Here is a 62,367-nt window from a genome sequence, read left to right on the forward strand (position 1 = left end):
GGGCTTAGGTGATAGATTGATTGCTTACAGGAGTGATTGTTGTCCACGACCCTCAAAAGGCCATACCAGAAAGTCCTTACCCAGGAGGGACAATGGCTTTCACACTGACAGCCGTAATAGTCAGAGCACCCTCCTGTCTTCCCAGCCTACACCCTAGCCCCTCTCCAAGGCCACGTACAGTGAGAGCAGCATTGCATGCAGCAGGTGTTATGGAGACTATTTACTCAGGTGAGGTCTCCTGCCCCCCCCCAACCCTCTATGAGGGGTGTGAACAGTCAGCAAGCCCAGCAGGGATGATTTTCTCAAGCCGGCACAGCTGAACACCCCAAGATGGCGGTTGTTTGACTCAGAGGACAGACAGGTACAACAGGCAATGGCAGGGCTGTGGGCGGAGGCAGGGCCAGGCCGGTCCTGGGTCCTTTCACATCCTAGTCCTACCACCTCCTGTTCTCCAGAGCCTCTGTAGCCCTGCTGCATCCCCGGCAGCATCCATCCCGAGACAGACTGCCCGCATCCCCGGCAGCATCCATGCCGAGACTGCATCCCCGGCAGCATCCATCCTGAGACTGCCTGCATCCCCGGCAGCATCCATCCTGAGACTGCCTGCATCCCCGGCAGCATCCATCCTGAGACTGCCTGCATCCCCGGCAGCATCCATCCTGAGACTGCCTGCATCCCCGGCAGCATCCATCCTGAGACTGCCTGCATCCCCGGCAGCATCCATCCTGAGACTGCCTGCATCCCCGGCAGCATCCATCCTGAGACTGCATCCCTGGCAGCATCCATCCTGAGACTGCCCGCATCCCCGGCAGCATCCATCCTGAGACTGCCCGCATCCCCGGCAGCATCCATCCTGAGACTGCCTAATGCATCCCCGGGAGTCCCTCAGCCTATTTGGGTTGTGTCACTTTTCATTTCAGGATGGGAGGCAGCACAAATGACCCCCAAGGAAGAGGCAGCATGGCATTGTGTCAGATGTCCTGGTAGTGTGTAGACACTACCAGGAAGCAGCAGCTGCCCCCCGCCCCACACACACAGGGGACAGGCCACAGGGCCTGCTTATTTCCTTTTCCATTGTTAGTGGTTTTGTTGCAGTTCACAGTCCCTGCGCACGATCTGAGGGCTTTTCATACGTCTACAGAGTTGGGCAACCATCACTGCAATCCAGAGTAGAACATCCTTGACATCCCAGAAAGAAAAACACCTCTAGCTACCACTCCCCACCCCCACGTCCCAGCCCTGGCAACCTCCAGTCTGCAATCTGTCTATGGAAATTTCCAGGAGTGCTCTCTTCAGCCCGGAATCTGTCACGTGTTGTATGAGCCTGTTTCCTACAAGCTGAGCTGCCTTGGGTCCCCACCCTGCCCACCTCTCTCCATCCTCTTGTTTTCAGGAGGCCCCTCTGAGGTTGCCTCTAGGACCAGCTCTTCCAGTCCAACAACTTGTAGGCTAGGGACAGGGTGGGGAGTGTCTTCATTTCCATGGATCTCAGACTGCTGGGGTCCCATCACCAAGTGCCACAGCAAACAAAGCGAGCACACACATAATCTGTGTGTGTCTCTTAGAGCTGACCATGCTCTTGCTGCTCAGATTCTCCATCTTACCCACATGGTGGTGATGATGGTGGTGATGGTGATGGTGGTGGTGGTGGTGGTGGTGGTGATGGTGGTTGTAGTAATGATGGTGGTATATGGTGATGGTGGTGGTGGTGGTGGTGGTGGTGGTGGTGGTGGTGGTGGTGATGGTGGTTGTAGTAATGACGGTGGTATATGGTGATGGTGGTGATGGTGGTGATGATGGCAATAATGGTGGTGGTGATGATGGTGGTGGTGGTGGTGGTGGTGGTGGTGGTAGTAATGATGGTGGTGGTGATGGTGGTGGTGGTGATGGTGGTTGTAGTAATTATGGTGGTATATGGTGATGGTGGTGGTGGTGGTGATGGTGGTGATGGTGGTGATGATGGCAATAATGGTGGTGGTGGTGATGATGGTGGTGGTGGTGGTGGTGGTGGTGGTAGTAATGATGGTGGTGATGATGGTGGTGGTGGTGGTGGTGATGGTGGTAGGGATAATGATGGCATTAATAGTGATGGTAATGATGATGGTGCCGCTACAGTGGATTGAATTGACCCTCCAAAAGATTTGCTACCCTGAACAATAAAGGTGATCTTATTTGACCAAAGCCTCTTTGAAGATGTAGTCAGGTTAAGAATCTGGTTTTGGTTTTGGTTTTGCTCTTTTGAAGATAGGGTTTCTCTATGTAGCCCTGGTTGTCCTAGAACTCACTCTGTAGACCAGGCTGGCCTTGAACTCAGAGATTCTCTGCCAGAATTAAAGGTGTGTGCCACCACAGGGTAAATTCCCTGTTAAAAAGTGCTTGCTAACCCGACATAGTGGCACACACCTTTAATCCCAGCACCCGGGAGGCAGAGGCAGGCAGATCTCTGTGAGTTCAAGGCCAGCCTGGTTTACAGAGTGAGTTCCAGGACACCAGGGCTACACACAGAAACCCCTGTCTTGAAAACAAAATAAATAAATAAATAAATAAATAAATAAATAAATAAAAATGCTTGCTGCTTTCCCAGAGGACCAGACTTCAGTTATCAATACCATGTCAGGCTGCTCACAGGGAATGTGTCTCCAGCTCCAGGGAATGTGACTCCCTCCTGTGGCATTTACAGGCATTCATACTCACGTGCACATACCCGCACACTGACACACACAGACGCATGCATTTATATAAACAACAATTTTTTTTTCTAAAGAGAGGCAGAAGAGATGACAGGCCCAGAGATGCACGGAAGCAAAAAGCACAGTGATGTGACCACAGCCGAAGGACACCGGGGCTCATCAGCTGCTGGAGGAGCAGGAGGGGCCTTTCCTGGAGCCTTTGGAGAGGGTGCTATTCACAAGACCTGGGCTCCGGGCCTCTGGTCTCTAGGACTGTCATATCCCATTTCTGTTGGTTATGGCCCCCAGTGCTTTGTACCAGTGGCCTCAGAAACTGGACACAGGGTTCACCCGAGAGCCCCCCACCTAACCTCTGTCTTCCCAGTGCTTGGGAGCAGCTCTCTAAGTGGGGTCCTCCTGTCCAGAGCTGCTGGGCTCTGGAGAGTTAAGTAACTCACTCCTGCTGTGGCCTGTGAAGTTGCCTCACCCCTTTGAAGTCAGCCCGGGATCCAGTTGAGTAGCTCCCCTGCCACTGTCCCGGCAGGATGGAAAGAGAGAGGCCACTTTTTCCGAGAAAGACGCTAATGTGCTTACAGGCACTCCGTTATTACGTTTATTATTTACAGTCCGTTTTCGGGACATGAAATTGCAACTGTATTGTTGGAAGTAAATTTTATTTTCCTGGCTTTAAAACACACACACACACACAAACAAAAATAATAATCCCATTAGCAGCTGAATGTTGTCATAATTCTGTAGAATGTAAATTGCCCCCTAATAACAACTGTGAAATACCAAGAACCTGTTGCAGCAAGATTGTTGGAAAGTGACTTCTGGGCCCCAAACAGAATGCTCGTTTCCTTCACGGCTGCACAGGGGCCCGGCTTGTGAGCATGAATGGGCTGTGTGCATAAAACACAGGTGATGAGAGCCCGGCTACTCTCTGAGGAAGACCTTTTTACATTATTTGGTTATTGATGCTTTTTCTTTGTTTTAGGGTGTGTTTGCATGTGTGTGTGTGTGTGTACATGCACCTATGTGTCAAGGGCAAACCACAACCTTGAGTGTCCTTGCTCAGGCAAAAACAAAATTTTTTTTTTTCTTTAGATGAGGTCTTTACTCTGGCCTGGAACTTGCAGGTAAGACAGTCTAGCTGACCAGTGAGCCCCAGCAATTCTCCTGTCTCCACCTCCCCAGTGCAGAGATTACCAGCATGCACCACCATGCCTACCTCTTTTTATGTGGGTCCTGAGACTTGAACTCAGGTCCTCATGCTTGCAAGACGAAGCAATGATCATCTCCCCAGTCCTGTTTTGTTTTTCTCCAGACAGGACATTATGTAGCTCAGGCTAGCTTCAAATTGACTACAAAACTAAGACTGGCCCTCATCTCATGACTCGTCTTGACCTCCCAAGCTCTGGGACGAAAGCATGAGCTATTGTGCCAAGCATCTTGTTGCTGTTGTTGAGATAAGGTCTTACACTGTAGCCAGGCTATCCCCGACTCATTAGATAGACCAGGCTGGCCTATAACTCCTCCTGACTCAACTTCCTAGTGCTGGGATTACAGGAATGAGACACATACCTTGCCTGACTCTTCTGTCCTTAGCCATACTGGGGATAAAATGCAGGGCCTCTTGAATGTGAGCAAGCATCCTGCCTGAGACAAACCTCCAGCCCCTGTCAGCCCAAGACAGAGTGATAAAGAGGACCATCATGCTTGAGAATCAGGTTGGAAATCAGGGTTGGGAAGGGGGGTGCTATTGAGGGTCCATGCTCAGTTAGTTACATGAAAACTTCAGACAATAAATCAGGTTTGGTGATGGCAACAGCATGTCTGAAATTCAAATTTAACCAGGAGTTTTGGTTTTGGTCTGTTTGTCTTATTAGCCTTGGTGACTTTAGGCAGGACTGAGGAAGAAGGTTGGACCTCCAGTCCCCACAAGGGAAAGCTTACAGTGGGGCCCTGCTGGACACTGGGGACATTTGCAGGCTTAGGAGACATGGCAGGGCTTGGCTTAACTGTTTCCCTAAGTGTGTGCATCAGTTTGCCTTCCTGTAACAAATATCTGAGACAGTCAACTTATTGAGCAGAAAGGTACCTTAGTTGGGGTTTCTGTTGTTGGATAGTTTTTTGGTTTTTCGAGACAGGGTTTCTCTGTGTAGCTTTGCGCCTTTCCTGGAACTCGCTTTATAGACCAGGCTGGCCTCAAACTCACAGAGATCCGCCTGGCTCTGCCTCCCAAGTGCTGGGATTAAAGGCGTGTGCCACCACTGCCTGGCTGGATAATCTTTTTGTACATTGTGAAGATGTGTCTCTGCCAAGGCACCTTCTGATTGGTTTAATAAAGAGCTGAATGGCCAATAGCTAGGCGGGAGAGAATAGGTGGGACTTCCGGGCAGAGAAAGGAACTCTGGGAAGAAGAGAGGCAGGATTGCCAGCAAGATGCAGAGAAGTTCAGTATGGAGGAGAGGGAAGAGCCACATGCCAGAATGTAGATTAATATTAGTGTGTTAATTTAAGTTATAAGAGCTAGTTAGGAAAAGCCTAAGCTATGGCCAAGCATTCATAATTAATAAGAAATCTCTGTGCCATTATTTGGGAGCAGGCAGTCCAAGGAAAGTCCAACCATGAGTTTCTATTGTTGTGATAAAACATCATGACCTGAAAGGTTTATCTTACACTTCCAGGTGGCAATCCATCACTGAAGGAGCTCAGGGCAGGAACTCAAGCAGGGCAGGAACCTGGAGGCAGGAGCTGAAGCTGAGGCCATGGAGCTGCTTACTAGCTCGCTCCCCATGACTTACTCAGTCTGCTTTCATACCTAACCCAGGACCACCAGCCCAGGGGTGACACCACTCACAGTGAGCTGTGCCCTTCCCCAACAGTTCTCAATCAAGGGGATGCCCCACAGCCTTGCCTGCAAGCCAGTCTAGTGGAGGTGTTTTCTCAACGGAGCTTCCCTCTTCCCAGATGACTCTAGCTTAAGTCAGATTGACATAAACTCACTGTAGAGAAGGTTTGTTTTGGTCCCTGAACTCAGATCCATTGCCCTGTTGCTTTGAGGTTTGTGGAGAGGCTGAACATCATAGCGGGGAGTGTGTAGCAGAGTAAAACTGCTTATATTACCCGATGTGGTAGCTCACCGGTTATCCCCAAACTTGGGAGATGATAGGAAGGTTGTAAGTTCCAGGCTAGACAGGGCTACATGGTGAGTTCTCTCAACAACAAAATCCAAAACTGAACAAATGAAAACCCCAAGTGGGACACTAGGGAAGTGCTCAGTAATGAACTGTGCTTGCTGCACCATCGTGAAGACTGGAGTTCAGCTCGCACATACCCAGCAGAGCATCCTGCTCAGAGCATCCTGCGCAGATCTGAGGCCCAGCTCCAAGGAAGACAGCAATGGGGGCGTGGGTTGGCAGGGCTTGTAGGCTTCCAGTAATAGCCTTGGGCTCAGGGAAAATCCCTGCCTCAAAGGAACAGGTGGAGAGTGGTGGAAGATACCCAATTCCTTTTCTGGTCTCTGTATGTGCCCTCACCGTGCTCTCTTGAGTTTATGAACACAAGCATACGGACACAAACGAATCAGTCTTTATTGCTGTTATTGTTGTTTTGAGACAGGGCCTCACCATGTAGCTATGACTGGCCTGGAACTCTTATAGAGCCACCTGCTTCTGCCTCCCAAATCTGAGATTAAAGAACTGTACCACCACATCCAGCTAAATACATCTTAAAACAAGACACGGGCTAGGGATGTATCTCAGCTGGTTGAGTACTTGTCTGTGTTGAAGAGGAGGAGGTAGGAGCATCCCACACTTGAGGCCAGTCTGGGCCACACTCTTCCTGAAACTGGGAATGAAGCTTATGTAGAATCCCTGAGGCCCTGTATTCAACCCCAGGCACCATGAGGTTGGGTCGGGGTGAGGGAGCCTGGCACTAAGCTCTTAGCTCAATTCCAAGCACTACATTGAAAAACAGGTAGCTGTAGCCCTAGGACTTGGCAGGGATTCAGGAGGATCAGTAGTTCAGGGTCATTCTCAGTTACGTAGCAAGTTATAGGCAAGCCTGGGCTATGTAAAAGTCTGTCTCAAAAACAACCAATTAACCAACAGCCAGCAACCGCTCACAGTATGGCCAGAATGTTAATGAGAGAAAAGGAAGAGGAAGAGGCCAGGGCTCCATGGTCCTGTTTGAGGACACACCCCAGTGACCAGAAGACCTCCTACTAGTCCAGCCTCCTAAAGGTTCTTCTCCCTTCCAAGAGCATCAAGCATGGAGTGGAGGGTAAGCCTTTGGGGAAGAGTCCAGATTCAAACTATAGCTTGGAGACTTTGTGAGAGAAGGGCAGGGGCACTAGGGTGCTACAAGGCCTCTGGTTGAAACTCAGCCCCTTTTATTTTGCTTTTTATTTTGAGATGGGATCTGCCTAAGTTGCCTAGGTCAGTGTTTTAGTCAGCGTTTCTATTGCTGTGAAGAGACATCATGACCTCACAGCAACTCTTTTTTTTTTTTTTGAGACAGAGTTTCTCTGTGTAACAGTCCTATCCTTGAACTCACTTTGTAGACCAAGCTGTCCTCGAACTCACAGAGATGCACCTGCCTCTGCCTCCCAAGTGCTGGGATTAAAGGCGTGCACCACCGCTGCCTGGTCTAACCACCACAACTCTTTTTTTTTTTAATTTATTATGTATACAGTGTTCTGACTGCATGTATGCCTGCATGCCAGAAGAGGACACCAGATCTCATTATAGATGGTTGTGAGCCACCATGTGGGTGCTGGGAATTGAACTCAGGATCTTTGGAAGAACAGCCAGTGCTCTTACCCTCTAAGCCATTTCTCCAGCCTCACCACAACTCTTATAAAGGAAAACATTTAATTGAGGTGGCTTACAGCTTCAGAGGTTCAGTCCATTATCATCATGGAGAGAAGCATGGCAGCATGCAGGCAGACATGGTGCTGGAGAAGGAGCTGAGAGTCCTACATCTTGATCCACAGGCAACAGGAAGTGAACTGAAACACTGGTGTAGCTTGAGCATAGGAGACCTCAAATCCCACCCCTACAGTGACACACTTCCTCCAACAAAGCCACACCTACTCCAACAAAGCCACACCTCCTAATAGTGCCACTCCCTCTGGGGGCCGTTTCTTTCAAACCACCACAGTCAGCCTCACCTTCCTAGGTAGCTAGAACGACAGGCCAGCACCACCAGGCTGGGCTCCTTCTCACTCTCCGTGTCATTCCTGTTGGCGCCTTTTCCTGTAGACATTCAAACACCACAGGCAGACATTCTCCTTTGCTTTGTTACGTTGACCACTAAGATTGCATGCACGCTTATATCTTATTTGGCGTGTGTGTTGGAGGTGGGGTTCTTTCTACCCCTCTGCATACTCCAGGCCAGCCAGTCCTGAGGTTCTGGGTGGTCCTCCGGTCTCTGCCTCACAGTTTGCTGTTGTGTCTTTTTGTGGGCTCTGGAGGTCAATTTTAGGTTGTCAGCCTGTCACAGGAGCACTTTTACCAGCTGAGCTGCCGCTGGCCCCCAAATATCTGCCAAATAAATGTGTGGGTGACCAGTGAGGGTGGAGGAGGAGTGAACATGTGAATGGTAAGACCCGACTTGCTGACGTTGTTGTAGCTACCGGTTGTAGCTTGAGTGTCTCCTTTTCTACTCTGAAGTAGGAACTTCCTAGCACTACTTCTCTGACTCATTCTCCCATGGGTGTGCCGTGGTCCCTTTGCCGCATGCACCTCCCCATAGGGATTTATCCCCTGAGAGCTGACCTCCCTCTTTCCCACCTTGGCTCCGAGACCCAGGCTAACTCTTGCCTGGAGCGGCAGCGGCGGCAGATGCCCTGAATCCCTGCATTGCTCCTTTCACAGATGATGGTAAAGATGATGTTGACAGTGATGAAGACGGTATTGAGGTGGTGTGTGATGTGATGAAGGTGGTGAAGGGGTGGTGGTATGATGATGATGATGATGATGATGGTGATGGTGATGAGCATGGTGATGAAGGGAACGATGATGATGATGGTGGTGGTCATGATGAAGGTGGTGATGATGGTACTGTGGTGCCTTCAGTGAGTGAGTGGTCTTCTCCAGAAGTGTGACTGGCTGGGGTAGGACCTCATCTGTACATACTTTGCACACTATTTTGCATCACTTCCTCTGGCTAAGCCTTAGTGGGAGACTGCGGACTCTGGACTTTCGTTCCCAGATCTCACTAGTAGCCTCTCGGCCCCTTTTATTGCTGCAGGAACTTGGGGCCGCAGCAGAGGCATAGCTTTTTTTGCAATGTGAGGCAAGGACAGAGTGGATTAGGGTCTCGGCCTGCCAGAACACTTAGGGGCAAGGCCTACACCCCTAGCAAGAGGCAGAGAGCCATGAGGGAGCCTCTGGAGAGAAGCCAGACTGGCCAGTGAAGGTGGAGTGCAGAGGATTGGCCTGGCACCCCTGCAGGACTGATCCTCCAAACAGACATTTTCCTGGGGGACATCTTAGGGACTGAGTGAGGCAGGGCCCAGGATTGACTCCGGGCATTTGCTAGTGTATTTCTCTGTTCCTCTTTCTGGAAGAGGAGGGCTTCCTGCAGGCCCTGGAAACTTGCCTAGAAGTCACCTGTGGGCCACAATGGTTCTCTGTACCAAAGTGGCTAGGATATGAGAGAAGTCCCAACAACTTCCTGGGTGAGCTCTCCACCTCCTGGAGGAGAATGAGAAAGAAGCTGAGGTGGAAAAAAAGGAACATCTTAGAGGACATCCCTGTCTGCCACCACCACCCCCACCTCCCCCACCCCCCACCCCACCCCCGCAGCGGAGGGAAAAGTCTATCCAAACAGAGCAGCCAGCGACTCAGGACCCTGCGCTTGCCAGGGAAATGTGTACTTACCTTCACACCTGCAGACCACTGGAGGGGGAGCTCCAGGGACACCCCACCCCAGGCAGGTGAAGAGCAGCCGAGTCAGCAGGCTAGACCCAGGACGGGTTGGGCTGGTCCAGCAGGTGTTCCTGAAAGGTTCCGAGGGCCTTGAGTGCCCCCAGCCCCTCAGCGGACTGCACCAGGCCTGGCCTGAGCCGCTGCTGGCCCGAGTGTCTTCTGGCTTCGCAGCTGTTGCTCACAGACTCGGTACCTTCAGGGGAGCCCAGGTCTGTATCCCTTCTTGACAGTCAGCAGTGGGGGAGGGTGGAGGAGGGGAGCAGGTGGGAGGCAGCACAGGGCCCCGGCCTGTGCAGGCAGAAGTTGGCACCTTGGGCAACACCTCCCCCACCCTGTTCTGCCATTACTGGAAGTGAGGAAACCTCCTGGGGTCTCACAGAGCCGTCTGCTGGTAAGTCCCTTCCCTAGCGGCCCTGGAGCAGCTCCCACAGGCCTGCTATGCTGGCAGCCCCAGCCTGGGCCCCCATGCCCAGCCCCACTGCGGGTGGTCTCTTGAAGGCAATGAGAGTGGGGCATGGACAAAGGGGTACCCAGGCCATCTGCCTCTGCCTTTCTGTCATGGACCTTGCTGATGCCAGGGCTTCCTGGGAAAGAGGAACTATTCCTACATGAGGTCCACACACCACAAACAGGTGGGTGTGTGGGCTGGAGAGGGGGGCGGCTTCACTCTTGTTCTCTTCCCAGAAGAGAGGAAGCTCAATTGCAGGTGCTGCAGCAGCCCTTCGGGCAAGAAGCCATCACTCCCAGGTGACCTATTGTTTCCTGCCTCTCCAGATCCTGATGTCCTCCCTTCAAAGTGAACCTTGCCAGTCCTAGGCAGGAGGAAGGGTCAAGCAGTACCTGGAAATATCCATCTGACCATAGCAGGCACCTATAGACCACTCAGCCCTCTGCATCCTGGCCCTGCAGTAGGCCTCAGGAGGAGAATGGGACAGTGTGCTCACAGCAGGCTTCCAGCATCCCCAGAGGGAACTCAGGAGGACCCAGTGTCCAGATCTGGAGAGTTCAATGTCAATCAGAGCCCAGGGAGCTGTCTGGGTCAGCTTGTTCTGAGCATGGAGCCCAGGAGTGAAAACCAGGACTCCTGAACATCACCCAAGGAAATAGATAGGAGGCAGGTCCTTCCAGAGACAAGGGTCAAGGGTCTGTGCTGCCCACTCAGTCTTTAGTGCTAGTGTCTTTTTTTTGTTTTGTTTTGTTTTGTTTTTTAAGACAGGGTTTCTTTGTATGGCCTTGGCTGTCCTGGAACTCACTCTGTAGACCAGGATGGCCCCAAACTCATAGAGATTTTCCTGCCTCTGCTTCCTGAATGTTGGGATTAAAGGCATGTACCACCATACCCAGCTTCCACAGCAACTCTTATAAAGGACAACATTTAATTGGGGCTGGCTTACAGTTTCAGAAGTTTAGCCCATTATCGTCATGGTGAGAAGCATGGCAGCATGCAGGCAGACATGGTGCTGGAGAAGGAGCTGAGAGTTCTACATCTTGATCTGCAGGCAACAGAAGGAGACTGTGTACCACACTGAGTATAGCTTGATTAAGCATCTGCCTTATATATTACGTGTCCACCTTATATTTAAGGCATGTTTGTGCCGTTCAAGAAAGGGTTCATGAGGGCTGGAGAGATGGCTAAGTGGTTAAGCGCATTGACTGCTCTTCCAGAGAACTTGGGTTCAATTCCCAGTACCCACACGGCAACCCACAACTCCACTTCCAGGGATACATGCAGGCAAAACACCAATGTACATAAAATAAAAAATAAATAAATTATTAATTAAAAAAAGAAAGGGTTCACACTGAGAGACTGAGCACAGCTTGAGCATAAGAGTCTCAAAGCCCCCACAGTGACACACCTCCTCCAACAAGGCTATACCTCCTAATAGTGTCCTTCTCTATGGAACAAGGATTCAAACACACAAGTCAATGGGGGTCATACCTACTCCAACCACTACAGGTGTGTGCACACATGTGTGCACACGGAGGCCGGGAGGACAAAGGTGGGGTGGTACTTCAAATACTCTTCTCTCACTGAAACTCAGTTTCCTCTAGACTGGCTCCCTCTGCCCCGCAACACTGGGTTTACAGGTGCTCAGCAAGTGTTCTTTCCCACTGAGCCGGTCCCCCAGCCCCATTTCCAACCTGATCTGAGGTTGGAAATGCCAACAGGCAGCAGCGGCCCTCAGGTCCACGCCACTGCATTCATTCATCATCCCACACATCCAGTGCTGGGAGCATCCGTGACACTTCGTGGCCTGTGGGACAAAGAAGACCCAGAGGTCTCCCTTTGCCTCTGCATGTCTCCAGCATCCGGGCCTTCTCAGGACAGAGGTGAGGTACTGGCAGAGGTAAACTGAGGACAAGGATGGCTCCCTCTTGATGCTGGAAACTGAGGTGCAAGACTATACAAGTCATTAGAGGACGTATGTCACCCAGGAAGCCAGCCCCTCCTCACTGACCACGGCCCCCAGGCTCCCTAAGTCCCATGGTGAGGTGCCAGGGCACAGGGGCCATGTAACCAGGAGAGCTGTGTGCGCTGAGCCCATCCATGGCTGTGCCTGAGCGCCTAGCTGTAGATGGGACAGTGAGAGGGTCAAGTGGGGACTGGTGACAAGCTTAGTTAGGACAGGTCAGACCTCTATAAATAACAACTGAAGAAAACAAAAAGGAAGAGAGAAAAGGAGGAGCGAAGGGATGGGGGAGGACGGGAGGAAGGAAAGGAGGGGGGAGAAGGGATGGGGGAGGAGGGAGGAAGGAAAGGAGGGGAGAAGGGGATGGGGGGGAGGAGGGAGGAAGGAAAGGAGGGGGAGAAGGGATGGGGGAGGAGGGAGGAAGGAAAGGAGGGGAGAAGGGATGGGGGAGGAGGGAGGAAGGAAAGGAGGGGAGAAGGGATGGGAGGAGGAGGGAGGAAGGAAAGGAGGGGGAGAAGGGATGGGGGAGGAAGGGAGGAAGGAAAGGAGGGGAGAAGGGATGGGGGAGGAGGGAGGAAGGAAAGGAGGGGGAAGGGATGGAGGAGGAGGGAGGAAGGAAAGGAGGGGAGAATGGGATGGGGGGAGGAGGGAGGATGGAAAGGAGGGGAGAAGGGATGGGGGAGGAGGGAGGAAGGAAAGGAGGGGGGAAGGGGATGGGGGTGGGAGGAAGGGAAGGAGGGGAGAAGGGATGGGGGAGGAGGGAGGAAGTAAAGGATGGGGGGAGGGGATGGGGGAGGGAGGAAGGAAAGGAGGGGAGAAGGGGTGGGGGAGTGAGGGAGGAAGAAAAGGAGGGGGGAAGGGATGGGGGGAGGGAGGAAGGAAAGGAGGGGAGAAGGGGTAGGGGAGGAGGGAGGAAGGAAAGGAGGTGGGAAGGGATGGGGGAGGAGGAAGGAAGGAAAGGAGGGGGGGAGGGAAGGGGGGTGGGAGGAAGGAAAGGAGTGGAGAAGGGGTAGGGGAGGTGGGAGGAAGGAAAGGAGGGGGGAAGGGATGGGGGAGGAGGAAGGAAGGAAAGGAGGGGGGGAAGGGATGGGGGTGGGAGGGAGGAAGGAAAGGAGGGGGGAAGGGAAGGGGTGAGGGAGGAAGGAAAGGAGGGGGAGAGGGATGGGGGGAGGGAGGAAGGAAAGGAGGGGGGGAGGGATGGGGGGAGGGAGGAAGGAAAGGAGTGGGGAAGGGGTTGGGGGGAGGGGAGGAAGGGAAGGAGGGGGGAATGGATGGGGGAGGGAGGAAGGAAAGGAGAGTTGAATGGGTGGGGGAGGGTGGAAGGAAAGGAGGTTGAGAAGGGATGTGGGAGGAGGGAGGAAGGAAAGAAGGGGGGAAGGGATTGGGGAGGGAGGAAGGAAAGGAGAGGAGAAGGGGTGGGGGAGGAGGGAGGAAGGAAAGGAGGCAGAAGCACAGAGGTAAGGGGAGATGAGGCGGGGAGGACGGGGAGGACGGGGAGGGCGGGGAGGGCGGGGAGGACGGAAGTCCCTGTGCACCTTTGCGGGTTAGCCCTCACTGTGCCTGTCTCTCAGTGCTGTTTGGGGGACAGAGAAAAGCTCATCTCTCCCTGAGAAGCAAAAGAGGGAACGAAAAGAGGATGGAGTCCCACATTCCCTTCAAAGGCACCAATGACCTAAGTCCTCCCCTGTGGCCCCAGCTACGATGGCTCCGCTCACTCCCAGGAGTACCATACAGAGTCCCAGCCTTTAACACAGGAGACCCTGAAGAGTCACACAAGGTCTTTAGGGGGCCACTCTCCAGCCCAGTAACTCTGACAGCTGCTGTGGGTGGGCGTTCCATGGCAGACTCACTCACTCCACTGGAGTACTCAATGGCCTTGAGGGCAGGCTGAGCACTCAGAGTGGCCAGCAGGTTCCCGAGTTCCCAAGGGATCCTTGGTCCCCTGGAGCTTCCTGAGCCTGTGGGGTGAGAAAGAATGAAGGGTAACAATGACCTCGTCAAGATCTGTTACATTGCCCAAAGACCGCTGGCCACCACCAAAACCCATTCCATCCCTCGCACAGGAAATGAAGAGGGTGTGGATATTCTACCAGGGACCAGGTTTCCCAGCCCCCCTGCAACAGGGGTGGCCCTAAACTAAATTCTCCCCTTGGAAATGGAGGTCAAAGCCCTTCCCTACCATTATGATGCCACACCTCCATAGTCTCCCCTCCTTCCAAGGGAGGAGGCAGTGACTGGAACACCAGACTCCAGACTGAGGTGGCAGAGTGGCCTGCACCTGGTCCCTGAGGAGGAAGACCGTGAAGTCCCCATCTGGGCTGTCCCAGGAAAGAAGGCAGCTTCTCACAGACCACAGCTACTATGGTCAGGCCACTAAAGCCGCCCTAGTCAGTACTAGGTCCAAGAAAGAGAAACCCACCTCAGAGCATCTTCAGCCAAAAGGAGGCTCACATACACGGCCACATCCCAGGATGTCCTTCCTAGGACATCAACCATGAAACACAAACAAGGCAGTCTGGACAGGTCAGCAGGTAAAGGCACCGTGGATAAGCCTGACCCCTCGAATTATATCCCCGGGATCCACATGGTGGATAGAGAGAGCAGACTTCTTTTTTTTTTTTTTTTTTTTTTTTTTTTTTTTTTTTTTAAGATTTATTTATTTGTTATGTATACAGTATTCTGCCTGCATGTATCCCTGCATGCCAGAAGAGGGCGCCAGATCTCATTACAGATGGTTGTGAGCCTCCATGTGGTTGCTGGGAATTGAACTCAGGACCTTTGGAAGAGCAAGCAGTGCTCTTAACCTCTGAGCCATCTCTCCAGCCCGAGAGCAGACTTCTACAAGCTGTCTTCTGTCTTACACACACACAGTGTGCCCCCACACGTATGCACAAATACATAATAAATAAATATATAAATGTAACTAAAATCAAACAAACCACAAGAGCTGGAGTGCCCGGTAGGTCCTTGCCCAGCATGCATGAAGCCCTAGGTTTGATCTTTAGCACTACATAAACTGGGCATGGTGGCACACACCTATAATCCTAGCACTTGGGAGGTGGAGGTAGCAGGATCAGGAATTTAAGGTCATTCTTGGCTACCTAGATGGAGGCTAGCCTAAGACCAAAGCAAAAACAAACAAAACCTCCAAAGCCACAGAAAACAAATGTTGGCAAGGATGTGGCCAGCTTGGGGACCTTGTGCACCTGCTATTGTTGGGGCTGTGGAAGGTGTGCCCGCTGTGGAAAAAGTCTGGCCGTTCTTCAGAAAGTTTAATGCAGGCTCAGAAGACGGCCCAGCAATTCCACATCAGCCGTGTCTGGAGCTGGACGGTGTTCCCCAACCTGTGAATGCAAATAGAAAATATGATAGCCCTACAATGAGATGTGTCCTTCTGCCTTAAAGGGACAGGTGATTCCAACACATGCCAGTAAGTCCATTAAACCTGAAGAGACACTGTGTTGTTCAAAATAAGCCAGTTGGGAACCTAGAGGGGTGGCTCAGTGCTTAAGCACACTTTCTGCTGTTGCAGAGGACCCAGGGTTCAGTTCCCAGCACCCATGTGGCCTGCTCTCAACCATCTGTAACTCTCACTTCCTCTTCTGGCCTAATTAGGCACCTAGCACACACAGGTTGCATGTGCATACATGCAGGGAGAACACTCATACATATAAAATAAATTTTTAAAAAATTTTAAGCCAGTTGAACAGGACAAATGCTCTGTCGGCCCTTTTTTCTTCTCGAGACAGGGTCTCCGATAGCCCAGGTTGGCTTCCAATTGATATGTTTGGCCTTGAACTTCTGAACCTCTTACCCAGCATTCCTGAGTGCTGGGATTACTGGTGTGTACCATCCCAGCTGGCTGTAGTGGTGGCTGGAGACGGAACCCAGTGCTCTGTGCATGCTAGACAAGCGCTCTACCCGCTGAAGCACATCCCCAGTCCATGTGGCTCCTCTCATAAGATGTCTTGCACGTAGATAAACTGACAGTGGCGGACAGTGAGGGTGGTTGCTGGGTGCTGGGGGAGCATGAAATGGGGAGTTATACCTCATGGGGACAGAGCTTTGACTGGAAAAGATAAAAAGGTTCAGGAGATGGATGGTGGTTACACAATTCAAATTACTTAATGCCATTGAATTGGACACTTAAAAATGGTTAAAATGGCATGTTTTACCACAATTGGAAAAAACTTAAAAATTACTTTACCAGGAAATAAAAGGCTGATTAGACAAATATGGGGAAACATTAATAACCATGGAACCCAAATGGGGATTCCTCGAGCCCGCCGACAATCTGAAACATTTGTGATGTTTTAAGTGAGATGTCCCCTATAGTCTCGGCAATTTGAATCTCGCCCCCGCCCCCCCCCCCATTGTTGGTGCTGTTTGGACAGTTTGGTAGATGTGGCCTTGCTGAACGAAGGACGTCACTGGGGGCGGGCTTGGAGAGTTTAAAGACTCCCACCATTCCCAGTCCACTCTCGGCTTCCTAGTTTGTGTTTCAAGATGTGATCTCTCAGCTGCTCCAGCCGCCATGCCTGCCTGTTGTCACGCTTCTCTGACACGATGGTGATGGATTCCTACCTCTCTGGAGCCATAAACCAAAATAAACCCTCCCTTCTATAAGCTGCCTTGGTCGTGGAGTTTTATCACGCAATAGAAAAGAGATTACCACAAAATTTTTATAATAAAAATTAAAAATAGGGCTGGAGTTGGACGTGGTGGCACACTCCTTTAATCCCAACACTCTGGAGGCAGAGGCAGGTGGATCTCTGTGAGTTCAAGGCCAGCCTGGTCTACAGAGTGAGTTCCAGGACAGTCAGGGCTGCATATATAGACACTGTCTCAAAAAAACAAAAACAAACAACAACATCAACAACAAAATATAATATACGCCTGGCAAGACGGCTAAATGGGCAAGGTTTTTGTTGTACAAGCCTGATGCCCTGAGTTTAATCTCTGGAACCCACAGGTGGAAGCGGAGAACCAACTCTACAAAGTTGTCCCCGACCTCCACATGTACACTGCTGCATGTGTGTGCACACCCATCAAACACACTCATTAGTGATAAAAGTTACAATAAAAAGAGAATTGGCCTCTTTTACTGCCTAGTAAAGTTATGCATCCTTACTTTGAAATGTTCTTTAACAGTGTGTATGATATACATGTGTACATGCTTGTAGGTGCATGTGTGTGTGCACACACACGTGTGCATGTGTGGAAGCCAGAGGCTGACCTTGAGATTGGGAGCTCACTGCTTGGTAGACTGCCTATCCAGTGAGCTCCACTCTCCTAGCACTAGGTCACAGATGCTTGCCCCTGCACCTGGGGATCCAAACTCAAGTCCTCACACCAATGGCAGTCACCATCCTCCAGACTCACCTTTTAGAGTCTTATGTAGCCCAGGCCTTCCTAAAATTTGCTATATAGCCAAGCATGACCCTGAACTTTTTTTTTTTTTTAATCTTCTTGTTTTTGGTTTTTCGAGACAGGGTTTCTCTATGTAGCTTGGCTGGCCTGGAACTCACTCTGTAGACCAGGCCGGCCTTGAACTCACAGAGACCCTCCTGCCTCTGCCTCCCAAGTGCTGGGATTAAAGGTGTGCGCCACCACTGCCCGGCTACCCTGAACTTCTGATCCCTGTCTCCCTACTCTCTGAATGCTGAGATTACAGGCATGCATGACTCCATGGTGGAGCTGGAGCCCAGAGCTTCATGTGTGTTAGGTAAGAGTTCTACCAATTGCTCCACACCTACAGTCCATAGTCTTGACTTTGGACATGTCTGTAGTCCCAGAACTTGAAGATCAAGGAAGAAAGATCATAAATTCAAATCCACCCTCAGGTACATTGAGTTTCTGAAAATAGATTAAGGATGTATTGATTAGCACAAATGATACCATATTCTGCCTAGACATCACAGATGGATCCTTACTGTCAGACCCACAGCCCCCAGGAACAATCCTACACTTTCATTGTATTCTCCTTTGGGTGCTGGGACCCAAACCCAGGTCTCGGAGCACGTGAAGCGTGGATTTTACCACTGAGCTGCCCTCTACCTCCTAGACTCCTCAAAGAGGATGGATTCACGTGGAAGGCTTTGATTGGTCACTCTCGTCACACGCCTGCCTGTAAGTTAGCAGGAAAGAGGGGGCTGAGCCCAGTCTCCCTTCCTTCCTGGATGGCCACTGAGTAGAAAGGACATACGGACACCCAGACCTGGAAGAACAGGAGTACACCTCTGTCAGGAATGAAGGGTGGGCTGTGCACAGACCTGAGCTACTTCCTGGCTGCCTCTGTTTCCCCCTCGACTCATCCCCTGCGTTCTGTGTGACTGTCAACTGTCCTCAGGTCCCAGGTCCTGGGCTTCAGCCACCTTGGGGAAGATGGGCTTCTCTTTCCCGGAGGCATTTGTGGCTTCTGAAGCTGGAGACAATCCCAGTCACCACACTAGGGACTGTGGGGAGCCATCCTGGAGGTGAGAAGAGGAGGGAAGAGACTCACAGCTGGCACCTGTCTACTCCAGCGTGGAGCTGCCTGGCAGGCGCCTGTTCAGGCCTTTCTGATGGCATGTTTACTAATTTGGTGGCTCAGCTAAGTCAGATGTGAAGTGTAAATCACTTCATGCAATAACTCATCACACAGGACCTCGGGACAGTTGGAGGAGGTGTGTGTGGGTATCTACGGCTGAGAAAGAGGAACAGAGAGGACTGCCCCCTTAGGAGCTGCCGGCTGGGCGGGAGGAAGGGGCAGATACAAACCCATGTAGCCAGAGGATGTAACCACGGCCCCACCCCACCCCCAGTCTTCTACCAGTGCTCCTAACCGACCGAACCTGAGAGAAAGCAGAGGGCAGCTCACAAGGCCCAATAGGGGCCAATCCAGCACAGGGTGAGGAGGGAGGGCATATGGAAACACAGCAGGCGCCAGAGCATCCTGTTACCCAAGTTGTTAGGGTCAGAGCCTGGCTGGGCCGTCAGCACTAACAAGCGAGGCTCACTCAGCCTCCAGTCCCCAGTAGGCCAATTAAAGAGACAAGCAATGGTGAAAAGCAGAGAAAGGAGATTTATTCAGTGTGGGCACATTAGCAAGAGACACAAAGAGGTCCAGTGATCTCCGAGTCCATCTAAGGGTCCTGGCGTGAGTGAGCTTTATGTTTAAACAGAGGGCAAGAGACATGGAGAGCTGAGCAGTCCTGGTCAAGGTGGGGACTGGCTCATCATTGTCCCAGCTTCTCTCTCCTGTAGGTGGTCTAACAAGTTGCCAGAATGGTGTGAAATCTCTTCCTGGGAGACAAGCTCCCCTCTGGCTGGTCCCTTCTCCCAGCACAAGACTCCTGGCGAGATTCCAATTTCTTGGGGTTCATCTTCTTAATAGTCTAGCAGCCAAAGCGAGATGCAAGAGTCTTGTTAGGGCATCTCCCTCCTGGGCCGGGGTTTGGTGGTGCACGCAGAGATGGTGGTGGAGGCAGAGGCAGGCCAGTCTCTCTGAGTTCGAGGCCAGCCTGGTCTGCAGAGCAAGTTCCAGGACAGCCAGGGCTACACAGAGAAACCCTGTCTAAAAACAAACAAAAGAATATCGTCCCTCCTGCCAGGATCGTTACAACCCTAGCTCCCTGAAGGCAACAGCCAAGTCCCTGTGCTTCTGAGGGGACACCTGCTGCCGTCTCCTCCTGGTCCCCCAACTTCAGATCTAGTCACCTGGTTCCATAGCCTTTTCCCTTCCAGCTATCTCAGGGCTGTCAAGGCCTGTCCATCTGGAGCAAGGTCACACTCGACATCCTTCTGCACCAGCTCCGGTGCCCACACTTGAGGCCTGAACTGATCTGCAAGGTCTCGCAGGATCCAGTGATACTATAGCGGCTCTAGAATCAAGGGCTAACTCCTGGGCCTGGCACTCAGGTATGGGGAGTGGAGGGGAGGAGTGAGGGGGTGAGAGGTGGGGAGGTGGGGGGTGGGGAGTGGAGAGGGCAGGGTGTTGTCCCCCAGTGGCTGAGTCTGTACTTCACCTCAAGATATCAACATTGCCATTCCCTGGTCCTGGCAGATCCCTCACGATATGGGTCCTCTGGCTCCATGAAAAGGGGGCTTAACACATCCACTCACTCATTCAACCAGTCTTTAACCAAGCCAGAGGCTGCTGCATCTCTGCAAACTACAATATTCCCACAGTGCTGGCTCTTCGAAAAAGATCTGCACAGAGTTACTGGAAAACAAAATCAGCAAGTCAGTCAGCATGGACCTGGCTTAGAACCGGCCAGCCGGGAGCAGAGGCCATATGAACGGGGTGCTACCATGGCTACTTCTCAGTCCAGGCTATCACTTCCACTTTCCGGGCAAGCCAGCCAGGCACCACCCCAGCACTGTCCTGCCCTCCTCACTAACTGTCCAACGACAAGGCTGTTTCCACTCTGACCCTAGCTAGGAGGGCGGGAATGCGTGCTCCGTTTCCAGTCTCTCCCCTCTTCCCAGAAAAGGGTTGGGACAGGGGAGTGGGCTGGACAGATGGGGCCCAGGGCCAGCACAGCAGGTCCCCAGTGCAGGTACCTCTCTCGGAGAGCTGAGGGTGAGAACCTGCCCCCAGCCTGCCTCTGGACTTCAACCCAACATTCTAGGGAAGGGCTCCCAACATGGGACAGGAGGGTTCCTCCTGCGGGGAACCCCAGCTCACCTTTGGGAAGACTTAAGGGATAGTTAGTGCTGCCTCCAAATACCAGAAGCGGGGTGTAGAGGTGGAAAGACTAAGCCGGGCTCAGCCTGCCTGGTCCCTTCTTGAAGGAGGGGGCAGGACAGACAAGGGGGTCAGGTCCCTGCCAAGCTGAGCAGCTGACCCCCAGAGGGAGCCGAATGTGAATGAAATGTCTGATTGTGCCCCAGCCGGGCCCACACAGGCGGCCAGCCTCCCCTTTATCATCCACAGCAAGCATTTACAGTCAATAAGCGGCCTAATTAATTCCCTTCAAAGACCTCTCAATTACTCATCCGGCTACAGAGAACAATTAGAGCTGCAGCAGCTCACAGTGGGAGTGAGGCCCGCCAGAGCCACAGATGGAGCCCCCCTGGGCCTGCAGCCTCAGTGTCCCCAAGGACCCCTTCCCTGATAGAGGCCTGACCATGGGTCCCTGGGGCCCAAGCAGGGTAGTGCCTTTCAGAAGCACCATCTTCTTCCTCAGACCGTAAACGTGTAAGCAGGGGGTCATTCTCTGGACTTCTCAAGGCAGGACACAGCTGGGACCTCTGGGGTTCCACAGCCCACAGGAGGCTGACTTGCAAAGCCAAACTCCAGGCTGGAGGGACCTTTCTGCCTCCAGAAAGAGAATTTGTGCCTGCGGAACAGGGGAGGAAGCCAGAGGGGGGCTGCGGCTCATGCCAAGCTAGACAGAACCCACTGTCCCACTTAGAGCTGAGTGCCCACCCCCCACCCCCACCCGCACACGCACCGAGACTGGAGTATGGCTGCCAGTGGGCCCCAGCAAGGGCTCCCTGAGGCCCAGGGGGCTTGGCTAAGCCAAGGCCAGCTTGGTTTCCCTGCTCCAAGTTCCAGACTTGCTCAAGTCGCTGGCCAGGATCATTTCCCTGTCCACCTTCGCTCCTACCCATGGCCCCACTACTGGCTCCCGCTCCCCTTTTCCCCCAAACAACAGTCCCCGGCATATGCAGGGTTAACTCCCAGCTGCTCCCGGCTGCCACGAGGGGGGTGGGGGCCGCAGGCGTGCCTGTCGGGAAGTATGGATCTCGGCAGTGGTTTTACTGGAAAAGCTGTAGCTGAAGGTGGGAGGGGGTCACCATGGCAACTTCTGGCTGTGGGAACAGGTTGGCTGGTGGGAACCAATTCTTCCAGGGGCCCAAGGGGGCCCGGGCGGCCCTGGCCACCCCAGGGATCCTACCCGTATGCCTTCTCTGTGGCTCAGCGAGGCAAGGAGGCCCTCCCTAACCTGGCATCACCGGTTTCCCCGCCTCCCTCCGGCAATGTCTCCCCAGGGCTTGCCCGAGACTCCCGCCCCCATCCGAGAGCCTTACACCCCAGCTGCGAATCGATGCACCAATTACCAGGCTGGCAGGCCCCCAGCCGGGAGCCGCAGGGGATCTCCCGCCTGGAAGAGTTCTCCTCTAGAGAGCGCTGCTCACAGGCTGCAGGAGGTAGGGTGGGGAATGCTCAACTTCAGGGGGAGACTCCCGCCCCGGCCCCATACACCAGACCCAGAGGCCAGGGGGAACGTGGCAGGAGCCCCATTCGGATCCCAGTGGTGAAAACTCGGGCTAAATCATCAATTACCAGTTCTTTCCACCCAACACAAGCACGTAGAGGCCTCCGAAAGCCCCATGGTGGGTGTGAGCAGGGATAGGTGCTTCCAGGGGCAACTCCTAGTGGCACCTTACTCTACCCGCCCTCACACTCGTGGGTTTGTGAGTAGCTGTTGGGACAGATGCTGTCCAGCTTCCTTTTCCGGGGGCATGCCGGACCTCCCACCCAGACCCTCACCATGCCCTGCTTCACAGATGATCAGAGATCATCTGACCCGGAGATCCGGGTAAGGGTGCACGCACACGAAGCATATTAAGGCTGACCCAGTGTGGGAAGGTTGGCCTCTGAGACCACAACAACCCTCTAGACACGGGGGCTGGTGCAGGGCAAAGTCACTTCAGGAATCTCCAGTGGGACTGCCAGAGGGGTGGACCACACTCACTGTGCTCATTAGTCCCAGTCCCTGGGATGACCCGGGCTCTAGCCCTAGTCTCCCCCACAAAACAAACCCGGTAAGACCACTCGGGTTTCCAAGCACTGGAGAGTGTGATGTAGGAGCAGGTCACATCTGTGTTGGATGTCAAGGTCTCCGTTCTCCCATCCCACCTCTGCCTTGGTTGGTTTGTTCAGACAAAATCTTGTTTGAGACGAACTGCGTAGCCCTGGCTAGTCTGGATTCCCTGTATTGACCAGGTTTGCCTCGAACTCACACAGCCATCTGCCTCTCAAATGCTGGATTATAGGTGTGTACCACCATGTCCAGCTCATGTTGGCTTATTTATTTATTTATTTATTTATTTATTTATTTATTTATTTATTATTTATTTTTGGTTTTTTGAGACAAAGTTTTTCTGTGTAACTTTGTCACCTTTCCTGGAACTCATTCTGTAGCCCAGGCTAGCCTCGAACTCACAGAGATCCACCTGCCTCTGCCTTCCACTTGCTGGGATTAAAGGCATGTACCACCGCCACCTGGTTGGCCTTTTGTTTTTAAGATTTGTTTATTCTATGTGTATGAGTATTAGCCTGAATGTATATTTGTGGACTACCTGTATGCCTGATACTCAAAAGGGGGTTCAGATCCACAGGAACTGGAGTTCTAATCAGGAGATTGTTGTGACATCATGTGCATGCTGGGAACAGAACCCAGGTCTTCAGCAAGAGCAGCAAGCGCTTAAAAATATTTATTTTTTTTAATTTTTAGTTTATGTGTATTGGTGTTTTGGCTGCATGTATGTATATTCACCACATGTATTCCTGGTGTCCAAAGAGAGCATTGGATTCCCCAGAACTGGAGTTATGGATGCTTGTGAGCTGCCATGTGGATGCTGGGAATTGAACCTTGGTTCTCTGCAAGTGCAGCCTCTGTTCTTAACTGTTGAGGCATTTCTTCAGTTTGGTTTTTGGAGACAGGGTTTCATGTTGCCCAAGCTATCCTAGAACTCGCTATGTAGTCCAGACTGGCCTTAAACTCCCAAGTCTCTTGCCTGCAGCTCTCAAGTACCGGGATTCTAGGCACACACCATCACAGCCAGTTTAGGGCCCCTTTTAAGGCCTCGTGGGTGGGCTGGATTCCTGTGCTGCTCTGCTCCAAGCAAGGAGAACTGGTCCTTGGTGATGGTACCTCCCTACAACCAAAGCAAAAAGGTGGATAAGCCTGCCAGCCATAGACTCCCAGGGGCACAGCACCCATGTGCAGCTTCCTGACTTCAGCGCATGGGAGGGTCAGCACCACCACTGATGGGGTCCCTCCACCTTGCATCCCTGGGCCAGGCTGATTTGGGTGCTGCCTGTGTCTGTCTGCTTCCACCCTGTTGCCTGCCACACACGCTTGACTATCTACAGAATCCCGATCAAACATTTGGGGGAGATAAGTGCTATGTATAAATAATTAAGGACACATGCATATTCGCCAACAAAAAAAAATTTTAACCCCCATTCCAGGAACAGCTGCCCATGTGGGGCCCTAGGCAGGCTGTTCAGACCCATCCCTATGGACTCCGCAGGGAGGAACCCTCTATATCTCTACCCAAAGCCCAGGGGCCAGCCCAGAGTAAGCAGAGAGAGGGCAGCAGTGGGGACTGGTGCCCAGGGATGGGGTCAGGGTACTAGCGTACCATGAGGTAGCTTGGGCATCCTGAAGCCCAGCCCCTCGTCAGGGTTTCCCAAGCCCAGTGCCTGGAAGGTTCTAGAAAGTTTTTGGTTCCCAGTAAACACTTACACAGGACATGAGTAAATTGCACATATGACCTCCAGATTCCAGGGGACTGTCTGACCTGAACTGTGTGGCCTGGGCAAGAAGCCTGAGTAAACTTTCAGAGGGATTCAGCTGCCCTCTGTGCCTCCTCCTCTGCAGGAGGGTCCACAGTGGACTGTAAAAGGAAGGCTTGCTTCTGTGATATTGCTGGTTAGGAACTTGCCATGTCCCAGTACAGGCAGGCAGATCTCAGTGAGTTCAAGGTCAGCCAGTGCTGGGCGGTGAGACCCTGTCTCAAACCAAAAACAACAACAACAAAACCCTAGAGGGGCCCCTACTGACTGTAGGAAATGTCTCACTGGTCTGTTCCAGGGCAAGCAGAGCTCCTTCCTTGATGGAAGTACCCCCTAGTGCCCTATCCCCCTGCTCACGTCTGTCCTCTTATTCTCCAGGGCTATTGCCCATCTTCTGAAGGAAGCCCCCCTCAACCTTCCTCTGTCCTCATGTAGTTCCTGAGTCCCCACTGATGATGCCCAACCTCATGACAAGGATACTGAAAACCAATGACAGACCCTACAGCCTAGTGAGGGACATGGGACAGATAGCGACAAAGACAGAAGCTGCCTGGAGATAAGCAGGGTACAGGAGAGACAGGGTGAATGGGGCTTAGTGGAGTTGGGGCTACCATGGAGGACTCCCTGGAGAAAGAGACATAGGCTTTAAAATGGTGGTGACTCGTCCAGGTACAGAGGGGAATGAGCGCTGAATGGTGCCTGCCACCCTCAGAGAACTGTCCCCTGCTGGCTCCACACACAGCTGCCCACCCACCGTGGTACACAGAAGCCCACACATTGGATGCACAGACTCCAGTCCTGCAGCACTTACAGGCTGGTGACTTTACCTTCTGAGCTGTTGCTTCACAGAGGAGGCACTGTCCTGCAATGCAGAGCTCCTAATCCTCCAGTGACTTCTTGACAGGAGACGAAGCATCCTAACCCAGCACCCAGTGAGAGCTAGTAAACCGGGAGATGGGTTGAGAACCTTGGCGTGTTCTCCCAGAATCTTCCTCCCCCAAATGGCAGCTCTCCCCTGTTCACAGCATGGCTGGGAATGCACCCAGGTCTCAGGGGTGCTGGTACCTTGTAAGCCTTCACCACCCGTGACAAGAGGAACTCTTGGCAGCGGTCTGCAGTTGCCCCCGCCTGGTCCAGATTGCCTCTGGAATTCTGCTGTTCCCAGAAGCAGCTCTGCCGGAGGTCCCAAGGTCCCGACCACGGCAGGTGTCACTTCTGCATGCTGTTCTGTCCTGAGTAGTTAGGTCTTAGGGTATGGTCATAGGGTGCCACACTCAGGGTCAGGGCCACTCAGGGGCCATTCCCCACTCGAGAGGCCTGAACCTATTTGTACCCACATTACCCCCTGGTCACCTGCTCCCCCTTCTATCTTCATCAAGACAACTTGGGACTCTGCATTGCAGACAGCCCTCCAGACAACCCCAGAGAGGGACCTTGCTCTAGCCTGGGCTCAGCAAGCAGGTGCCAGGACCAGAGAAGGATCAGACCTGGGAAACAAGGCCTTCACCTCACACTGCTACGACTGTGCGCCTACCTGCCAATAAAAACCAACAGATCCACGGCAGTTCACAGATTATGAGTCTCTGCGGGGCATGTGTACATTACTGCATATAAAATATTCACCAAAAAGCCGGGTGTTGAGGCTCATGCCTGTAATCCTAGCACTTGGGAGTCTGAGGAGGACTCCTGGAAGTTCTAGGTCAACCTGGTCTCCATTGTACATGCCAGGCCAACAGTGTCCCAGAGCAAGACCCTGTCTCAAAGAAACAAGCAAAACCAAAGCCAAGTGCCCTGGCCTTGCACAGCCCGAGGACTGAATTAAGTGGGGTGGCCAGGGGATGAAGACATGGTAAACACACAGACACAGAACACAGAGGAAGACTGGGCTCTGGAGGAGAAGCCACAGCCACAGCTCAGCTTTTCTGCTGTAGAAAACTGAGCAGGGCATCAGAGTTACTGTCTACACGTAAACAGGGAGGCAGGGTTAATGTCTACAAGTGAACAGGGAGGCAGGGTTACTGTCTACACGTAAACAGGGAGGCAGGGTTACTGTCTACACGTAAACAGGGAGGCAGGGTTACTGTCTACACGTAAACAGGGAGGCAGGGTTACTGTCTACACGTAAACAGGGAGGCAGGGTTACTGTCTACACGTAAACAGGGAGGCAGGGTTAATGTCTACACGTAAACAGGGCGTCAGAGTTACTGTCTACACGTAAACAGGGAGGCAGGGTTACTGTCTACACGTAAACAGGGAGGCAGGGTTACTGTCTACACGTAAACAGGGAGGCAGGGTTACTGTCTACACGTAAACAGGGAGGCAGGGTTACTGTCTACACGTAAACAGGGGAGCAGGATTATTACATACAGCTGAACAAGGAGGTGGGGTCAGCTGATTTCTGTAGGGAACAGTCTTCAGGCCCTAAACATGGGGGCTACAGAGAAAGCTATGGTGGGTATTTTCTGCACACGCTGTCAACATTCACACTCGGACCTGAGGTAGGCTTGGCCACCCCTCTGAGCCTCATGCTGGAGAAGGTTTTGCCATTCCCATGGCACTGAGGCATTGGTCCTTGATATGGCTGTACCCATGTCTAACAATACACATTCACTCAGGACTTCACCCACTTCTACAGCCAAGTATGGTGGTATGCCTCTAGCATGTGGAGGTGAAGACAAGATAAGGACTTTAAGATTGTTAGTTACAGGGTTGGAGAGATGGCTCAGTGGTTAAGAGCACTGATTGCTCTTCCAAGGGACCCAGGTTCAATTCCCAGCACCCACATGGCAGCTCACAACTGTCTGTAACTCTGGTTCCGGGGGACCTGACACCCATACATGCAGGCAAAACACCATAAAATAAAAATAAATATATAAAAAAGATTGTTAGTTACATAGCAAGTCCGAGGCTGGTCTGGGTTACATAAAACCCTGTCTCCACCCTCCCAATACCAAAATAATAATAATATAAATAAAAATTCATTAGCATTAAGGAGAATATGATTGGGCTGTAACGATGGCTCATCAGTTGAGAATATGGTTTAAATGCTAAGTGCAGAATCCGGTCCAGCCCGCCGGTCACCCTGCATATCCCACGGAGAATAAAGCCAAGAAAATTCCTGGGACTCCAACTGTGAAGGAGTCTTGGTGCCTTCTGCTTGAGCCCATCTGCCAGCTCAAATTCCAATCTTCCTTCTTCCCAAAGATCCTTAGACCCTTCCACTGTGACAAATGTCATTACTGATGTATTTAGGAACCAAGAGGAAGCCTAAGGTGTCGGGGAAGAGGTGCCACTTGTCTGTGGAAGGGGATGAACAGTATTGAAATAAGATCTGTGGAAACAGATAACAAAGGGTTGGCTTCTTCTAACACCAAACATCTTCCCCAAAGGATAAAAGGCCAACATACGGCAGTTCAGGCTCTGGAGTTCGAATCCTGGCTCTGGGGTAAATGATTGCTGGAGAGCCTACAGATAAGATCACATAGTGAGTAGTCAGTATGCAGTACTGAGTGCCAGGTAGGTATCTGACACACAATAGGTGTTGGTGCACAGTTGGCGTGGGGCACAGTAGGTGTTCGGTACACAGTAGGTATTGGGCACACAGCAGTTGTTCAGCACTTGGGAGACATTATACATGCCCTTCACTCACAGTAGCTACGATGAGTCAGCATAAATATAAAGTGGCGAATGTGAACACCACCCCTAAGCTCTGGAACATCCCAGCAGGAGCCACAGCCACAGTGGGGTGTGTGGTTTTCCTAGCAGTCTCCGGGCTGAGGAACACTGGGTCCAACTACTGACCAGAAACTAGACAGTCTCATGTGGCTTGTTGATAGTCTAGGAAAGGATCAGGACAAGAACGGTTTCTACTGACTGCAGTTTACTTAACAGCACAGTGAAGTCCAGACAGTCTTAAGTTGGGGACATCTGTGAGAACACTGCCCCTGAGCAAAGCAGGGCATGACTGTCCAAAGACTCAGGTCCTAGGTAAGAGGCTAGGCAGATGTTTTTGCCCACACTCCTTGTGACCTGAGATGCAAAGTATACCAGGGGGCCAGGCAAGGCTACCAGGGTTGTCAAGTGGGCCAGTCCTGTGATCTGTCCATGCCCATGTCCCAAATCTTCCCACGCTTTCCCACTGGGCTCTGGCCCCAGGCTGCAGAAGAACACAGGGAACACAGGGGAGGTCTCAAGAGAGGCATGCCTTGTGGGTCTTCAGCCAAACCCGCAGGGCACAGGGAGGAACACTGCTCTGTAGGCTGGATCCTGAGCCCAGGGCCAGAGTCCTCTCCTGCACACAGCACTGGACCAGTGGCTAATGAGCCAAACCCATCCTGCAGCTGGCCACCCTGCCCCAGAATCTGACCCCTTTGTCTTCCGGCCTGATGATGCAAAAGGTCAGACCTGGGGCTCCAGAGGGGCAAGGATCTCAGCAGGCAGGGTGCTGACCCTGCAACTCAGTCCAGGCTCAGTAGCAGGAAGCTTGAGAGGCTCGGTGCCAGTAATCGAGATGCAAGAGATTAGAAGTCTTGCTGCCTGATCAGAAGCCGCCTGAAGTTAGAGGACAAGTTCCTGGAAGAAGAAGGAAGTGGCACAGTAAATAATGTCAAAGGCAGTTCTGCCCAGGCCCCAGCTGACAGGAGCCAGGCTGCCCTGTGAGCAGGGAGCTAGGGAGCTGGCCTGGAGGGAGGGGCAGGACCCAGGAGGAGGAGGCAGGGAATATGCAAAATTGTAGCCTGCTGTCAACTGGAGCTTGAGGCACCTGGGAAGGTGGGCTCCCTCATAGTCTCTAAATACAGCTAGCAGGATCAGGAAGGCGGGCTTCTCCAAAACTCTGTGGGGGAACCTGAGGCTGCTGTCCTCAATGCCCATACCTGCCACAATACCCAGCCTCTCAGGGAGACCCTTGAGTGGGCACTGTGAGTCCCCATACTCCTCCCTGCTCCCACCCCAATCTGAGATTCTGGAGGCTGGCTGCCTCCCAACCATGCATAGGGGCAATAGCCCCCCAGTGTTCCCCAGGGTGCCCTCTGCTCTTCCTAACCTTTGTCTCTCTCTGTTGGGCTCCCAGGCTCCAAAGTTGCCCCTCAAGTTCTCCTTAAGGCAGATCTTGGCTTGGTGGTCCCTGACCTCAAAGTATAGAACTGCCAGATGCTGCAGTTCCAAGGCATCCAACCTCAGCCTTTGTGACATCTGGGGAGGGGATGGTGTTGGAAGTGGTGAGATTCGTTTCAGCCTGGCCAGAGGGGACCTGGGTGTAAGATGGAGCTGGCTCTTACCAGCAAGTAAAAGCAGACCCGGTCATGAGCTGGTCATGACTGTAACATGAGACTACTCCCCTGACTGGAACAGTAACACATGACTACCTCTCCAGTTGAGCCGAGGAGAATACACAGGGTGTGAGGGTGTGTGGTCTCCACACTGGCCTGGAAAAAACGCTCAAAAGTGACCAGTATTGGTGAGGTTACCTCTGTCCTGCCCGCTCCTGTGATGGAAACCCTCCTGCTCTCGGGAGTCCTTCCTTATAAGTCCATATCTGATCTGCTCGCTCCTTGTCTGCATGTCGTTACTCTTCATGGATGTGTGATAACGAACCCAGAAGCCATAAGCTCGGAGCAGCTTTGGCGACTGTGGATGGTCCAGCACCCTAGCTCACCAAGAGCCAAGAAAGTCTCCAGCCCCTTTGAGAACCGCATTGCCATTGCCAGCTCCACGTGTGGGGCTCACAGTCTGCCCAGGCCACCTCTGAGTCCCCTGCACTGGTCTTGGTGTCCCTGACCTCCATAGTCCACTCATCGCCTCTGGCTTTTCTCTAGACCCATCTTAACTCTTTGGGTCCAGTCCCCTTTGGTCCCCACCTTGTGTCCTGTAGCCTGTCATACCAGTCAGAGCAGAGCATGGTGGCCATCTTGAGGCCCACAGGGCAAGTGGAGACTCCAAAGAGGGCACCAGACATCTCTCCTCCACGCTGCTACTGTTTGGAAGGGGCACAGCAGATGGTGAAGAAACACACAGAGGATGCACGCAGCACCATTTCCGCTTGCAGAAGATGAGGAGTGAGAAAGCCCGCGACCTGCGCGTGCCGAGGAGAGCTTCGTGAAGGCTGATCACAAGCTGGGCATGGTGGCAAACAGCTTTAACGCAGCACCCAGGAAGGCAGAGGCAGGCGGATCTCTAAGAGTTCAAGGACAGCCTGGTCTACATATGAGTTCCACGATAGCCAGAGCTATGTAAAGAGACTCTCTCTCTCTCTCTCTCTCTCTCTCTCTCTCTCTATATATATATATATATATATATATATATATATATATATATGCCATACAAGGTAAGAGCAAAGCACAGATGGGAGGGGAATGGTGCATATATCTCCCACAGGGAGTAGGTCACAACATTTATAAGCTAACCACTGACTAGCTGGGCCTCAGGAAGATAGACCTTTGCTTAAAGGGAGTCCAAATGGCCCAAACACAAAGCAAGGCCTTGCACGATCCAAGAGGGCTGGAATAAGTCTGATGACGCAAGTGTCATCTAGATAAACAGGCGTCAGGGAAGTGGGGGGGGGGCACACTACTTCCATCCCTTGGGGAGATGGCTTTCAGAAGAGGTAGCCTGTTGTGACTCACTGGTTCCACCCCAGGACTGTGTGCCACAGAAGTAGAGGTACTGGAGCCAGGAATAAGGATGCTCCTGGCAGCACACAGCTACCCGCCCGACACAGCCGAGGGCCTCTGAATGGAACTGTGTCCTAGGACCTGTGAAATAGCCTGATGACTTGAGTTCAAGCCCCGGGACCCACGGGGTAGAAGGTAAGAACTGACACCTTAAAGCTTAGGTCTGGAGTAGAAAGGTGCATGGTCACCACAAAAAGGGTGGATGGTTCTCAGGAAGACGGCGCCTAACCATAAGAATTCCACACATGGTTCAAAATCCAGCCACAGTCCACTCCCCTGAGAGATGCAGACACACTGGTGAAACTGCAAGGAAAGCAGGTGATGAGCAGGGTGGGGGTGGGGGGGTGGGAAGGAAGTTTCTGGAGCCTGGCCATGGTCCACTTCTTTTTTTTTTTTTTCTTTAAAGATAGTTTCACTCTGTAACCCATGCTGACCTCAGACTCATGGCAATCCTGCTGCCTCAGCCCCTGCCCAAGTGCTAGGATTGCAGGCCTGAGCCGCCACCACAGCAGCTTCATAGTCCCCTCTCGATGGGAGTGGCCACGACATGGGAGTTCATTTGCTGTTCACATTTGTTTGTGACACACACGGCACAAATATGCTTCGTGTGCTTTTCTGTAAGAGAGTTAGATTTCATCACTGAGAGAGAAAAACAAGAGACGGTGCTGAGCCCTGGGATCCAGCCATACCCAGCTCTCCCACAGCCCAAGCTGAGGCCGGCGAGCTGATGCGAAGCGCATAGGCAGGCGCTCTTGGCCTCGGAACCCCACTGTAGCCTGTCTGCAGAGCGAGCCTGCCTGCTGTTGCCCTCTCCTCACTCCCCACCCCCAGGGCAAAGCCCTGGCTCTCCTGATATGGCTCAAGGCAAAACCTAACCAGCGGGGTCTCCTCCTAGGGAGGTGCAGAGATGTGGAGGAAATCCTTTCCCATTCCCAACTCTCCATCAAAGCAGGAGGCCTTGGCAGGGTAGAGCCACATGAGCCAAATGCTTGCCCATTGCTAAGCCCAGCCAGCATCCCCACTCTTCTGGCATCTGCCCTTATCCCTCCCCCATGCTGGGAATGGTGATGTCCCCAGTCTCCCAGGGTGGTGGGCCTGGGTTGGACCAGTGCCCTATTATAGAGGGGTGGGCTGAGTGGATGGGAAAGACATTTCCCCGTGTTTTTACTGGGGCCCAGCTGCTATCTACAGCTCCAATCTGCTGCCTCTCTTTATCTCTGAGGGACCGCCTGGGTTCCCAGCAGCCTCCCCGCTGCTCACTTCCTGCCAGTGGCCAGCATTACAGGAATACACACACACAGCACACTGAACTAACTCAGCATGTGAGTGTGTGTGTGTGTGTGTGTGTGTGTGTGCATGGGTGCTCACGCCCCAGAGCTTGCACCAGCCTGGCCAGGTGCCAAGGAGTCAAAGGAACCCCCAGAGGCAGCTCCCCCCCAGAAATCCTGACCTGAGTCTCTTAGAATCCTCCCTCAAGTGGCCAGAGATGGTGAGGGTGGGGCTGATCTTGATGTTCTCCTGACTGTCCTAGGAGGCAGGACAGTGCCTGTTCTTATGTGTACAGCCAGTGACCAAGATCAAGGGGCCCTGAACCAAGTGTCCCCCGTAGGCACTCAGCTGCCACCAGGATGACCTGACCTCAGGAACACACATATATGCAGGTTGCCCCATGTGTCCCGCCCTCATCCGCCACTCAGCTGTCATTCACCAAGTCCCAGACTGGGCACTGGGCTAGCACACAGGGTATGACACAAAACGCCCCCGGCTGGCTTTTGTGTTTAGTGCTTCAGCGGCACAAGTGACAGAGACGTGCACCTGTGGCCGTGGGCAGTGGGAGGAGAGGTGCCTTGTGTACCCCAGAAAGAGGGCCCGCTCCCTCACTTGCTGGGTTGGGCCAGGGGGCTTCCTAGTGGAAGATCATTTCAGCTGAGACCCAAAGACCGAGGAGGTGGTGACCAATGACATGCTGATAGCTGGGAGGGGGCAGGGTCCAGACAGAAGGGAGACAGGTACTGGGAGGGCAGGGAAGAGCAAGGAAGCATATTTGGGGAACAGAGTGCCACAGGCGGGCTGAAGTTCTGGTGAAAAACCCCAGAAAAAAAGCTGCATCAAGAGTCTGGTTGGGTGAGGAGTGGCTGAGTTGGTAAAGGGCCGGTCTTGTAAGCACAAGGGCCTGGGTACCATCCCTGTACTCTGTAAAAAGCTGTAATGGTGGCCAGCATTTGAAATCCCTGCTCTGGGGAAGCAGAGACAAGCAATTCCTAGGATTTGGCCAGCCTACCCTAGTCAGTGAGCCCCAGGTCCTCGTGAGAGACTCTGTCTCAAAAATAAGGTGGGCAGCACCAGAGGAATGACATGTGAGGTTGACCTCTAGGCTCCGTGTGCATGTGCACACACATGCACACACACACACGCACATGCACATAAACACCAAATAAAAGGGCCAAGTATGGCAGGCACTCAGGCCATCCTGCCCAGAGTACTGGCTGTGAGGAGAAGGAGACAACTGGCAAGGTGAGGTGACCCCCCCCCCCCCCCCCCGTGACCTCTACAGTGGGGACTCTTTAGCACTGACGACCGCAAACAGGCCATAATTAGAGAGAAAAGGGGACGGGGTCAGCCCGGGGACCAGGAAAAAGCCAGAGGACAAAAGGAGCTGGTTCAGTGGGAGATCCCTTACCCTACTCAGAGAGGGTGGCTTGTCCCCAGCTCTCACCAGTGACACAGTCTACAAATGACACAGTTCAAGAATTAAAAGGCAGGCCTGGCGGCGGTGGCGCACGCCTTTAATCCCAGCACTCGGGAGGCAGAGCCAGGCGGATCTCTGTGAGTTTGAGGCCAGCCTGGGCTACAGAGTGAGGAGATTCAGGACAGGCACCAAAACTACACGGAGAAACCCTGTCTGGAAAAAAAAAAAAAAAAGAAAATGAAAAGGCAGAAAGGTTTGGAACACAACTGGTAGCAGCAAAGAAACCTCCAGCGCGGCAGACAGGATCAGCAGGTAAGGGAAGGTGTTTACTGGGTTGTGGGAGCCCGTTCTTGGGGTCCTCGTGGCTTTACCCAGCAGGTCCGCATAGAGGATGATTAGGACCACGGGCCTAAGTGCAGGTGTCTGGAATGGTCTGCACTTGGCTGTGCTGGGGGGGGGGGGGGAGGTCTTTTGCTCCACCCCTTGGCGTCTCTATAAAAACCCTGGGGCAGAGACAGTCGGGGCCGTTGGAATAGGTTCCAGGCCCTCTCGAGGCTATCCTTTATTTTCTATCTGTTTATCTCCACGATATTCTCCGCAATAAATCCTTCTATCTAATATTTCCTGCTGCTCGCACTCAAGAAAACTCTGGGGAACTGTGGGGGTGGTTGGATAAACACCCCACACTGGGTGATGTGCACAGTGGCCAACACACAGAGTGGCCGAAAACCCGGTGTCTTGTCCGGGCCTGCGGGTTGGAAAGCCTCTGAAGTGTTCCATCCCTAATTTAGGATTGGTCAGTTTGAAGAAACCTAGGAGGGTTGGGTAGCCCAGAACTGTTGTGTGATATGTCCTGATTCAGAGCCTCAAAACTTGTCCATCAGCAGGGTGTCAAACAGTGGGAGACAGAAGCTTTTGTCTCAAGTCAGGAGGTTAAGGAAGAAGATGGCCATCTTGGAAATCTGCCACTTGTTACCTAGTTAAGGACCCCACCCCTATCTGTCTGCCTACCAGGGAGTCTGTTTACCTCCTGGCCACTCAGCAGGATTACTCAAACCTCAGGTACAGCTAGGGAAACATGCAAACATGTGTATGCACAGAGATGCACACAGATCCACCTATACATGTACATATATACACACATACTAGCATAGACAATTCAAATAGACATACACACAATCCATACAGATACACACTCAGATACATACACAGCACACACACACACACACACACACACACGAGATAGAGGCAGAGAGAGGAGAGAGACACCCAGGATGAGCTCAGGTACAGTCTCCTCCAAACACACCTGGTTGTCCACACTCAGGCACCAGACAGGAGGACCTAGCAATAGAAACTGTTTGTCCTACAACCCTGAGAAGAATATGCCTCCATGGGGAGACAGACCCACTTGGGAAGGACAAAAGCTGGTTGGCCCCGCTATGTCCCCCAGGCGGGGTCCTCAAGCCTTGCGCCCTGTTCCCCCTCCCCACAGCTGCTTAATGATTGACAGGGAGCCCCCTTGGGAAGGCCTTGCAGTTTCTGAGAGGGTTACAAGCAGGTGGCCATTCTCTGGTTCTGCCATCAAAGGGAGGTGCCTGCTCTTTTGTCCCCTCTCTCCCCTGAGAGCTCCCATGGCTGCTCCCAGCCCATCCACCCCCCCCCTTCCCATGGAGTCTTCGCTCCCGCCCCCCATTTCCCAGCAGAAGTGCTGGAGCCAGACAATGAGATAAGGGCTTGTTTTCTAAGGACTGGAATTCGGGAATTAGGCAGAGCTTGTGGGTCAGGGCCAGAGCACCCTGCTATGGGGAAGCAGGGAGCCTTTCTATTAGGTGGAAGGCCCTGGGGCCCCAGGCCTACAGGGACTTGACCTCTGCACCCTCTTAGGATGGCTCTGCTAGAGGTTTGGGAGAGGGGAAAAGTCCCTTCGAGTTGGCTCTGTCCCTGCTGGTGACCTCTGGGCTGCATCTCCACCTCTCCTCACTTCTCCAGCCCCCTGGACTTCCAACAGGGTCTGCCACCTTACTGTGGCCCAAGTAACTCTCCCCTCCTCCATCGCCTGCTTAGTACACTGCCCTCTCTTCAAAAACTGTTGCTTCCTCCAGGCTGCTCCCTCCCAACACACCACTGCAGGCACAGCAGGAGGAAGACAGAGTGACAGAGAGGGGACCTGGTCAGCATCTGAGACAAGATGAAATCCCTGAGAGGTACCTTGCTAGATTAGGGCTTCTGCTCCATGGGGCCCTTTTCAGACTGGCTTGCTCCCAACCCACCACAGACAGACAACTAGCAGGGCTGAGTCCCCAACCTCCCTGTATGAGGGAAGGTCACTCTTTGGTCCTGGTAAGTCAGAGTGTACCCCACAATAGAAGCACCAAGCTCCAGGGCCTTGCAGCTCCAACATCAGGCTAAACAGCAAACTCTCCCAGGAGCCTGGCACAGGGTCAGTACCGGAAGAGTACAGCCTCCCATCCTTGCCATAGTAGGGGACCCTGAGCACAGCTTGTCTCCTGACACACAGCTGGGAGTGGAGTGGGGGAATCTTATTTTCCTTGCTTTTCTGAGACAGAGTCTCTCACTCTAGTGCAGACTGGCCTGAAACTCTCAACCATCCTCCTGCCTCAACCTCCCAAAGGACTGGGATTACAGGCATGAACCACCACACAGCCTATCTTTTGCAGCGCCAGGGAATCAATCCGAGGGTCTCATACTTGCTCTGTAGGTGGTCTGTCACACAGTGTTCTTGGGCATGACTTCCATGAAGCATCTTGTCTCTCAAGGCAATGGTGTAGGAAGGAAGGGGATTTCTACATACCTCTGTGACTCTGTTTCCCATTACACCCTGGGAGATTATACCTCCAGCCCCAGTTGAAGACATTCTTGTGTCCCCTGCCGGGCACCTAGTTAATGCTCGGTAAAACCATATTGAAGGCTGGACATGGTGGCTCATTCTTGCAATCCCAGCACTTGGGACGCTGCAGGGGGATTGTGCAGAGTGAGTTCTAGGTTAGTATGACTGTCTACAGCATGAGATTGTCTCAAAAAACAAACAACCCCAAAACAGGTATTGGAGAGATGGCTCAACACTGAAAAACACATACTACTCTTGCAGAGAACCTGAGTTTGGTTACTAGTACCCACACCTGTAACTCCAGCTCCAGGGTGTCCAAAGCCCTCTTCTGGCCCCCAATGGGCAACTACACTCATGTGCACATACATCACGCACACACATATACACATCATTTTAAAAGTTTTAAATTCATTTTATTTAGAGAGAGAGAGAGCGCACTGGAGATGTATCCTATTTGGTAGAATGCTTGCCTAGCATACACAAAGTCCTAAATTCAGCTCCCAACACAGCATAGTCTGGGCATGGTGGCACACACCTGTAATCCCAAGCAGGACAGTCAGAAGTTCAAGGTCACCTAGGCTACGCAGCAAGTCTAAAACTAGCCTGGGATGCATGAGACCCTGTTTCAGAAGAGAAAAATTGAGCAGACTCTTAAGGGGCAACACGGTACCATATATGATTCCTGGACTTCAGGAACTCACAGCAGCATTTGCAGTGTGTTTCCTCTGTGTGAAACAAGGACCGTGAGGGGCTGGAGAGATGGCTCAGCGGTATTCCAAGCATCCAGGCTGTTTAGTGTCTGGGACGCTTAACTAAGTTAAATTTGCAGTGTCACGAGCAGTGCCAGGTACATGCTAAAAGTCAGCTGGACGTCAGCTGCATAAAAGATTACCCCTTCAGCAAAGCAAGGAACTGTCATCCCAAATTCTCTGCATGGCAAACACGAACTACAATTCCCAGCATGCTGCGGGACTCACCATCCTGTATAAAGTTCCAGAGAGAACTACGACTCCCAGAGTGCCCTGGGCCTACCCAGCTCCAGTCTGTGCCGGGTCAGAATAGTCCAGCCTCACGGATACCCCGCAGGCCCAGAAGAGTGTGTCCACCGCTCCCGCAGGCGAGCAAGGCGGGTGCCGCAGCCATGCTCCGCAGACTGGCCCGGGCCGCAGTCCCGGGGCTCAGGGTGCCCTGGGCGCGGTGGTCTAGGAACTGGGCGGGGGTCCCAGCTCAGGTGGTAGACCTGCGCAGCGACACAGTGACCCGGCCAGGGCCGGCCATGAGGCGCGCCATGGCCGAGGCGCTCGTGGGAGATGACGATTACGGCGAAGACCCCACAGTCTGCGGTGAGCCGGGCGAGCAGGCCCGGGGTAGGGGTCCTGACCCCGGGGCGCTCTCCGTGGTGCTGATAGGAGGACAGTATGGACGCAAAATAATGCCTCACATAGCATATGAGGACGCGCCTACAAGCTAGTTGGTGCACCCTGCGCCCCGCTAGTTCTCTGGGAGATCCTTGGTAATGCAGACTCTTGAGCTCCGCTTTGGACTTAGGGAGCCAGAATCTGCATAATAACACCGGGTGATTTTTGGCCACTGTTACCCAAATGCCCAGATGGGTGTTGTCCAGGCTTGCAAAGAAAGTCTCTGAGGTGGCCCGTATCAGGAACAGGGAAGAACCAGGGTTTGAGAAGGTCTGATGACTTGTGACGACTCTCCTGCATTCACTGACTGACTTCACAAAGACAAAACCAATCGAGTGAAGGTTTCTGGGCTTGCTGCACCTTCCCAGGGACAGAATTTCATAACTGGGGTCGATAGTCACTGTTAAAGTGCCTTCTAGTATTGCTGGGGTGCGTGCAGCTTCGGGGGATCCAGAGATAAACCAGAGATCACCACTTTGACCCTTGGAGGCCTGTTTGTGGGCCCAGAGATTACTGGGGTTGTTACCAGGAACTTCAAAGATGCTGAGCTACTCTGCTCAGCCGACACCTGGGGTGTAAACAGGTCCCCACATCAAGGCTGGGGAGGTGCTGGCCTTCTGGGGGCTGGGGAGGATGCCTTTCGAACCAGGGGACTGGGAGGAGGAAAGAACAGAGCTCCCTGAAGGATGCGTGGAAGCATTCAGGGTGCAGGTGAGGATCTAGATCACTTCAGCACTGGATGTCATGCCACAGAGGGAAGCCACCACGGGCTTTAGACAGGCCTTTCACTCACCCACCAGCTGCACCCTTTATGCCCTGCCAGCTCCCCAGAGACTCTTCTTCCGTGGTGATGTGGAGAGGAAGTCTGCAGGGAAACCGCAGGGCCTCACCTGCCGGGGCTGATGGGAAAGGAAGAAAAACAGGTGTGAGGTTGGGTGGGAAACGGGGTTCAAACCACAAGAGAGTTTCGGTGGCCTGAGGCAGAGGACTATGGCCCAGGAGGAGGTAACATGCAGAGGATTGACAGAGGGGCCTCTGGACATGGCATGTGGTTACCAGCACCACAGACTACACGGAGGTAGATGGGCTCCACGCCCTGCCCGTGGGTCCATAGGCTCTCATCTGAACACATGCACTTTTTTGGAGGAGGGGTTGAAGACAAGGTCTTGCTATGTAGCTCAGGTTGCCATCAAACTCAGTCATCCTCCTGCTTCAGCAGAGCCCTGGAATTACAGGTATAGACCATCACATCCAGTAACAAGTGCACCTTGAACTGTACCAGGGTACAGTGGCTCTGAGCAATTGTTGATAAGACATTCTCACCCCACCCTCCCTTCTCCCTTCTCAGAACTGCAGGAAAAGGCTGCAAAGCTGTTTGGGGTGGAGCGGACCCTGTTTGTGCCCACCAACACCATGGCCAACCTTATCTCTGGTGAGTGTCCACCCACCCTCTGAGCTGGGGTTTGTGGCTCTGGTGGATGCATTCACACATTCCTGGGTTTCTTTCGGATGCAGCCAATGGAGCACCCTGGCAGATGGTAACAGGAGGAATGAGGTCTGCAAGTCTCTGCCACTCCCTAGCTCTTCCTCCTCCTCAGTCTTCTGATGGGGCCTGGCCAATGCTGGTGCCCTGGACTGCCTGTTCCCGGGGACAGCACTCCGGCACTCTTCCCTGCTGGAAGTGTTCTGCAGTGGGCCACAGGGCTCTGATGCAGGTTGTTAATGTCCAGCATTTACAGCAAAGCCATCCCAGGGTCATGTACCACGCCAGCCTTTTCAACAAATGGCAGTGAGTTATCTTGAGGGGTGTGCTTCCTAACTGAGAGGCAGTCTGAGTTCACTGGGGCTCCAGCTCAGCCTGGCCACACTGAGCAGGGGCAGTGGAACCCTCTTGGACCCAGTTCCAAGTCCTGCCCTCCTCCCATCTATCTCAGTGATGGGTCACTGCCGGCGCCGGGGTTCCCAGGTCCTCCTTGGGCAAGAATGCCATCTCCACGTCTATGAGCAGGGCGGGGTGGCTCAGGTAAGGACCGGGCACCACTCCCTTGGGACTTTGGACATCCTCCAGCCAGCTGGGATGCCAGGGTAGGCATCTGCTTCCCAGGTACCAGGCTGGAACCAGCAGAGGGGAGAAAGGGGAGGGCACAGGGAAGCAAGAAGGAGATGGGAGGGAAGGCCTGGGCTCAGATTTACTCCTCTGCCTTGGTGCCTTACTGCCCCCTCGTGGGCAGATGGAGCACTAGCACTCCAGAAAGAAGCCAAAGGAGGGCATCTGAACAGAAAAGCAGCCTCACCAGCTAGGATGCTGTGTGCAGTTGCTCACAGCAAAGGCTCTGAGTCCCAGAGGTGGCTCCTACTGCAGAGCAAACTTCCTGCCTGGAGGTGCCGCTGAACCCACCTGATCCAGTGTCCTCTCCCACCTGCAGATTGCTGGGGTGCATTCCCACCCCCTCCCAGACATGCCCCATGGCACCCTGGACCTGAATGAGCTAGAGAGGGCACTTACTCGGGGCTTCGGGAGTTCCTACCATCCAGTCTGCGAGCTTGTGTGCCTGGAGAACACACACAGCAGTGCCGGGGGCAGGGTGCTCCCCATCGACTACCTCCGCCAGGTAGGCTCCCACCCAGCCGGGCCCCAATGCCAGCGTACTCTTGACTTCCTGTGCCCCTGAACAGTCCCTATCCCTAGGGACAAATCCCCTCTGACACATACTATGGGTATTCATCAGTGGTCTGACTGTCATTGGGGAATGTGTTGGTCCTAGGCTGAAAATGGCATGGGGTTTATCACTCTGGCTTCAGGCTCTTGGTCTATCTGGGCACAGAAAAATCACATTTGTGCAGCACAGGGTGACTTCTCAGGACAGAGCCACCAGGCTTCTGACTCTAGACCCCTCATGGTTCCTCAAGATGTCCAGCTCTGGGGAATACTGAGAGATGTCTCAGTGGTTAAGAACAGTTACTGCTCTTCCAGAGACCTGAGTTTGGCTGGATCAAAACACCTGTAACTGCAGCTTCAGGGGACCCAGGGCCCTCTTCTGGCCTCAGTAGGCACACCACCATCCATGGCATACACCCACACACAAACACATAAATAAAAAGAAATCTTGAGATGGCTCAGTGGTTAAAAGCAGTTGCCGCTCTTCCAGAAGACCTGAATTCAATGCCCAGCACCCACACCAGACAACTCACAATGTTCTGTAACTCCAGCTCCTGGGGACTCCAGCGCCTCTGGTTTCCACAGGAGTTTGCACGCATGTACATATCCATGTGCAGACACACCCTAGACTAATTAATAATAAAAATAATAATTTACAAAATCTTTTAAAAAAATGATGCCAAGTCCAGATGCCCTCCCTACACTGGCCCCTCTGACCTTTGCCTGACATTTGCTCCCAGGTGCGCCTCCTGGCCCACACCTATGGAGCACGGGTCCACCTGGATGGGGCGCGGCTGATGAATGCAGCCGTGGCTCTGCGTGTGCCTCCTGCCCGCCTCGTGGAGCACTGTGACTCTGTATCCTTCTGTTTCTCTAAGGTAGGCTGACCTTCCAGAGACAGGGCAGTGTGGGCACCCCACTGAGGGTACAGTTGGACCCCTGAGCTCCGGGCCTTCTAAAGCCTGCCAGACCTGCCGGCCCTGGACTGTGCAGCACGCACCCCTCCCCACCTCCAGGAGCCTCTCCTCTCTTCCCTTAGGGCCTCGGTGCCCCGGTGGGGGCTCTGGTAGGGGGATCCAAGGACTTCATTGAAGAAGCCTGGCGCCTCCGCAAAGCCCTGGGTGGAGGCATGCGCCAGGCTGGAGTACTGGCTGCGGCTGCCCTGGTGGGACTGGCTGAGGCAGAGGAGGTACTGCCAAGGGACCATGAGAATGCCCAGAGATTCGCTAAAGGTGCCTGGACCAGCCCCCACCCCCACTCTCCTTTGCTCCCTACTATCTGGGCCTGGATGTCCCCAGCAGCAGGACCAGGTCCCCAGCAGATCTGCACCCTCAAGCCTCTAGCAAGCTTCTAGGATGGGACCTGGGTCTTCTTGCCTCACCAGGGGCAAGAAAGTATTCCGTGGGGCACTCAAATAGGGATGCACCCAGCTGAGTCAGGGGCCAAGACAGCGTGGAGCCTCCAATGTGGGTCTTTTGTGTATTTTCTAAATTTTCATAACAGTCCTTTGACGTCCCCACATCTGAGACCCAGGGAAGTAGAAAGCAGGATTCAACTCATGTTCCCAAATGCCACATCAAGACTCAGGGTCTGCTTGCCCACAAGATAATCACTGGGCTGCTCTTCTGCCTTCCCTGGGGGCAGCTCTGGTGGGAGCCCGTGGTTGGCCCGGGGTTGGGGTATACTCACTATCATGTCTGGCTCCAGGACTCCAGGACCTGGCATCACCCATTTGCTGTGTGGATCCTGCCACCGTGGAGACCAACATGGTGCTGGTGCAGGTGGCCGGGCTGCCTCCCGCAGAGCTGTGCCAGCGCCTCCAGGCTGTGAGCGCTGAGGAGGTGGCTCGGACTGGCTGTGCCGTAAGCGTGCTGCTGTTTCCCTGGACAGAACACTCTGTGCGGACTGTGTGGCACCGAGACGTATCTGCTCAGGACACTGAACTGGTGCTGAGGAAGTGGGAGTTTGTACTGAGAGAGTTGATGCCCTGAGGTCAGGGGAGCAGGAACCCTGTGCCCTGGCTAGGATTGAAGTGGGGAATAAGGGGCCCCAGGCCATTAGCCTGGTGAAGGCTGGTCCTTCTGGGGGATGATGACACCACTCAGCCTCTGGTTTCCTCCAGCAACTCTCATGTGACGGCCTCATTCAGTCAGGAATAACCAGGCAAAGGCTGGGATAAGATGTGGCTGAACATCAAGAGAAGGAAATGGCCGGTGGGTGGCGCATGCCTTTAATCCCAGCACTTGGGAAGCAGAGGCAGGCAGATCTCTGAGTTTGAAACCAGCCTGGTCTACAAAGCGAGTTACAGGACAGCCAGGACTGTTACACAGAGAAACCCTATCTTGAAAAGCCAAAAGAGACAGACAGACAGACAGACAGACAGACAGACAAGGAAATGGATATAGGAAACAGATCCTAGGGCTGAGACATGTAGTATGGCTGCTGCCTGGTATGCAAGAGTCCTGAGTTCAATCCCCAGCATTGTATAAACAGGTGTGTTGACTCGCATCTGGAATCCTAGCATGCTGGAGGATTAGAAGTTCAAGGTCATTCTCAGCTACACAGTGTTTGATGCGAGTCTGGGCTACATGAGACCCTATCTCCAAACAAACAGATCCTTACGTGATTGGCAGAGTTATCAGAGATGGACTGTAAAATAAAGTATTGAAGGAGCTGTGTTGGTTACCTTTATGTCCTGGTTAAATACATGACAGATGCAACAGGTTTGACTCCCAGCACCCACACAGTGGCTCAACCATCTGTAACTCCAGTCCCAGGGGATCTGACACCCTCTTTTGGCCTCCACTGGCACCAGGCATGCATATAATACATAGCCATACATGCAGACAAAACACTCATACACATAAAATAAAAAATAAAATGAAAAGTAATTTTAGTATTAGAGCTGGAGAGATGGTTTAGCAGTTATGAGCATTGGCTGCTCCTTCAGAGGACCTGGGTTCGATTCCCAGCACCGGCTTGGCTGCTCCCAACCATAACTCCAGTTCCAGGTGGAGATGGTTAAGAGGCTGCCATGATGTGCAGGATGATGTGGTGGAGTTTGGGCTGCAGCGATCACACCTGGAGAAGAGCAGGAGCTGCCGCAGGGGACTGTCTCTCCTCACTCCTCACAAGACTCCAGCTGTGTTTGGGGGTCCCCAGGGCCCAGAGCTTTTCTCCTGTGCCTGAGGTAGTGGTAGAGCATAAAGCAGTGCCTTCTCCTTTGATTTCCCATACTGCCTTCAGGTGACAGGCACTATACACTAACCCAGTGCTGGGGAAGGAACTTCCCCCGACAAGCTGGTACCTCAGCCTGCAGGAATACCTCACTAGTTCTCAGAGTTTCTGGTCTTAGGAACTAAAGGGTTAGCTTAAGCTTGGTTTGAGCTTTCCTAATCAATGAATGCTCTATGTGAGCCATCTGCCTCCATGGTGGCTTGTCTGTACCCCCGGCCTTATACCCGTCTGTCTGGGCAAGCCTCTTCTCACGCCAGCCCCAGTGCAGCTGGCTCCCAGTGCAGCTAGCTCCCCCCAGCACCAGTGACTGAGAGGCTGAGGCAGGACCTGCGAGGCATTGTCTGCTTTTCCCTATGTATCCCCAGGTCAGTCCAGACTTGGTATGTCAGAAAAGGACCTGAAGGGGAGGGACTGTCTTCCAGCCATCTGGAGGTTGCTGCTATAATGTATGGATGCTGGCTGGGATGAAGTCTGCATCTAGGAAACACTGAATCCGTATGGTTGAGGCTCTGGTGACATCAGAGGATAAATGGCCAGAGGCAGCCATGGCATAGCAGAGGAAAGGGGAGAGCAGAGCATTTGCAGACAGTGGGTTCAGAGGTAGTGAGCCCTGTGCTGCTGTGGGGCCATCTGGCTGGGCCCACATTTGGCTGTAGGAACTGAGGCACACTCACATGGAAGGTGAGTCCCCTGCCTGTGAGGCCTGGCTGCCACAGGGGCTGGCTTTTGTCTATGTGGGCAAGCTCCTCACTTGTCCCTCTTCTCTCCACGTAAGATACATGGTACCACTGGAGCTGCTGTCCGTTCGCATCGGCTCTGAGTGCTCACTCCTCCCCAGGCAGCACTTGCCTGCCTTTTCACCTGGGTCTCATAGCCCAGCTATCCAGTGAACCATGAACCAAGACAAAGCCCTTGGGCCAGTTACTAAGAAGACTGGTCCATCAGCGCAAAGGCCTCAGCTAGCTTCAGTAGGTCCTATGTCTGGCCGCATGCCCACGTGCATAGGCACATACCTGTAGGCAATTGTGGAGGTCTTCACAGCCATTGTGTGGGTCTTCCCCAGTGTCACCTGGAAGCCTAAAGCCACCCACACTCAGTGGGCCCGGAATTCACAAACTGGCTTCCAGCAGACAGATACCTCTACAAATGTTCATGAAGCCAGACAGGGAGAGGATGTAACTTTCCTCCAGCTCCCGGTGAGCCAGCCCAGATCCTGCTGAGGCCCGAGACTCCTCTCCATCTCTGGAGCTAGGAAGAAGGCAGCTGTAGCTGCAGGACATGACAGAGTGCACACATCACACATCAGTGACAACCAGAAACACACACTGGTGTGTGTTCACCCTTCTAACATCATGAGAAATGAGTATGTATTACCTATTTTGAAGAATTCTAGGCTGGCCCTGGTGGTGTATACCAGAAATCTCAGCACCAGGGAGGCTGAGGCAGGAAGCATGAGTTGAGGCCTACATAGTGAGGCTTTGTCCCTGTGCCCCCTCCCCAAAATAATACACATCGCAGAAAGAGAAAATATATACATTGCAGCTGATTTATTCAGACACTTAGCAGTGCTCCTACATGGAATGGCAAAGATTAGAACACAAATTGAAAGTGAGGTCGCCATCAGTTCCAGACCTTGCCCTCAGTAGGTCACATTAAACCCTACAAAGTACTCCCCTGCTCCCCAGGAGCTTCCCATATTCTTAGAGGCAATCAAAAGTGGCTTGGGGACACTACTGGGACCTTGACAAGGACTACCTTCCCTAGTGCATATCCCGAAGGAAGAGCCTGCACCAGAATCAGGGCTGTTCGGGGCTTTCTGGTACTGCACAGCCCCTAACTTAACAGCCATCCACTGTCCAGTCACGCAAACACAGGTCTGCCCCCTTACGTGGCCAGATATGATTCAGTTCCCACCTATGTTGTCCTCAACAGGGAGTAGGCTGCAGGCAGCCTGTGAGCTGACCCATCCACGCCTGCAGCCAAATCCAGCAGAAGTAGAGATCCAGGCAACCAGGAGGCAGGCCAGGCATGGCCCCAGCTCACCCCAACTGCAGCCAGTCTCAGACATCCTCCTGGTTGTTGCTTTAAAGAGGAAGTACCAGGCCAGCAGGGCAGCAGCCTGTACCAAGACACGGACTGAGATGCGAAGGTCCACCCTGCCTGGAAGCACTCAAGTAAGTAACCCACGTGGTGGCTTGAAAACAAACCTAGACTGTACCCTCCCTTCAGCCCCAAGCCTCTCCCCATCAACCTCCCCTTGGGAGAGGGAACAAAACAGAACCCAGGTGTCAAACTGCAGTGACACCAGGATCTGCCATCTGTTCTCGGGTTTTCTGGCCTCAGTCTCCCTCTCTGTGGCATAGGATGACTGGGGATGGAGAGGTAAGGAAGCGCTCAGGATGCACTCAGGCAGTTCCTAGCACAGACTGGGACTGTCTCAGCTCCTGAGGGTTGGAGTGGTCTGTGCCCCCAGAGCAAGAGCATGCCCTGAGCACCCAGAACCCTGAGGCACCCCAGCAGACTGTGCCATGACTTGAGACACTGCTATCATCTGCCTTTCTCATGTCCAGCTGAAGTAGAAAGAGCACTTCCCCAGCATGCCATCCCTAGGGCACCTTCCTAGTCAGGATTCCAGCAAAGGCCAAGAGTGCTTGAGCCTTCCTTCTCCGCACAGCCCGCCACCTGGGACTCAGATGATCACGGAGTGGGGCATTCCTGGGCGTTGGCTCAGGCTGAGGAACCGGGCAGCTGTGAGCAGGAGGGCACCACTGAGCACCTCCAAGGCACAGGAGCCCCAGGCCAGGGCCAGTGACCAGCCGAAGCTGATGTTCACACTCTGCATGTGCTGCACACCATACAGGCGGGCAGTCTCCACAAATGCCAGGTGTGAGTAGCTGATGTAGATGCTGACCCCTGCCAGGGTCAGGGCACCTGGGGAGAGAGGGACAGCAAGATTGCTCCGTGTGTCACCAGCAGACCCAACTTTAGGTCTCCACTCCCCTGTCACTAATCCTTGGGCAGTGTGTGGGGGAGTGGGCAGATTTATAACTGCCTGCAGCAAAAGCCACAGGTTTGGTCTGGAGAAGCGTGGGAAGCAGAACCTGATGCACTGTACTCTGGGAGAGGTAGGGATATGGTGGGCATGCAAGCACAGCGGAATGGCCACACTCTCAGGATTCCCAGGAGCCAACACAGGTGTCGTCCACCACACCTGCAGCACCCAGCTCCCTGGAATGGTGACCTGTCCCCCAGCCTTAGCCCTCTTACAGCATATCTCCCAGCTGGTCCCTGAAGCCTCGGCTGACAACTCCAGATCCATCTGCCTCTGCTCCTGATATCCTGACTCAGGAGACCCCAGTCCCCCAGCTCCTTTCCCTCTGAGGGCAGGAAAGCTGTGGTCAGCCTCCCCTAGAAGCTGCCTTCTGAGTCTCTGCCTCTACCAGTATCTGTACTTGAAGAAAAATGCCGAGGCTCCATGTCACCATGGAGTTTCCCAGTTAGGATCCCAACCCATTACAGTCGGTAGCTTCCTTCCTGTGCCTTCTTAATTGGATTTTGCACTCAGTCTCCTGGGTCAAGGCTATAGCAGATATTTTGATTACCCTGATTTCATTCTCTAGAGACCTGGGTCTGAACATCTGTCTCATTAGTTTGTGGCTGCGGTTCCCTCTCTCAGGTCCATCCCACTCCTAACAAAGGTCTCCTGAAGAGCCCAGTGTCCCCTGGAGGGAAGCAGGCTTGTCTGGGAGATCTCATCAGTGTAGTCACAGCCATGAGAGTAGGACTGGCCTGAGCAACAGACCAGCACAAACCTGGCCCAGTGTAGAGGCTGCTGGGGACGGACCCCGCAGGGCCACCTACCCACTTTCGATGACTGCTCGCCTAGGGTGGCCGGAGCAGACTGTACCAGAAGCACTCGAGAGGACCTGAGCATCAGTTTCCTTCTGGCTCTGGAAGCCTAGGGTGTCTAACCTGCTGAAGTGGCCCTGAGGAGCCACCAGGGAGCTCTTGGCCTGGTGCTGTGGCTGGTCATAGCCTGGGACTAGGGGAGTAAGAGCCAAGGATAATATGCCCCTGCTTGCCCTGCTCTGTCTCAACCCCTCTCACCTGGAAGGGGAGAGGAGCAGGTGGGGTCAAGTCCCACACCCTTCTTCTTGCACCATCTGCCCACAGAGCTAGTCTTGCAATTACCATGGAGACCCTGAAGTCTCCCAGGCCAAGAAGCTCCACCCTGGTGTTCCTGTGCATCCAGGCCCCAGCCAGAAGCCCTGCCCGTCAGCCAGCTCTAGGGTGTCTCTGCTGGAGGGCGGGGGCTCTCCAGTGTTCAGAGGGGAATAGGGGCCAGGGTAAAGGTAAATGAGAGTCACAGGCCCACTCCCAAGATCTGCAGTTCCAATATCCTCCAAGGGATCTCGACTTACCCCCTAGCAGGAAGTAGCAGCCAGTGAGGAGCAGCAGAGGGACACTCTGGGACAGGGAGCTGAGCAAGCCGCAGACCCAGCCACATACGATGAGGATGAGGCTCAGAGGCAGGACTACCATGACTGTGCGATGCAGCACTGTGGGAAGAGGGTGCTCGGGGCAGGAAGAGGGGCGTGCCTCTAAGGAGCCAGAGATCCTTCATCTGTTCAAGTCACCAGCAGGGTTGAGCAGATGCCCACCTCCGTAAAAACACGAGACCCTTCCAGTGGCCACCCCTTTCTGGTACAGGCTTGCTGAGGCCAGGCTGTGAGAGGCTCTGCCAGTGCCCTCCCCATCCCACCCTCAGGCCTCTCAGGGCAGTAGGTTGTCTATAGCCATCCAACTAGAAAACTGGCCAGTCCAAAAGGGGGATTTGTGGGCCCCATGAGATTTAGTCATGCTCTGAGCTGGTTCACATCCTCAAAGGCAAGGGAAGGCTCCATCGAAAAGGAACTGAGGTATGAGGAGGACAGGGCAGGCTGGTATTCCAGCGTCTGTGGTCAGGGGGCTATGATGGGAACACCCTTAGGGTCCCTGAGGCCTCAGAAGCAGTTTGGTGGGCTGGGGTGAGTGGTTTGGTCCCAGACCTGCCTGAAGGAGAGTCAGAGATAGCACTGCCTCGGGACTCACAGAGAAGATGCTGTATAGAGGGAGAAGCTTCCAAGCTGTCACTGGCAAACGGGTCAACCAGGGGCACACAGCTGTTCTTCCCTGAAAGCCAAGGTACAAATGGGGGCTGGGTAACACAAGTGCCATAGCCTTAGGATCCTATGTAACTCCTGACTGAGCCCTGGCAGCTGGGCCCCAGCCTCCGGGGTTCTTCCTCTGACCTCCATGGAGGCATCTAGACCTGGAGAGGCTGAGGAGGTACAAACCGTCAAGTTTTCAGAAGGACAGAGCAGAGCCATGGTCCACCTGACCTGTTACCTCCCGACAGTGGAACTCTTTCCAGCCAGGCCCCAGCAAAGCTCTTAAGGACTTAAGGAAGCATAGCGCCAGCCCCGCACCACTTCCCACCCATGGCCACGGGCAGCACCCTGTCCTTGACCTTCCTCACACCCTTCCACAGCACGCTGTCACCCAGCAATTTGAGGGGAGACTGTAATGGGGTTGGAACTAAGAGACTCCCTGAGGAGCAGACCAAGATGCCACAGAGGCTCAGGAGGAGGGAGTTATGGGGCAGGAGGGCGGGGATAGAAGTGGGCCAGGTGGGAGGGGAGGGGGACGGGGACGGGGTGGGGGGGAGTGCAGCTCACCTTCGCAGGTGCGCCAGAGCCCAGAATGTGAGGCGAGCTGCTGCGCACCACCGGAGCCGCCAGGGTTCGCCACCTCCAGGATGTACCAGTAGTCGCTGGCGACCGCAGCTGCCAGCAGCGCGAAGCTGAGCAGGGCGCCCAGGGCTGCGCTCAGGAACAAGGCGGCCAGAAGGGCCATACTGGCAAGAGCCAGGCAGCAGCCGGGTAGGGATGCAGGGTCGAGTGGAAAGCAGAGCTACGGATGGCCTGCAGGGGGCGGCAGGGAGCTGGAGACCGGGGGAACTGTAGGCTGGGGACAGTCGGGGTTCGGACAGAACTGACCCAGGCTAATGAAGGCTTAGGCGGTGGGAGAGGTGGAAGACTCAGCAGGAGGGGATGGGAGGGGTGTCGAGGAGCAGGCTGGCTAGGAGGGGCAGGGGCGGGAGAGGCACTGCCCTAGGTTCTTCAGCTACCGCTGCTTTCTTTCCTGCCACCATGACTGGCCAAGTTCACCAAGGGGAAATCTAAGGTCGTGGCAGAGCTGGGGACAGTAAAGCTGGGTTCAAATCCCAATGTTGCCACAAACTGGTAGACACAAGCATGCCCACCCTGTTGTGTGGTGCTGGGAAGAGGACAGAGGTCAGTCCGAGACTGCCCCCAGGAGGATATACAGCAGCAGCCAGTGGCTGGACCACCACACCAATCTCCAATAGCTCCTAGAAGAATGGAGGGGTGTGTGTGGGGGTGGGGTGGGGGGGTTGGTACAGACAGACTCAGGGTGTGACACATCTCAGCTTGGGGTCCTGGTGTTCATCAGTTCTGAGGATCAATGGGATATGCTCCCTGAAGCAGGGGAAAAAAGCATTGTTTCTATGCCAACTTGCTTAAAGGGCACACACTCACAGGGCATTTACAGGGCATACACCTACAGGACATTTACAGAGCATGTACCTACAGGGCACACACTCACAGGACATTTACAGAGCACGTACCTACAGAGCACACACTCACAGGGCATGCACCTATAGGACACTCACCTACAGGGCGCACACTCACAGGGCACACACTCACAGGGCATGCACCCATAGGACACTCACCTACAGGGCACACACTCACAGGGCATGCACCTATAGGACACTCACCTACAGGGCGCACACTCACAGGGCACACACTCACAGGGCATGCACCTATAGGACACTCACCTACAGGACACACTCCTATGGGACACACAAAGACCCCTCAAGGACAGGAGTCGGATGCTAACAGCAGGAGAGGCAAATGCGTGGCAAAGAGGCCTCAGCCAGGCAGCTGAAGCCGGATGGACTGGGTTACATTCTGGAGAATGAGAGGGCCTCTAATCATTGCCTTGGGGTGGACAGAGCCTGCAGACAGGGGCCAGAGGTGGTCTTTCTTGAACACAGGAGCTTTGTGACTCAGGTCGGCCAAGCCTTCACTTCTTGGCTTGAGGAATATAGTCCCGAGATAAAAGCAATCTTAGCAAAGTTATTAAAACAATATTTCAAGTGGAATTCAGACAGTGCACAGAATCCTCCCAGTATTTTGTGGCTGTCCTTTTCCACGTGTACACCCGGCCATCCCTGTCCACATCTGCTGTGTGACAACCCCTGCAGCTGGCACTATCCTGAAGATACCCCTGCTTTGGAGCCAGGTGGCTCAATGATCGGGAAAGACTATAAGAATCCAATGAGTACTCCCAAGAGCTGCAGCCTTCCCAAGGCAGAAGGAAAGAGAGAAAGGAGACTTTCCAGCCCCAAACTCTGATTACAGCCGAGGAATCAGTGTGAATCCTGAAAACTTGAGGTCACCTAGCTGTTATCTCACAAAGTAACAGCAGCAAGAATCAGTCATGCTTTCTATCTGTCAAGTGCTCCTTTTATAGAAAATGTGGATTGCCATGCTGGTCCTCCCTCCCTCCCTCCCTTGAGCCCCCTGCTCCTGAGCTGGTTTGCAAAGGTTCATGCTACTGCTATAGCTCAAGCAGGTCTAGTGCAGCTGGTAGGGTGGACAACAGCCACGCCCGAGGCCACTGCTACCCTGCGGGAAGTGACCGCAACAGGCGTCCACACCATCTCTGCAGTAATTCCCTAAAGCTGAAGGGCCGGAAGATGGCCTGCTGAGCAGCCCATACCCACTTCATTTTCAACCCTGAGTCTGTGCGGCAGAAGCCACCAATTAGATTGCCTTCTAGGCAGCAGGCACTGGTCCCTGAGGGGTGGCTCTAATGAATTCTACCAGCGTGCTTCCCCAGTAGGACCCAAAAGACACCAAGCCCAGTATGAAGAGGTGCTGCTTTAGAACGATGTTGTCATTACACGACGTTGTCATTACACGTTGTCTCATCAAATGTGTAAGCCATATTAGGCAGGCTGTGTGCCTACCTCTGGCTGCCAGGGACTCTTCAAAGCCAGCATAATCCATCATCACAGAAGTCAAAGACAGGTGGGCTTCTGGGGGAAGTCAGTACAATTTTGAGTAATGAAAAGGCTGTATGCAAGGCTCTTTTCTTTAACTAGGTCACATTTGCAGCTGGAACAGGAGTCGGTTTCTAGTGGAAGCCATCTGGCTGATGAGCCTCCTGCTCCAGGCTAACTCTGGCTATTGCCTCTAGCCTGAGTTTGGGGAAGCAGTTGGAACTGTCAGTTAAATTACCCCCCAGCAGCTGGGCATCAGCTATTCGACAGCTCATTTTACTGAGCCTGGCAAACATCCTCCCACAGAAGATGAACCTCAAATTACTGTCCAACAGGCCCAGTCATCTACCCAGCATGCAAGATGAAGCTGGCTGAGTCCAGCAGATGCAGGGCTCTCCAGAGTTGGAGGGCATAGGCCAGAAACACACAGCTTTTCATCTTACTTGAACAAACAAGGCTGCAGCCAATCCTCTGTTCACACATGCTAAGGAAGCACTCAGCTGGATTCATTAAGAGATGTGACCATGACTAGGGGCAGTAACTGGAATAGCAGGTGGTCCCAAACCAAGCGGAACCCACAGTGTTTGAGGCTCCACTTGCTGAGCGGGCCTCAGAAATCATAAAGAGCAGAGGAGTTGGAGGAGCTAGAGGAGAGCAGGGCCATCAGCATGGGTGTGAGAGGTGAGGACCTGTGTCTAGACAGTTGCCCAGGGAGCCTGCCACCAGCCAGGGCTTTGTGTGAGAAAGATGTTTCTAGCACCATGTCCCCCGACTCTTCCACCAGACTGTACTTGCAGTGAGCAGAATGCACACCTCACTCCTGCCCTGTGCACCTGCCTATGCTGGTCCAGCTGTTAGCTTCTGACAGGGGCTTGGATGACAGATGTTGCCACCCAGGGTGCTCCGGCACACTTGCCCAAGGCTCTTGTTGGCCTTTTACCTTCTTGAAAGCAAGTAGACATTCTGTAAACTGACTTCAGGAGATGGGGTCCTGGGTGCAGTACCAGGAGTTCAGATGCACTCAAACTAATGTCACCACTTTGGTGACTAAGAGGCAAACAGTCCTTTGGGGGCTGAGACTGTTTGATCTCTCCCTGGTGAAAGCTGACAAGCCCCAGACTGAGCCAGTGGGCAGGAAACCATTTTTGCCTGTGTGAGACAGGAAGGTCCTCAGTATCATGACTGGGGTGGAGCTGGCCAGCTGCCAGGCTGGCCTCTGCACAGATGTCCCATCTTGGTGCTTGCCCGTGGTCTCGATGAGCTCTCACACCCATGCTGTCAGTTCTGCTCTCCTCTAACTCCTCTGCTCTTTCTGATTTCTGTGTGGTAAGGTGGGAAGAGAGACAGAGACCCAGCTTGTAATGTTGCACAGAGCTATCCTAAACCCTCAGGGGGGCCACCAGAATGTCTTAGGTGGTTCTGGAGATAGTCAGGCCCCAAATGTTCAGAGCAACTCCTGAGATGGCTGCCCAGGAGCCATCTAAGTGAACACAGATACGCACACCATTGCAGTGGAGGACTCAGTGGCCTGAATCCTTTACAAATGACTCAGCCTGAGCCTGGGCCTTGCTGGGCTGCTGCAGAACCAAAGGCTAGTACTGAGATGGCCGGTTTGGTTTGCCAGTGCTCTTCCTGAAGTTAAGCTGCAGCCTGGGTCATTCAGAGCTGCTGGAAGCCTGTGCAGGCCACCTGGGCTGTCATTTCTAACACTGCTTTATGCCCTCCTGGGTTCTGAAGGTCTTAGTGACTTCCTGTGCTGATCTTCCTGGAGTCAGTGAGGCTGGGAACCCAGACAGGGACGGAGCAGACCCAGACTCTGGCGAAAGATGCTTGAGCCTCAGTTTACCAGCATGGTCTGCATGGAATATACACAGCTGTGAAATCTGTACCCCAGTCTGCCCTAATTCTACCATTTCAGTCACAGTGGGGTGTGCTTTTCCCATATGCTTGGAGAGGGGTCACATAACCATGTGTTTGAGCAGGGTGTCATATGGTCCAGGTAGATCTCAAACTCCCTATGTATTGCTTAGGATAACCTTGAACTCCTGATCCTTCAGCCTCCACTTCCAAAGTGCTGGGACTACCAGGGTCTGTCACCTCACCTGGGGTCTCAGTTTATCTTGCTGTGTGATAAACTGTCCTGATAAAAGCACTTGAAGGGAGGAGTGTCCTGTGGATCACAGTAGAAGGTGCAGTCCATCATGATGGGGAGTCAGGACACTGAACAATGATGAATGCTGATGCTCAGCTCTCCATTTATATAGCCCAGGATCCCGCATCAATTAATGTGATCAAAATAATCTCCCAAAGGCCCATCTCCTAGGTGATTCTAGACCTGCCACGCTGACACACTATCACACCTGCCTTGCAGATGTTCCATTAGGAAAAGGAAATCCTGTCCGTGTGAGTCAGGCTGGACTCCCAGTGCCTTTTTACTACTGTTCAAGTCTGCAGCTTGTGCTGGGATTGAAGCTCAAACACCCCCGAACTTATGACCTCCTAACATAAGACAAACGCCTGTGTGCAGCAGCACACGTCATGTCTCAGTGCTGCTGGGCAGGGGCAGCAGGACTGAGCTCAGCCCTGTCCTAAAAACAAAACAAAACAAAACAAAACCAACCATTTCCCCAAGACAGGAAGAGCTGGCCGTCCACTTTTCAAGTATTTTATTCCATTCCCCTGTAGTAGCAGACTCACACCGGAGGCCAGACGAATCGCCAGCACCACACAGAACCACAGCTACAGTGCACAGGACGCGTCAGCTACCAGTATGGAAACATGAAGACCAGAAACACCTGCACGACCCCCCACCCCTCAGGGCCTGCCCCCGGACACTGCCCTCCTCACCCACTCCTGTCCTCACCGCCTCAGTCCAGGTCACCACACAGCAAAGCCAGAAAATGAAGAGGTAGGCACACAGGCTGAGCCACTTCCAAGCGAAAACGAAAATAATATTTGACATCCAGTTTCAAAATACCGTTATTTCTTTCTCTAAGACACTGCTAAGAGGCCCGGGCTGGGAAAGCTAGGACACACGGCTTAAATGTGCATGTCGTTCAGGTTCAGGTCGCCCCAGCAGAAGAAGCCAGCTGCTCAATGGAGTGGCGGACGGTCTTGGCCGTTTCTTCGAATTCTTTCTGCTTGCTGTTGGTCTCCTTTGCCTGGAATAGTGAATGGACACATTGGGGCTAGGTGTGGCCTAGAAGGAGGGGCCTGCCTATTGAGAGTGAGGCCCTCGTCCATTACCAGCGTGACAAAGTAACTACAACAATTATTAAAAGCAAAGTTATTGTTTGTGTATAGCTTGGAATTGAACCTAGGGCCTTATGCATAATAAGCAAATACCCCAACTTCCTTTTTTTTTTTTCTTTTCTTAGAAATAGGGACTCGGGGCTGGAGAGATGGCTCAGCAGTTAAGAACACTGGCTGTTTTTCCAGAGGTCCTGAGTTCAATTCCCAGCAACCACATGGTGGCTCAAAACCATCTCTAATGAGATCTGGCGATCTTCTGGCCTGCAGGTAGAACACTGTATACATAATAAATAAATCTTTAAAAAAGAAAAAAGAAATAGGGACTCATGTCACCCAGAATAGCCTTTAACTTATAATCCCCTCCAGCCAACCAAATTAGTTGAGATGGCATCCTAGGACTGTACCCTATGCCACCAAGCCAGGATTAAAGAGAACTTAAGGTTTTTTGGGTTTTTTTTGGTTTTTCAAGACAGGATTTCTCTGTGTAGTTTTGGTGTCTGTCCTGGAGCTCTCTCTGTAGACCAGGCTGGCCTTGAACTCACTGAGATCCGCCTGGCTCTGCCTCTCCCTAGTGCTGGGATTAAAGGCGTGTGCCACCACCACTGCCACCGCCGCCCGGCCTGCAAACTTAATTTAAAAATACTAAATTGACAAGAAAAAGCCCCTGGGGGCTAGAGAGATGGCTCAATGGTTAAGGGCACTGGCTGCTCTTCCAGAGGTCCTGAGTTCAATTCCTAGCAACCACATGGTGGCTCATACCCATCTGTAATGAGATCTGGTGTCCTCTTCTGGCCTGCAGGAACACATAATATAAATAAATAAATGGCAGTGCACGCCTTTAATCCCAGCACTTGGGAGACAGAGGCAGGGTATCTCTGAGTTTGAGGCCAGCCTGGTCTACAGGGAGTGTCCCAGTTCAGCCAGGGCTACATGGTGAAGTCTTATCTCAAAAAAAAGTTGAGTGTGGAGAGATGTTCCCAAGTTAGGATCACCGGGTGGTATGTCTTTCCTTCTGAGTGCCTTTCTCTTGACTCTGTGCCCAAACTTGTATTAAATATCTTTATTAAAACCAACTGTGCTTCAAAAAAAAAAAATCAGTAACAAAAAGAATAGCATGTGATAGGAGCTTTGAGCAGCAAGGCCCACACGCCCTCTCTCACCATCCCGAGTCTGAGCATGCTCCGATCCAACGCCTGCTTCAGTCCTCCTCTCCTCCTGACAGCAAACTGTCATCCTCAGTGTCTAGTATCACAGTTATTTCGTAACAACCTCCACCAAGGAACAGAGCTTACAGCGGAAGAGAAACTTTGGTAACCACGACAGCAGGTCCTAGCCTCTGCCTTGCAGCACAGAGCTACGTAGGGCCAGGGCCAGCTGGAAGTCAGCCTTCGAGCATCAGGGACAGAGCGGCGCATCTGGCTCCTTCTCAGTGTTTTGCCAGTAAATCCCTCCCAGAATCTTCCCCTAAAAGGTTGCCAAGTGCAACACGTAAGAACACAGGCTACCTGGTTAAATGTGAACTTCAGCTAAGCAGTGAATAACCCACACAAAATGTGGGGTGTTGACATGGACAGACGACGTTTACTATGAGCTCTGGCCTCTGGCCAACCTAACTCTTCATGCTTGGCTGCATGGGAGTCACCTCCTTGTGGACTCATGATGCCACCTGCCTTCCCAACTAATTCCATGTGAATGGACAAGAGGCAAAGTTCAAAGTTCAGCTGGACCTCTGCTTCTTCCCCTCTCAGCCATCACTCTACTACATGGTCCCAAACCTCTACCTACACTGCTGCCATCCCAGGAGGACCCGCCTGTGTCAAGAGCTTCCCACAATGGTTGCCACCCAGGTGAGGTGATTCTACTCACCCCCACCCTCACCCCCACCATTTCCTGAGGGGACAGATCTTCTGACTGCACAACACCAAAACCACACTCCAGGTCAGTTCTGTCTGTCTCTAACTTCACACGCCCCCCAGGGTTGAGAGCACATCCTGGGGCAGATCCTCCAGGGCTCTGGGGGGCCGGGTTTGCTCTCAGTCCTTATTCTCAGTTATACATACAATTTTGTTCTTGGCTCTTTCTTTGTCCAGTTTCAAAAATTCACTGAGGGTTAGTTCTTCAAACTGCTTCTTGACAGTAAGGAAGGCACACCCAGGCGAGTGCTTCTTATGCTCCTCTCTAGAAAAATCAATAAACCAACACGTCAAAAGAGCCAGTGGCTGCTCATCACTGGCAGCCCATCTCTCCTCACCACAGCTGCCCTGGGCACACCCTGCTGGGCATCAAGAGCAAGGCATTAGGTCCACAATGTACCCCAGCAACCCCCCCCCCACAGCCTAGCTCCCTCTGCTGCGTCTTCCTCAAGGCTAGACTATTTTTCTGGAGTCCTTTTTTTTTTTTTTTTTTTTTTTTTTTGGTTTTTCGAGACAGGGTTTCTCTGTGTAGCTTTTGCGCCTTTCCTGGATCTCGCTCTGTAGACCAGGCTGGCCTCGAACTCACAAAGATCCGCCTGGCTCTGCCTCCCGAGTGTGGGATTAAAGGCGTGCGCCACCACTGCCCAGCCTTTTTCTGGAGTCCTTTAGCATCACTAGGGAAGGTTGTGTGATTTAAACTCAGAAGAGTTGGAGAGATGGCTCAGTGGTGAATAGCACTGGATGGTCTCCCAGGACCTGGGTTTGGATCCCAGCATCTGAAGGGACTCTGGCCGGCTTGGGCTGGCAAACACGGCTCTGGCAGGTCTTGCCCTTCTCTGCCATCCCCTCTGCCTTGCTAAAAACCATTAGATTGCATTCCTAAAGCTAGCTACCAAGGTCTAGTCCCTTATTTGGCCACTTCCTCCTCCTGAGGCTGACTACCAACGTCCAGCTATCAAAACCCACTTTGGCTCACCTAATTAACATGTCCAATCAAAATTAAACACCTCACTCTAACACAGCGTTTCCCCTTTTACCTTTATAAAGGCTGTTTGCCTAGGCGTCACATCTGTCTCCTTTGTCCCCCCAGGACAAATCCCCCTGCCCCTTCCCCTTCGATGACTATCTCCTTTACCACATCCCAGCCCATTCTAACAGACCTCCCCTTCGTCTCCTCCTAAAAATGACACCTTCAAGGTCATTTGCTGCTGTTTTCTGCCTGAGTCAGAAAGCAGCAACTCTAACTTTTCTTCCCCACTTAATAAAGGAGCTCTCTGTGAAAACAGGTGTTTGGGTGTAGTTTGTGCTTAATCCGGGCTGTGTGGGAGTCCCCTTCAGCACCCACAGGGCGGCTCCCACCATCTGTAACTCCAGTTCCAGGGGATTTGATGTCCTCTGAAGGTACCAGGCATGCACATGGTACACAGATATACATGCAGGTGAAACATCCATACACAGAAATTTAAAAATAAAATAAACTCAGAGGAATTGCACGTCAAATCCTTTTAAAATCTGGGCCACCAAAATGGCTCAGGTGAGGATGTTTGCTGCCAAACCTGCTCACCTGAGTTCAATCCCAGGGATCCACACAGCAGGAAAGAAGTGACTCCCCGAAGTTGTCCTGACACCCACACTCAAACATACACAAAATAAAACATAAATAATAATAACATAAAAAAAAATCTATAGCTAGAGATGTGATAGTGGTTAGGAGTCCTTGCTGCTCTTCCACAGAACTTGACTTCAGTTCCCAGCACCCACATCAGGAATCTCCCAACTGACTGTAACTCCAGCTCCTAGGGATCTGACACCTACACCAAAGGCAGAAATGAAGACTCACATGTGCACACTCACCAAAAACAAACAAACGAATCTTAAAAAACTCTCAGGCAGGCCAGGCGTTGGTGGCATAGGCCTTTAATCCCAGCATGCAGGTAGAGGCATGCAAATCTCTGAGTTTGAGGCCAGCCTGGTCTATAGAGGGAGTCCCTGGACAACCAGAGCTACATAGAGAAACCCACCTCAAAAAGCAAAAATCAAAACAAATACCTCAGGCAAAACCATGCGAGTTGGCAGCACTAGGGAAACTGAGGAAGAAATTGAGAATTCAAGACCAGTCTGAGCTATATAACAGGTTCAAGGACAGCCTGGAACACATACCAAGTTAGGAAGGCCATGCTTTTCTACTAACTGCAAATGGTTTTTCCCAACTCCAGTTCAACCCAAAAGGCTCCCAATAGAACTAGGGCACCAGAAAACCCACTGAGAGTAGCCTGCAGGGACTTACATGGGGTTGTCATCGGGTTCCCAGCCTTCCAACTCCTTAAAGCAGAAAAAACACTGGGCCAAGTCAGGCTCATTCTCGGTAGGGCAGTGGATGAAGCCAGCTTCCGCCATCTGAAAATGACAGCACAGCTCGTGAGCAGAATCAACAGTCTAGTTTTTGTTTGTTTGTGACAGGGTTTCTCCGTGTAGTTTTGGTGCCTGTCCTGGATCTCACTCTGTAGACCAGGCTGGCCTCCAACTCACAGAGATCCGCCTGGCTCTGCCTCGGGAGTGCTGGAATTAAAGGCGTGCACCTTATCGTTCCCAGAAGTCGAGAGCTGGGGCGATCAGTCGGGGACAATGGAAAGAGGCCGTGTCTACCGGGCCTAACAACAGTGGGGCTAACAGCCTTAGTGGTTCAGGCAGAAGGCTGGGGAGAAGTGGGGTGGCCTCGTCGAGAACAAAGCAGGCTTTTCATGTCCTGGGCCGAGCAAAGCAGCTTAGCTAACAGTGCGAAGGGGGTTGGGGGGGGTTCTGATCCCGGGCCCAACCACTAATACACAGGCCCGGAGCAGTCGCTCTAAAGCTGGGGCGGAAATGTCTGCGTGTGGGCGCTGAAGTCCGAGCAGGGGCGGGCTCACCCGCTCTGGGGTGCAGGAGCAGCCCTCCAGGAACGGCCAGTTCTTGAAGGTGGAGATACGGTGGTCCATGAGATACAGCTGCCAGGTTGCGGGGAGAGCCGGAGCCTCCATGACGCTGCCGCCAAGACGCCTGGGAGCGTGATTCAAAACCCGCGGGCGGCGCCGTGCCCTAGAGCATGCCGGGAGCGCCCCGCCTCCGCATCTGAAGCCACGCCCCCTGGCAAGTCTTGAGCCGCCTTCTGGGTGCGGACGGCGCTAGGCGAGCCGGGAAAGCCCCGCCCCATAGCATCGGCGCGTGGCCTTCTGGGAGTGGCCGGCGCGGAGCGTGCTGGGAGTTGTGTCCTCTGCGGCGGTGCCTCCTTGCCGTTGTGTCTGGGAACAGATAGCCGCAGCTCTTCAGCTGCCTCCCAGAAGACGCAGGAGTGGCTGAGGATAGCGGGTTGGCCCTAAGGGCGCCTCTGTTAAGCCTCTCGGCTGCAAGTGCCCATTTGCTCTGCGGGCTCTTCTTCCTGCAGCCGACTTTCCTGCTTCAGGGTTTGCAGGCTCTGGCTAGCTGGATACATCTGCAGCCCCCACCCAGCTTATATCGGAACGGAAGTGCTTCGATTCCACTCACACGCTGGTTGGGGACACTCTTAGGAAGACAGGGAGACCCTCCTCCCTGCAGCCGCCATCCTTCCTGTAGACACCGTGGGTTGGAGGCGAGGTCTGTGACTGTTGTAGTAAGTGGTGGTGTATATCTTCTAATCACAGCACCCAGAGGCTGAGGCAGGATGATAGTGAGTTCCAGGTTCTAATATGTCTCAGAAGGGGAAAAGAAAGTCAATGCGTATATAGCAGTGAGACCATCAGCTTGGCCCAGACTAAGGAGAAGCGGCCATACACCACCACAGTGAGTCCAGGCGCAGAACAAAGTTACAGCTTCCCCGATATGACTGCTGGCTGAGCTTGATGCTGATGAGGCCCCTTTGCAGCAGGCCCCTTTACAGTATTTCTGTTCCGGTCACCGCCTGTGGTTGCCGTGGCTTCTAAAGAGTTTCACACAGCGGACAACAGGCTGGGCAAGTCCCAAAACACAGTCCTGGTTGGCGTTGTAAACAAGTGCACTGATACTTTATAGTTTAGTCTACCATTTAACCTCATCTCATGGTCCCCTTCTCCCTTGCCCTCTCTCATCTCTTGCTTTCTCCCTTTCTCCATCTATGGCCAAGTTCAATCTGGACTCTTCCAGATGTCTCTGGCTGTATGTTCCCTTGTATCTACAATGACACCTTTCTCAACCACACCTTGGAGAGGTCATGTCCTCATTTTCATTCATTTTTAAAGGTCTCAGGCACTGCTGTATATCAATAGACTTGAAAACATTTAAAATAGCAACAGTATATGTACTGTGACTCCCAGCTTAAATCGTCTTGCGTCAACTGCACGGGACAGCTAAGATTCCTCTTCTGACCAATGTTAGTTCCAGTAGGGATTTTGTCTTTTGATTTACCAACACAGTAGGTGAGCTGGCTAATTTTATGTCAACTAGACACAGGCTAGAGTCATCTGAGAAGGAACCCTGATTGAAAAAATGCCTCCATTGTAGCCAGGAGTTTCTCCGGTCCTGCTGAACCCCAAGGTCGGGACAAATCTCTCCCACCCATGTCCAGCATCCGATTGGTCCCAAGTAAATACACAGAGGCTTATATTATTTACAAATTGTATGACCTATGTGTCAGACTTCTTGTTAGCTAGCTCTTATTATAACTTAACTCAACCCGTTTCTATTAATCCATGTTTTGCCATGTGGCTGTGGTGTTACTCCTGTATCTTGTTGCTCCTGTGGCTACAGGCTGGCATTTCCCCTACTCCACCCTTTTCCCTCCCGTTTTCAGTTTGAATGTACCGCCTAGCCTTATCCTGCCCTGTCATAGGCCAATGCAGCTTTATTTATCAACCAAACAGAGCAACACATATTCACAGCATAAAGAAAGGCATCCCATAGCACTCCATGAGATTGGGCTGTAGGCAAACCTGTATTTTCTAAATTAGTGATTTTATGTGGGTGGGGCCAACCCATCGTGGGCAATGCCATCCCTGGGCTGGTGGTCCTGAGTTCTATAAGAAAGCAG

General features: G+C 52.9%; 3 protein-coding genes and 1 long non-coding RNA gene across 6 annotated transcripts; 1 reads left to right on the top strand and 3 right to left on the bottom strand.

Moving 5' to 3' along the window:
- Window positions 1-19,061: 19,061 nt before the first annotated feature.
- On the bottom strand, window positions 19,062-22,978 carry LOC128121678 (uncharacterized). The gene is made up of 2 exons (XR_008222233.1): window positions 21,456-22,978; window positions 19,062-21,341 (listed from the first exon to the last, which is right to left on the bottom strand). It is a non-coding gene; the product is annotated as an uncharacterized LOC128121678 (long non-coding RNA).
- Window positions 22,979-37,199: 14,221 nt separating this feature from the next.
- On the top strand, window positions 37,200-43,491 carry LOC128122036 (uncharacterized). Of its 2 annotated transcripts, none has more exons than XM_052757259.1 (7): window positions 37,200-38,083; window positions 39,507-39,590; window positions 40,093-40,181; window positions 40,585-40,770; window positions 41,558-41,695; window positions 41,857-42,006; window positions 42,525-42,760. In XM_052757259.1, the coding sequence occupies exons 1-7, from the start codon at window positions 37,702-37,704 to the stop codon at window positions 42,645-42,647; spliced, it is 1,152 nt and encodes a 383-aa protein (XP_052613219.1). In that variant the 5' UTR covers window positions 37,200-37,701; the 3' UTR covers window positions 42,648-42,760. The 2 variants fall into 2 exon arrangements, with proteins under 2 accessions (XP_052613219.1, XP_052613218.1); XM_052757258.1 differs by having other exon boundaries at window positions 37,207-38,083; window positions 41,857-42,049; window positions 42,525-43,491.
- Window positions 43,492-45,584: 2,093 nt separating this feature from the next.
- Tmem235 (transmembrane protein 235) lies at window positions 45,585-54,716 on the bottom strand. The gene is made up of 4 exons (XM_052757260.1): window positions 49,772-54,716; window positions 49,146-49,226; window positions 48,476-48,613; window positions 45,585-46,985 (listed from the first exon to the last, which is right to left on the bottom strand). The coding sequence occupies exons 1-4, from the start codon at window positions 49,947-49,949 to the stop codon at window positions 46,744-46,746; spliced, it is 639 nt and encodes a 212-aa protein (XP_052613220.1). The 5' UTR covers window positions 49,950-54,716; the 3' UTR covers window positions 45,585-46,743.
- A 115-nt stretch (window positions 54,717-54,831) lies between these two features.
- Birc5 (baculoviral IAP repeat containing 5) lies at window positions 54,832-60,536 on the bottom strand. 2 transcript variants are annotated; one of them, XM_052757261.1, is made up of 5 exons: window positions 60,254-60,536; window positions 59,635-59,744; window positions 57,495-57,612; window positions 56,194-56,227; window positions 55,239-55,343 (listed from the first exon to the last, which is right to left on the bottom strand). In XM_052757261.1, the coding sequence occupies exons 1-5, from the start codon at window positions 60,362-60,364 to the stop codon at window positions 55,276-55,278; spliced, it is 441 nt and encodes a 146-aa protein (XP_052613221.1). In that variant the 5' UTR covers window positions 60,365-60,536; the 3' UTR covers window positions 55,239-55,275. The 2 variants fall into 2 exon arrangements, with proteins under 2 accessions (XP_052613222.1, XP_052613221.1); XM_052757262.1 differs by lacking the exon at window positions 56,194-56,227 and having other exon boundaries at window positions 54,832-55,343; window positions 60,254-60,461.
- Window positions 60,537-62,367: the final 1,831 nt, after the last annotated feature.

The sequence above is a fragment of the Peromyscus californicus genome, unplaced genomic scaffold (assembly GCF_007827085.1).
Source record: "Peromyscus californicus insignis strain IS unplaced genomic scaffold, ASM782708v3 Scaffold_3__1_contigs__length_106647218, whole genome shotgun sequence".
Lineage (NCBI taxonomy): Eukaryota > Metazoa > Chordata > Mammalia > Rodentia > Cricetidae > Peromyscus > Peromyscus californicus.

Bases quoted from the DNA above. Each gene is read 5' to 3' on its own strand.
- LOC128122036 (XM_052757258.1), top strand. From the start codon at position 37,702: ATGCTGCGGGACTCACCATCCTGTATAAAGTTCCAGAGAGAACTACGA. The intron at 40,182-40,584 runs GTAAGGACCGGG...TCCCACCTGCAG, and splicing joins AGCAGGGCGGGGTGGCTCAG to ATTGCTGGGGTGCATTCCCA. The intron at 40,771-41,557 runs GTAGGCTCCCAC...ATTTGCTCCCAG, and splicing joins CCATCGACTACCTCCGCCAG to GTGCGCCTCCTGGCCCACAC.
- Tmem235 (XM_052757260.1), bottom strand. From the start codon at position 49,949: ATGGCCCTTCTGGCCGCCTTGTTCCTGAGCGCAGCCCTGGGCGCCCTG. The intron at 48,614-49,145 runs GTGAGTCCCGAG...CTCTTCCCACAG, and splicing joins CTCTATACAGCATCTTCTCT to TGCTGCATCGCACAGTCATG. The intron at 46,986-48,475 runs GTAAGTCGAGAT...CTCTCTCCCCAG, and splicing joins CTGCTACTTCCTGCTAGGGG to GTGCCCTGACCCTGGCAGGG.
- Birc5 (XM_052757261.1), bottom strand. From the start codon at position 60,364: ATGGAGGCTCCGGCTCTCCCCGCAACCTGGCAGCTGTATCTCATGGAC. The intron at 56,228-57,494 runs GTATGTATAACT...GTGTTCCTGCAG, and splicing joins AAAGAGCCAAGAACAAAATT to GCCAGAAGAGGACACCAGAT. The intron at 55,344-56,193 runs GTATGAGCCACC...TCACTATTCCAG, and splicing joins CCAGATCTCATTACAGATGG to GCAAAGGAGACCAACAGCAA.